Source organism: Carcharodon carcharias, chromosome 14, assembly GCF_017639515.1.
Source record: "Carcharodon carcharias isolate sCarCar2 chromosome 14, sCarCar2.pri, whole genome shotgun sequence".
NCBI classification, from domain to species: domain Eukaryota; kingdom Metazoa; phylum Chordata; class Chondrichthyes; order Lamniformes; family Lamnidae; genus Carcharodon; species Carcharodon carcharias.
Window position 1 is genome coordinate 118,265,591 of NC_054480.1, and position 72,089 is coordinate 118,337,679.

The 72,089-nt window shown below is 43.5% G+C and overlaps 1 protein-coding gene across 1 annotated transcript; it reads left to right on the forward strand.

The window, feature by feature from the left end:
- The first annotated feature begins 3,791 nt into the window (after window positions 1–3,791).
- ndufa11 (NADH:ubiquinone oxidoreductase subunit A11) lies at window positions 3,792–24,489 on the forward strand. The gene is made up of 4 exons (XM_041205030.1): window positions 3,792–3,938; window positions 12,344–12,436; window positions 16,188–16,310; window positions 24,309–24,489. The coding sequence occupies exons 1-4, from the start codon at window positions 3,860–3,862 to the stop codon at window positions 24,419–24,421; spliced, it is 408 nt and encodes a 135-aa protein (XP_041060964.1). The 5' UTR covers window positions 3,792–3,859; the 3' UTR covers window positions 24,422–24,489.
- The last annotated feature ends 47,600 nt before the right edge of the window (window positions 24,490–72,089 follow it).

The window sequence follows — 72,089 nt, forward strand, 5'->3', positions numbered from 1 at the left end:
GGTTACAGATGCTCTGTTCAGACAGGCATTGACTTTCATCCACTACCATTGGGACCAGGCAAGTCAGACACAGTGAGCCAGAGGCTTTGCAGCCATTGCTGGCTTCCCCCGTGTCCAGGGTACAATAGACTGCACAAATGTGGCCATCAAGGTGCCAGCAGGTGAGCCCAGTGCCTTCGTCAACAGGGAGGGCTTCCACTCCATGAACGTGCAGATAGTGTGTGATCACAGGTTGCAGATTCTACAAGTCTGTTCAAGGTACCCAGGCAGCTCCCATGATGCCTACATCCTCAGACACTCCCAGGTGCTGGGTCTTTTCAGTGCTCCAGCCCAGCTGGATGGATGGCTGCTGAGTGCCAAGGGCTATCCCCTCAGAAGGTGGCTCATGATGCCTCTCCGCCATCCAAGAACAAAAGCGGAGCAGCGGTATAATAGGAGTCACGCCTCCACAAGGGCTGTGGTGGAGAGAACTATCTGTCTTCTCAAGATGTGCTGGACCGCTTAGGGGTCGCACTCCAGTACCCCCCAGATCGTGTGTCGGTAATAGTGGTTGCATGCTGCACTCTCCATGATCTTGCGCTGGAAAGGGGGGACGCAATGGACGATGAAGACGTAGATGCAGTGGCTGTGGCTACACACGATGAGTCCAGCAGTGAGTCCGAGGATAAGCTAACACAGGGAAATGCTGAGGGGATAGACGCTGACCCAGGCATACTCCAGGGAAACAGGGACACCCGGGAGGCTTTAATCCAATGAATCTTCAGCCAACACACCACATATGGACATCCAGGACAAGCTTGGGCTGCAGGCTCCATACTCAATACCTGAGTGCAAAATCTGCCAGGTTAGGAACAGTAACTAAGGGCCTTGTTAATAAAGCTGAATGTCCCACAAAGCACTCATTACATTTCTCGAAATCATACACATGGTCACATGTCTGAATTTAATAACACAGGCAAAGAAACTTAAGCAAAAATAAAATGATAAGGGTGTTCCAATTCAAAGCAAACCATAAAGACCTCATCTCGGGCCAACACAAAAGCACCAGTGATAAACCTGTGGTGTGCCTAAGGTGCCTTATGTTTACATTACCAGGTCCACACTGGCATCTCCCCAGTCATCGCAGCCTCACCGGATGCAACGGTCACTGGCAGAGTGGTGGAGGAGCTGCCGCCCTCATCTGGAGTGCCCTGAGAGGTGCCCATAGAGATGACAGGCAGCTGCTGCACTGATGTGAGCTCACTTCGGACCTCCATACCCCCGTGGATGGATAGGCACTGAGCTGAGAAAGTTGATGCCCAGACCATCTACCACACTGGCAATGAAAAACTGAGGTCAATGCCGACGTTAGAACTTGCTGGTCAGACCCTTGATGGGTCTCCTGGAGGAGCCTCTCCATGACAGTTGCCACTCTCTCCATGGAGGATGCATGGCGCTCGGACATGTGGCTGATTTCTTCGCCGATCGTCCGCGTAGACTCCTCCACACAAAGACCAAGCCAAGCATAGCCTCATGTATCTCCTCCAGGTGCTCCCGCACACCCAGACGCATTTCCTGCCCCTGCTGCGTCGTGGACGACTCCAGAGGCCCATCATCAGGCACTGACTGAGCATGTGCCTGGTCCTCTGCAGTCCTCCGACTGCTGGCACCATGGGCACTGTCTGTCTACTAGCTCCTCCAGCGACTGTGAAGTGCCCTCCGCGGTGCCCCGGGACACTAGCCGATGTTCTAATTCCCACCAAGGTGCTAGTATCTGTGCTGGTGCCCGCCTGGCAGAGATGATGTGACGCTCGTGAGACCTCAGGCCCTCAGGTGTGAGGGGGGGCCTGTGCTGCTCCTCCTCCCGGCCCTGCTCCGCTGATGCTGAAAGGAAGAACAAGGACATTGGATCAGTTAACGTGGAGACAATGACAAAGTACATCCCTGTCCTCTGGATCCTTCCATAAGCAATGGTCAAGCCATGTTGCAAAATTAAATCACTTAACATTCAGCACTGCTATTGCTGTTAGAAGAACAATGGTGACCTCACTGCTGGGCATAAATACCTGGCTGTGGCACCCTAGCCTCACCGACACTCATGGACCTAGGCGCATGGCACCTCTCCAAATCCAGGGCTTCCTGCTCAAACCAGCTGAGAATGGCTAACTGCGCCTGGCCACTGCCAGTCCTCACATGCTCTGCTGTGTTATGAGCATTCTTGTCTTGAAAATGAGAGAAGAGCATTGATTTGTGCAAATTGTACATGGCACGGCCTACCTCCAACCAGATTGGGACATGTCAGGGCTTCAGTGCCTCCTCACCCCACTGCTGTTCCCCACCACCCCCAACTTGGTCACGTGCTGCCTACATCACATTAGGCACCACAAGGTATATCCTTCCATAGCAAGGAGGCGCAAGACGTGGAGTGCAGAGGGCAGCAGATGGTTCATTGCCACACCACCTTGAAGCTCCCCTCCCAAAATGTCATCACTCTGACTCAGACATTCCTGCAGTTCCAGCACTGCACCCTAGGTGCAGCTCCTCCAAGTTGCCCCCAAACCAATCATGTGGGACTCAGTGTAACACATGCTGCGGGCGCTGAACCCATCTCTTCATCACCCTCTCAGGCTGACCTCAGCATGGGCAATATCTTCTGGCCCAACCAGCAAAGGACACATGCCGTTAATGATTCAATGCAATCACTACACTCAGGCTTGTGTGGGGGTGTGCAGCAGGTTGGGGGGGCGCAGGGGGGGAAGCCAACCTGCTGGGTTAAGTGACCAATGCCAACATTGTCCTCACCCTTCCCGAGTGCAACAAGTCATTGACGCACTTGCGGCCCTGGATCCAGGTGCGCCGCATCACTACGTGGGAGGTCGCCACCTCCTCCCAGGCACGTTTCATAAGGTAGGGGGCCTCCTCCTGTCCTGGGGAAGTAGCACCTCTCACCGTGCTGCCACCTCCTCGAGGAGGGCAGCAAGGCAGTCATCGGAAAAACGAGGGCCATACAGCCCCCCGCCCTACCCTCTGGCTTGGCTTGCCCCAAATGGCCTACCCTCCGGACTGGCCTACCCTCCGGACTTACGTCACCTCCATTGCCCCTCTGCAGAGCCCTTCGCCCAGCCATTGTGAGCAGCCTTTCCAAGGCTGCAAGGCCTTCCTTTATACAGGCCGCCGGGTTGCCATTGGACCTGGTGGGCTGAGCGCACCTGCCCACTTCCATTATGCATGAGAGTCGTGAAGTATGCTGGATGGGCCTTAATTGGCCCGCCTGCATAAAATAGTGGTGCGGACCTGATCACTGTCCACGCCCGCTCTGCCCCACCACCAGCCAGACAATTCAACCCCATCTCTCTCTTTGGTCACAGTCTGAGACTGAACTACAGTGTGTGTAACCTTGCTATCTCATTTAACCCTATCCAAGACTACCTATTACCGCCTCCCTAACATCGCCTGCCTCAGTCCATCTGCTGCTGAAAGCCTAGCCGATGCATTTGTTGCTTTCAGGTTTGGCTATTCCAATGCTCTTCTAGCCAGGCTCTCAGTTTTCACCCACACTAAACTTCAACTCATCCAGAAACTCTGCCACCACAATTTTAACTCACATCCAGTCCAGCTCACTCATCACCCCAACATGGCTTCTTAGCTGGCAATGGTCTGTGAGTGGCCGAGAACACACACACATATCATGCAGCGGTGGGAGTTTGAACATCTACATCTTGCACTCCATGGCTCTTCCCATTGAAACTTAGGCTCTGACTGAGGAGCGCTTCATTGCGCATGGGCGCTGCTGGTCGCCCAGCTGGTCACGTGGGCACCGCTGTCATCTCGCGGTATTTGGCCGGTGTCCCGGGTGAGCCTGTCCTTGAGCCGCTCGGCGATGGGTTACTGGGATTCGGCAGATGGCGAGGAATGTTTCAGCAAAACCTGGGAGACTACTCGGGCCGGGGCTGGCCTCGGTGAGTGTTAGGCCCGGGCCAGGGATAACGGGAGGGCAAAGGATAGTTACCGAGCTAGGGGGAGGGTAACTCAACCTCACCTTTATATTTAATTGACCAAAGAGCCGGGGGCGGGGGCGGGGGGGGGGGGGGTGGTGGATGAGAAATCATTTCACGCTGGATTGCTTTGCTTGAAGAAATGCTGGAAACAGATTCAATGGTAATTTTCAAAGTGGAATTGGATAAATGCAGGGCCAGGCAGAGAAATCATGGGCCCTTGCTTCTCCTGTTTCTGGGCCCCTTCTCCCCTCCCCGCCCTTTAACCCTCCCCACATTGTGCATGATAATTTTCCCCTTTCAACTCATCAAACGATCACAGTTATAATCTCCATTGTTGGCATTTGCTTACAAATATCGTCTGATATATATGCAGATAAAAGCAAAAAACTGCGGGTGCTGGAAATCCAAAACAAAAATAAAAACACCTGGAAAAACACAGCAGGTCTGGCAGCATCTGCGGAGAGGAACGCAGTTAACATCTGTAAGATTCTTCATCAGAACTAAGTAAAAATAGAAAAGAGGTGAAATATAAGCTGGTTTAAGGGGGGGGGGGTGGGACTGGTAGAGCTGGATAGAGGGCTAGTGATCGGTGGAGATAGACAGAAGAACAAAGGGGTGTTGAAGGTGGTGATATTATCTAAGGAATGTAATAATAGGTGACATTAAGGGTAGAAAGCAGGACGAGCAAGGTACAAATAGCCCTAGTGGGGGTGGGAGGGATCGAAATAGGCTAAAAGGATAAAACAATGGATGGAAATACATTTAAAAATAATGGAAATAAGTGGGAAAACAATCTATATAAATTATTGGAAAAAAGGGGGATCGGAAAGGGGGTGGAGAGAGTTCATGATCTAAAATTGTTGAACTCGATATTCAGTCTGGAAGGCTGTAAAGTGCCTAATCAGAAGATGAGGTGCTGTTCCTGCAGTTTGCATTGAGCTTCACTGGAACAATGCAGCAGGCCGAGGACGGACATGTGGGCATGAGAGCAGGGTGGAGTGCTGAAATGGCAAGCGACAGGGAGGTCTGGGTCATGCTTGCGGACAGACTGAAGGTGTTCCGCAAAGCGGTCACCCTGTCTGGTTTGGTCTCTCCAATGTAGAGGAAACTGCATTGGGAGCAGCGAATGCAGTTGACTAAATTGAGGGAAGTGCAAGTGAAATGCTGCTTCACTTGAAAGGGCCTTTGGACGGTGAGGAGAGGGGAAGTAAAGGGGCAGGTGTTGCACCTTCTGCGGTTGCATGGGAAGGTGCCGTGGGAGGGGTTTGAGGTGTAGGGGGTGATGGAGGAGTGGACCAGGGTGTCCCGGAGGGAACGATCCCTGTGGACTGCTGCCGGAGAGGGGGGCTGGTGAAGGGAAGATGTGTTTGGTGGTGGCATCATGCTGGAGTTGGCGGAAATGGCGGAGTATGATCCCTTGAATCTGGAGGCTGAAGGGGTGATAAGTGAGGACAAGGGGGACCCTATTATGGTTCTGGGAGGGAGAGGAAGGTGTGAGGGTGGATGTGCGAGAGGTGGGCCCGACACGGTTGAGGGCCCTTTCAATGACCGTGGGTGGAAAACCTCGGTTAAGGAAGAAGGAAGACGTGTCAGAGGAACGGTTTTTGAAAGTGGCATCTTTAGAACAGGAGACGGAGGTGAAAGAATTGAGAGAATGGGGTGGAGTCCTTACAGGAAGCGGGGTGTGAGGAGCTGTCGTTGAGGTAGCTGTGGGAGTTGGTAGGCTTGTAATGAATATTGGTGGACAGTCTATCAGCAGAAATTGAAACAGAGAGGTCAAGGAAGGGAAGGAAAGTGTCAAAGATGGACCATGTGAAAATGATGGAGGGATGGAAATCGAAAGCAAAATTTATATAATTTTTCCAGGTCCCGACAAGAGCATGAAGCAGTACCGAAGCAATTATCGATGTACCGGAGAAAGAGTTGTGTGAGGGGCTGGTGTAGACTGGAACAAGGAATGTTCCACATACCCCATAAAGAGACAGGCATAACTGGGGTCCATGCGGGTACCCATAGCCACACCTTTTATTTGGAGGAAGTGAGAGGAGTTTAAAGAGAAATTGTTTAGTGAAAGAACAAGTTCAGCCAGACGGAGGAGAGTAATGGTGGATGGAGATTGTTTGGGCCTCTGTTCGAGGGAGAAGCGGAGAGCCCTCAGACCATCCTGGTGGGGGATGGAGGTGTAGAGGGATTGGATGTCCATGGTGAAGAGGAAGCGGTTGGGGCCAGGGAACTGGAAATTGTTAATATGATGTCAGGTGTCAGAGGAATCACGGATGTAGGTGGAAAAGGACTGGACAATGGGAGAGAGAATGGAGTCAAGATAGCTAGAAATGAGTTCCGTGGGGCAGGAACCGGCTGACACAATCGATCTGCCGGGACAGTCCTGTTTGTGGATTTTGGGTAGGAGGTAGAAGCGGGCCGTCCGAGGTTGGGAGACTGAGGTTGGAAGCTCAGGTGTGGAAGGAAGATCTCCAGAGGAGATGAGGTCAGTAACAGTCCTGGGAACAATGATATATATGTAGCATGGGTCATTAATATTGAGAGTAGCAAAGATATAATGCAGTGTTAGTTTGTGTACATCCTATAGGTGATCCCAATGTGACAATTAAACAAACCACAAAGTACACATTTTAGTTTAACAGCATCATGCAATATTGTTAATGTAACAGGAAAATGTCCCATTAGTTATTTATAACACTGCAGATGATAACACTGATTTTGGTGACTGCCTCATTGACATGCTCTATACATTGCAATATATGTATATGGTGATAGCAAATTCAAATTTTGGGGGAAAAGCTTCAATACTTGCAAACCAGATTGCAAGATAACCTTTCAGGTTTTGTTTTCTATGTTTTGACCACCTGTCCTGTATAGAAAAGGAAGACAGTTTCCATGCTCCAGCTCACACTGTTTCATTGTTGGAGAGTTGTAGAAGGGAAAGAGGAAGAGAGTTGTGGGGGATGGATTTGTGGCTAGAGGAGGAGAGGGGACGGTTCCATTCATGTGCTGCTGCCTAAACGCTCTCCTTTGTCCCTGGAGACTGTCACAGCTACTCACTCACCTTGCTCAGGATATCTCCGTATCGCTAGAAGTGAAGTTCCCAATTCCCTGGGAGTGGTGAGTGCTGCAGATGTGGACAACAGCCGGGTCAACCCTGGCATGAGGCTGAGTGACTGCTTCTCTGGTCTTGCTCCACCCTTGTTACCAGCGGAGACTCCCTGCTGTTCTTTCATTTTCTGATTCTTCTCTTTGGCCTCCCAGAGATGTTGTCACAAATCGTTAAGTGCAGTTGAAAGACTCCTGCAGTGTGGCCTTAACCTTTTGCTGTTGAAAACCCTGATGATTTGTAATAGGTATACAAACAATTATGCCAACAGAAACGCTGTTCTGCGAATCTCCCCAGTGCTGGTCCCTGAAGAATATTCAAAAGTTCAAAAACCCAATTACTTATCTGATTCCCTTGAAACTATAAACAGACTAGTTTTGATTCCATCACTGGCCCTCTATCCAGCTCTACTTGTCCCACTCCCCTCAACCAGCTTATATTTCACCACATTTCTATATTTCCTTAGTTCTGATGAAGAGTCATATGGACTCGAAATGTTAACTGTATTCCTCTCTGCAGATGCTGTCAGAGCTGCTGAGTTTTTCCAGCTATTTTTGTTTTAGTTTCGATTCCAGTTGTTTTAACCACCCCCTGCCCCCAAAGGATACCTGCAAAAATGAAAGCCCAGGAGATCATTGCTGCTCTGTGTCTCATCCCTGCGTGTATTTTCATATTAACTTTCATCCATCTCTAGCACAATGTTGCTAATGGAGATTATGGATGACGGAGGCTTTATTTCCTACCCTTCCTCTCATGCTCTCGCTCTCTCCACACCAACCCCCCTCTCCATTGGCTTCACCATCTCTAAAAGTACGCTTCCTTTTCTGATCAGCCTTTTTTTCCCATGTGTTGAGTGCATAAATCCTGAAGTAATTGGGTTTAAAATAAAATCTATATTCACTGAAGGTTATTAGAAGAATTTTGGAGACCAATGCACAAGAGGGAGAAGCAGGATTTGTTTTTGAAGGAGCAGCTCTGCCTTTCCCACACCTGCTGTTGCTCCAATCACTGCTCCACTGTCAGTTCAACCTTTGGGCAGCTTTGTGATTGACCGGTTTAAAAAATATCGGAATCACGAAGCTGCCCAGATGTTGGAAGCAGCAGCGCAACAACTCAGTGAAACTGACCTGAAAGACCGGCTTTTGAAAAAAATAGCAACTGTCAGATTTACAGTTCTGATTTTTTTTTTAAAGCTAGTTTGTCAGACCTGAAGCTCTCACTGCTCAGTTTCCATTTACAAGAACTCCATTTAGGACGTCAAGCCTGGACTCCTCTAACCTCTGGTCCTGGTGTTTTATACCAGATGCACCTCACTCCTGGGTCCTGGATAAATACATAAGGGGTAAAGCATTGCAGGGCTAAGTGGGGGAGGGGGGTGGGATCAGATTGGATAGTTTTTTCAAAGCAAAAACAAAAACAGAATTACCTGGAAAAACTCAGCAGGTCTGGCAGCATCGGTGGAGAAGAAAAGAGTTGACGTTTCGAGTTTTTTCAAAGACCTGGCAGACACAATGGCTGAATTTTTTCTTTCATGGGATTTGGGTGTCACTGGCAAGGTCAGCATTTATTAGCCACCCTTAATTGCCCTTGTTCTATGAGCTTTCTAGGCCATTTCAGAGGACAGTTAAGAGTCAACCGCATTGATGTGGGTCTGGAATTGCATGTAGGTCAGACCGGGCAAGGATGGTAGATTTCTTTATCTAATGGACATTAGTGAACCAGATAGGTTTTTACAACAATCAGCAGTAGTTGTCGCCATTACTGAGACTGATTTTATAATTCCAGATTTATTAATTGAATTTAAATTCCACTGATTGTGTGCTGTCAGATTGCTTGTCCATTACCAGTCTAGGATGAATCAATGTTTACTCCAGTTAAACATTGTGAAGCCAACATCCTTCAGCTCCCATCACGTAGCCTGTATCCTTGCCATTGATTTGTCACACCCAGGTGCAACTATTTCTGTACTTTCCTGGCCATTTGCTAGACCCAATAAACTTTCACTCATTTGCCTGTATCTAATCCCACCCCAGCACCCAGTGGTGAAATGTTTTCACTCTGGGGGTCTTGAGTCTTTGGAACACTCTTCTTGAAAAGGAGGTGGAAGCAGAGTCTTTGAATATTTTTTTAGGGCAGAGATGGATAGATTCTTGGTAAGCAAGGGGGTAATAGGTTATCCCGGGTAGGTGGGATGCAGATTTCAGGTTACTATAAGATCAGCCATGATCTTATTAAATGGCGGAGCAGAGTCGAGGGCCTTCTGCTCCTTGTTTGTTTGCAACACCTGTGCATTTGCTGACCTACATTTCCTCCAGGTCCTCAATATCTCAAAGTTAAAATTCTCATGTTTCACTCCTTTCATGGCCTTGCCTCTCATTATCCACCCTTTCTCTATTATTTTGCCTGAGACCCCCAGTACATTCACCCCTTGCAAGCTTAAAACTATATTGGGATCCTGGGAAGCATGCATACATGATGAATAGAATGTGTATCAATTAGATAGTTTGCAGCCTAAAGATAATGGGTGGATTGATCAACTGAACCATGAAATGGTAGGGTACCAGTAAAGGCAAGTCTTAATCATAAAATCATAAGAAATAGGGGTCAGGAGTAGGTCATTCAGACCCTTGAGCCTGCTCTACCATTCAGTAAGATCAAAGCTGACCTGATTGTGGCCTTAACTCCACTTTTGTGCCACCTGCCCATAACTCTCGACTCCTTTGTAGATCAAAAAGCTGCCTAACTCCTCCTTGAATGTATTCAATGACCCACCCTCCACTTCTCCCTGGGGAAGAGAATTCCAAAGATTAATGACTTTCTTCAGAAGAAATTCCTCTTCATCTCTGTTCTAATGAGAGACTCCGTATTTTTAAACTGTGCCCCCTAGTTCTAGATTCCCCTACGAGAGGAAGCATCTCAGCATCTACAATCTTATATGTTTCAATAAGATCATCTTTCCATTCTTCTAAGCTCTAATGAGTATAAGGCCTAACCTGCTGAACCTTTTCTCTTCAGAAAATTCTTTCGGTCCCAGGAATCAGCTTAATGAACATTCTTTGAACTGCTAATACAAGTATATCCCTCCTTAACTAAGAAGACCAAACTTTACACAGCACTCTAGGTGTGATCTCTCAAACTCCCTGTACAGTTCCAACAAGACTTGCCTGCTTTTATACCCCACTCCCCTTGTAATAAAGACCAACATTCCATTTGCCTTCCAAAATTGCTCACTGTACCTGCATGCTGACTTTTTGTGATTCATGTACAAGGACACCCAGATCCCTCTGTGCTGCAGCATTCTGCAGTGTCTCCTCTCACCATTTAAATAATCTGATTTTCTATTCATCCCATCAAAGTGGACAACTTTGTGTTTTCCCACATTATACTCATCTGCTAAACTTTTACCCACTCACTTAACTGACCTTTATCCCTTTGTAGATTCTTTGTGTCCTCCTCACAACTTGTTTTCCTACCGATCTTTGTATTGTCAGCAAATTTGGCTGCAATACACCTAGTCCCTTCATCCAAATTGTTAATATAGATCATAAATATTGCTGAAAAAAGAGATTGGCAAGTGGTGTTGCCAAGCAAGTGCTTGGCAGTTAACTTTCAGAAACCATCAGTGGTGCATTCTCCAAGGCAATGTTGCTTACCAACCAATCAGCACTCTCTTCACATACAGTATAAATTGTTGTTTTTAGCCTTATATTTGTATTCTTGCAAGTGTCCTGATAAGTGCAAGGTGAAAAACTTAGACATGTCTCCTTTTATTTCAGCAATACTCAAGTTCTGTACTACCAAATGACTAGATCATAAATAGTTGAGGCCCCAGCCCTGATCCCTCTGGCACTCCTTTTAGTTACAGTTTGCCAGCCTGAAAATGACATATTTATCCTGGCTCTGTTTTTGGTTAGTTAGCCAATCTTTATCTCTGCTAATTTCCATGAGCTCTTATCTTGTGCAGTAACCTTTTATGTGGCACCTATTGAAAGCCTTTTGGAAATCCAAATACACTACATCTATGGTTCCCCTTTATCCACCCTGCTTGTAACATCCTCAACGAACTCACAAAACCATGTTGGCTCTGCCTGATTTGTATTATGATTTTCTAAATGTTTTGCCGCTACTTTCTTAGTATTGATTCTAGCATTTCCCAATGACAGTTGGGCTAATTTGCCTGTAGTCTCCTTCCATTTTTGGTTTTCCAATTTGCAGATCAGAATCTAGTGAATTTTGGAAGATTGTAAACAATGCATCCACTATCTCTGCAGCCACTTCTTTTAAGACTCTTAAGGTGCAGGCCATCAGCTCTAGGGGACTTGTTCAGCTTTTTGTCCCATTAGTTTTCCTAGTACTTAGCGATAGTGATTGTTTTAAGTTCCTCCCTCCATCTTGCTGCGATTTTCTACTATTCTTTGGGATGTTTTTGGTGTCTTCTATTATGAAGACAGATACAAAATATTTGTTCAAAGACCCTGCCATTTCCTTGTTTCCCTTTATTAATTCCCCAGTCTCCTCCTCTCAGGGACAAATACTTAGTTTAATCTTTTCCTTTTTATATACTTTTAGAAGCCTTTATTGTCTTTTTTTATTTCTTGCTAGTTTTTCTGTCTCTTTATAGTCATCCTTTGCTGGTTCTGAAGTTTTCCACATCTTTTGGCCTACTTCTAATCTTTGCAGCATTGTAAGCCTTTTTCTTTTGAAGGCATCCTTAACTTCCTTAGTTATCCTTCTCATAGACTCTTTCGTTCTCAATGGAATATATTTTTGAGAGTTACGAAATATCCTCTTAAATGTCTGCCACTGCTTCTTTACCATCTTACCTTTTAACCCATTTTTCCATTCTACTTTAGCCATCTCTGTCTTCTTACCCTTGTAATTGCCTATATATATGTTTAACACTGCAATCTTGCACGTGATCAAGAACCCTGTGTGTGTTGATTAGATGGAATGCACCCTGTAGTTTTTTTTCCAGTTAGATTAACCACTTAGCCATATGATTTATTGCATCTGAAGGGGAGGTAAAACTTAATATCCAAAACCTGATGATTGTGGGTAACATTGGGAAATTTTGTGGTCCATGCAGTCAGGGATGCCAGTTTAATCTGTTTCTATTATCTGAAAGCTGTTCAAAGGGCTACAGTAACTAACTTCCTGTGGTGGTGAAACTTGTGTAGTAATAGGACAATCATTCTCTACAGAATGTCAGACCTTGTTGTGATTATTATCTTATTTTTGTAACTTCTCTTTATAGGCCTCGTTGGCTCAGCCTATCATATTGTTGCATTGCCGCCTACAAATGCTGTTGAAGCATTGCAGAGAGCAACCAATGGCACCTTAACTATGGGTAAGGACATATTTGTTTATGGTACAGCCCAGTCCAATATTATTTGCGAAGAAGTTTGCTTCACTCATTATCATTCTCAGGAGCTTTCATTATTTTACTTGTGTACTGTGTGTACTCTGGACGCTTGTGACCTTGGGGAATGTAGCTTTATTGGGCTGCATGCATCCTTAGGAGGCACTGCCTCTCTCTGGGGTGCTTGAATGCCAAGGCCATCATGGTCTGCCGTGGAGCAGTATGATATCACAACAAAAGAGAAGTTAAACACAGTTTACCTCGAATATAAAAGTAGCAGTGAAGCTAAAGATAAACAGTTAAGTATTAAGAAAGAGAAATGGGAGCATTATATTGAGTGCACTTCTTGAACATGGATGTGGCATATAAATCAGGACTCCTGATCACTTCAATAGTTTTGCTGACTTCTCTTGTGCCAACAGTGTTGCTGACATGTGATCAACATAATTGCAGCTTTAGGCAGTGAGGCAGCAGGAGAACTGCTGGTAACTGTTAAAACAGATGTCAGGAGCCTTGCATCAGCAATGATATTATGGGAACAAAGTAGATAATGGCAACAGACTTGAAGGAGTTGAGGAAAGTTTCTTTTTCACTGGCCCTTGGAATACGGGGGTAGGTCACAAACTCGTTTATTGCTCATCCCCAATTGCCATCTTTTTGAGCCACTGCAGTCCATGTGGTGTTGGTATAGGGAGGGAGTTCCAGGTTTTTGACCTAACAGTGTAAGAATGATGATAAAGCTCCAAGTTAGGATAGTGGGTGACTTGAAGGGAAACAGCAGGCTGGTGGGATTCCCATGCACCTGTCCCCGTTGTCCTTCTGGATGGTAGAAGTTATGGATTTGGAATATGCTGTTGAAGAAGGCTTGATGAGTTGCTGCACTGCATCTTGTAGATAGTGGCAGCAGCATGTACTATGTCGGTGGTGGAGGGAATGAACGTTTAAGGTAGTGCATAGGGCGCCAGTCAAGTGTGTTGCTTTATCTTCGCTTCTTGAATTGTTAGAGCTGCACTTTCCAGACAACTGGAGAGCATTCTATCACATTCTTGACTTGTGCCTTATAGATGGTGGACAGGCTTTGGAGGAAGTTAGGAGGTGAGTTACTCACTGAAGAGTTACTGGCCTCCAACCTGCTTTTGTAGCCACAGAATTTATATGGCTTGTCCATTAAGTTTCTGGACAGTTATCCTCCAGGTGTTGATAGTGAGGAATGTCTAGTGAAGGTGTTAAATTTTCTGTTGTTGGAGATGTTCATTGCCGAGCACTCATGTTGTGAATTTATTTATTTATTTGTTCAAGAGATGTGGGTGTTGCTGGCTCTGGCCATCACTTATTCACCATTCCTAATTACCCTTGAGAAGGTGGTGGTGAACTGCTAAAGTCTCTGTGGCATAGATACACTCACAGTGCTGTTAGAAAGGGAGTTCCAGGAATTTGACCCAGTGACAGTGAAGGAACTTGCCACTTATCAGTCCAAGCCTGAATATTGTCCAGGTCTTGTTGCCTGCTGACATGGACTATTTCAGTTTCTGAAGAGTTGTGAATGGTACTGACACTGCAATTATCAGCAAACATCCCCACTTCTGATGTTATGTTGGAGGGAAGGTCATTGATGAAGCGGTTCTGCTGCAGTGAGACCGGTGGTTGATGCCAATACTGTGGAATGAAGAGATAAAGTAGTATAATTAAGTGTTGGAACAGAAGGAGATTGAGGAGAAGATGGTTAGCTTAATGGCAGAAATATGTGCTGAGGTCCAAGGAGGAAATGGAGAGACAAGATGCATTTAAGCTCTGAATCATTACCGCAGGTCAGAGGGTGGACTTCATTAAGTGTATCAATTATTAAATAATATAGATATATTATGTAGATCTAGATTATTCAAGTCTACCAAGAATGCAAGATTAAAGGACGTAGCTAGAATTTTAAAAAATTCTTTCACAGGATATGGGCGTCGCTGGCTAGGCCAACATTTATTGCCCATCCCTAATTCCCCTCAAGAAGGTGGTGGTGAGCCCGTGTCTTGACCCACTGCAGTCCATGTGATGTAGGTACACCCACATGGCTTTTAGGAAGGGAGTTCCAGGATTTTGACTTAGCGAAAGTGAAGGAACAGCGGTATAGTTCCAAGTCAGGAAGGTGTGTGACTTAGAGGGGAACTTGCAGGTAGTGGTGTTCTGATGTTCTGCCACCCTTGTCCTTCTTGGTGGTAAAGGTTGTTGGTTTGGAAGATGCTGTCGAAGAAGCCTAGGTGAGTTGCTGCAGTGCATCTTGTAGATGGCACACTGTGCGTCAGTGGTGGAAGGAGTGAATGTTTATGGATGAGATGCCAATCAAGCGGACTGTTTTCTCGTGAATGGTGTCAAGCTTCTTGAGCTCCATTCATCCAGGCCAAGTGGCGAGTATTCCATCACAATCCTGAACTGTGCCTTGTGGATGATGGACTGGTTTTGGGGAGTCAGGAGGTGAGCCACTTGCCACAGAATGCCCAGCCTCTGACCTGCTTTTGTAGCTACAGCATTTATACAACTGGTCTAGTTCGGTTTCTGGTCAATTGTAGCCCCCCAGGATGTTGCTGGGGGGAATTAAGCAATGGCAATGGCATTGTATGTCAAGGGGAAATGGCGGGATTCTCTCTTGTTGGAGATAGTCATTGCCTGGCATTGTGTGGTGCAAATGTAGCTTGCAACTTATCAGCCCAAGCCTGAATGTTGTCCAAGTCTTGCTGCATTTGAACATGGACTGCTTCAGTATCTGAGGAGCCATGAATGGTGCTGAGCATTGTGCTGTCATCAGTGAACATCCCCACTTCTGACCTTATATTGGAGGGAAGGTCATCGATGAAGTAGCTGAAGATGGTTGGTCCTAGGACACTACTCTGAGGAAGTCCTACAGAGAGACCCTGCAACTGAGATGACTGATCTCCAACAACCGCAACCATCTTCCTTTGTGCTAGGTATGACTGCAACCAGTGGAGAGCTTTCCCCTGATTCCCACTGACTCCAGTTTTGCTTGATGTCATACTCGGTCAAATGCTGCCTTGATGTCAAGGGCAGTCACTGTCACCTCACCTCTGGAGTTCAGCTCTTTTATCCATATTTAGGCCAAAACTGCAATTAGGTCAGGGCCTGAGTGAGCAGCTTATTTCTGAGTAAGTTCTGCTTGAAAGCACTGTTGACAGTTCCTTCCATGACTTTGCTGTTGACGATTCCTTTCATTGCTTTGCTGTTAAGTGTAAATTAAAGTTAGAACAATTAGCATTAAACTTTTAAAGCCTGATGAATATTCTTATTGGTTTGCTAAGCAAAGTAATAAAGACAAAAAAATTTGGATCATTTAAAATACTCGAGGATGCCATGATGGGAAGAAAGACTTTTGTTGCAAGAGATGAAATTTTTCTATGTTGCATAAGAACATAAAATCCAGAAAGAGAAAAGACATTTCAGATGATCAAGCCTACTTTATCCAGAGTATGATGATAACGGAATATTGTCTTACACTGCCTGTGGATCTACAACTTGAAGGGATGCTAATTTCTTTTGCTGACTTCCTCATAAATCTTATTGTGTTATATCTTCAATCTTTCTTCACAGTAGATTGTAATCTGGCTAATTTTTACCGGTGCCATTTGATCAAAAGCCTAGTGTAATTAGCAATTACCTCATGCTTTTTTTCTTGTTTATTTTGAGGGTTTTATGTTGAGAAATGTAACAAGATCATGTCTGTTTGCTTGCCTTTTAGCTGCTCTTGGTGCAATTTTTGGAGTGACCACTTGCCTAACTGCGCAAATCCGAGAAACAGAAAATGATCCATTGAATTATTTCATTGGAGGTTGTGCTTCAGGAATTTTTCTTGGAGTGAGAGGTGAGTGCTTGTCACAGCTGTCAGATAGTGTTAGACTTTTTCTGGAAATTTCTGATAAGGTTCTGAAAAGTGATACAGTCAAAAGATAATATTTCTCTTTAAAGATTTTAAACATTGCTAAAAAACTCATTCGCGTTAACTTCTATATTTCTGTGGCGTTTTTTTGTGGGCAGAAGGTGATAAAGGGAAAGAGCGCACAAACATAAGAGTGCACCAGCAAATAAGGCTAGAGTATGGAAAAATGGTGAAAAAACAAAATTAAAAGCTCTTTACAAATGCTGCATGCATTCAGATAACAAGATCGATAGCACAAATGGAAATAAATGAGCATGATATGATAGCCATTACAGAGACATGGCTGTAAAGTGACTACAGTTGGGACCTGAATATTCAAGGGTATTTGGCATTTTGGAAGGACAGTAAGAAAGGATAAGGAGGTGGGCTGCCTCTGTTAATAAAGGATGGGATCAGTACAGCAGTGAGAACTGCATCATTGAAAATATCCAAGGCTGAGTTAGAAAGATTTTTGATGTACAGAGGAGTCGAGGGTTTTGGGGGACAGGCAGGAAAGTGGAGATAAGGCCAGAATTGGATCAATCATGATCTTACTGAATGGTGGGGCAGGCTTGAGGAGCTGAGTGGCCTACTCCTATTCTGATGATCTTATGATAATTATGTTTCTCTGGTTAAAGGACATTGAGCTTACTTTCCAGTTTTGTCACCTAGTTGCCACTTCAGCACTCCAAGCTCTGCATTAAGTTAGGCAGATGGAAGGTGTTTCAGTGGAAGTACATTGTAGTGGAACAAATCATAATTCAGTTAGATTTAGCATGGTTAAGGAAAAAGACAGAGAGACCAGGGCCAGGATTTTCCAGCTGGTCGGCAAGCGGGGGCAGTTGTGGAGCCGCCCACGATTGGCTCCGTGCTGCAATTTCATGTGGGCAGGCCAATTAAGGCCCGCCCTGCGTGGATCACAAGTGGTAGTACTGAGCACTACCTGTGTTGGCGGGGGGAGGAGGGAGAGTCTGGTCCTGCCCCTTTCGTGCATGCGCGCGAAAGAGTGCTTCTATCTCCCTGAGTCACGGAGCTGCCTTAGGGAGATCGGAGTGCTTTTTAAAACAATAGATAAGGACATTTAATGAAACGTCCCCTCATGTGGCTGTGTCACTTGAGATGGGACATGTTTTTATTTTCAAAATAAAGTTTTTATTTCATCAGTATAAGCTTTAGGAAACCTCATCTCGCTTGTGGATGAGGTTTCCTAAAAGACATAAAGGCTGCTTGGCCTTTTCGCTTGCCTGCCATCCGCAAGGTTGGATGGGCAGTGTAAAATTCAACTTAATTACCTCATTAATGGCCTTAATAGGCTTTTCAATTATCGGTGGGCATACAGCTGACTCCCCTGCGCCCGCCGAACGAAGAGTCGCGTGAGTTTGTGGTGACGTCGGAACACACGCCCGCGTCATCACCCATCATTTTACGTTCCAGCGTGTCGGCTGCGTGCCCGCACGCCAAATGTAAAATTCTGCCCCAGGAGTAAAATTTCTTAATTGGGGAAAGGCCAAGCTGAGGCGTGATTTAGGAAAAGTAAATTGGAAACAGCTAGTTGGAGGTAAATCTCAGTCTGAGCATTGGGAGACATTCAAGGATGAGATACTGAAGGTTCAGAATAAATATGTTTCCACAGATTGAAAGGGTGAGACTCTGAAATCTAGACCCATCTGAATGTCAAAGAGCAGAGTAGGTTAAGACAAAAATGGAAGGTTATATTGCAAAAAGCCTGGCAGTGTGGAGTAAATGCAGGGGTGAAATTAGAAAGGAAATTAGGAAAGCAGAGAGGGCATGAAAAAATATTGACAAGTAAAATCAGAGGAAACCCAAAGATGTTGTATAAAAACATAAAGTGCAAGAGGTTAACTAAGGAAAGAGGGCCTATTAGAGATCCAAAAGGTAACCTGTGCACGGATGCAGATGATGTGACCTGGTTCTTAATGAATTCTTTGTATCTTGTGTTCACTAAAGACATAGACATCGTAGTTAAGGATGAGGAGTGTGAAATATTGGATGGGATAAGCATGGCGAGAGCAGAAATATTAAGGGGTCTAGTGTCTTTGAAAGTTGATAAATCACCAGGTCCAGGTGAAATGTAACCCATGCTATTAAGAAAAGCAGGGGAGGAAATAGCAGAAGCCACAGACCATCATTTTCCAATTCTCTCTGGCTTCCGGCATGGTTCCCAACCATGTGCCAACACTGCACCATTATTTAAAAATGGATAGACCAAATAGCTACAGGCCAATCAGGCTGATCTCAACGATAGACAAATTATTGGAAAAAATTCTGAGGGGCCATATAAATCATCAGTTGCATTAAAACATGCTGACTCTGCCTAATCATATTGTGATTTTTCAATAGTTTGTTACTATGTCCTTAATACGAGATTTTAATGTTTTTCCTACTACTGATTGCTGATTGCCCTACAATTTCCTGTTTCTGTCTCCCCCTGCCCCCTTCCCTTTTTTTTGAGTGGCTGGATTATATTTGCTATCTTGCACTCCAATGAGATATCCAGAATTACACAGGATTCTAGAAAGATCGAAACCAATGCACCCATTACCTCTGCAGCTACTTCTTTTAAAATCCTAGGGTGTAGGCCATCAGATCTAGGAGCTTTTCATCTCAATTTATTCAGTACTTCTCTTTACTAATTAATTACTTTGAGTTTTTGAACTCTCATTAGACTCTTTGATTCTCCCCTATTTTCAGTGTCTACTAATGTAAAGACAGACGCAAAATATTGTTTCAACATTGCTACCATTTCTTTCTTTCCCCATTATAATTTCTCTCATTTTTGCCTCTAAGGCACCACATTTGCTATCACTATCCTCTTCCTTTTTACATACTTGTAAAAACTCTTACAAATCTGTTTTTATAATTCTTGCTAGCTTACTCAATCCTATTTTCTCCCTCTTTATCAATTTCTTCGTCATTCTTTGCTGACATATAAAACATTCCCAATCCTTAAAGTCAGTGCTCACTTTGCCAAGATTGTAAGCTGCTTCTCTTAATCTAGTACTATCCTTAAATTCTCTATTTAGCAATGCTTGTAATACTTTTTGTGAGAATTTACCCTAGGGGAAAGTACATTTGTTGGGAAATATGAATTCTTTCTTTAAATGTTTATCATTGTTTATCTATTGTCATATCTTTTTAATCCAATTTCCCAATCGACTCAGACAAGCATCCACCTCCCCCCATAAATCCATAGTTGGCTTTGTTTAAATTTAAGATCCTAGGTTTGGTCTTAAGGACAAGTATTATTGTCAGGGGACTATCTTACCTAGTGAGGAGTGGATAGATTACCATTTCTTTGGCTTACCTTTTAAACAATACTAGAAACATCTTCATGGATCTAGATCTTGAATTAGACCAGTAAAGTGTTTGTGTCACTACTCCAAACAAAGAAATAGCAGCCAGCACATTCCTTGCTTTGTACTTGGGTCTTGCTAGTACCTCAACTGATCGCAGTAGATCTCGGAAAGTTGTTTACAGCAGCTTGGTGTGACTGGTGTGATGACTGTGCAAAAGGTGTGCGTGAGTGGTTCAATTTAGAAATAACCAGCAGGTGGTCTCAGCAAGTTTTTGGGATTGACAGAGAAGGTTTCCTACTCTCTCTAATTCTGCAGTTATGGCACTTGTAGATTGCTTGGACTCCTTTGACAGAACAACAGTTGATTTCTTAATACCTTCTTCTTTGTCCTCCTTGGCCAAGAACCCTCTTGGGTTTCTCAGAGTTCTTCCTAGGTTTCTGCACATAAAGGCTGTTTGAGAATAGCCATTTTATGCAGTTCCTAAACTTAATGGCTACTGTGTTAATTTCAATGAAAGATTTTTCCACCAGACAAAGAAGTTAATTATGTTGCGGTTCTGTGAAGTCCCTTCCTGTCTCCTGTTCCCTCAGAAGGTTTTTTTAGAATTCAATGGACATCCCTGGAGGGGTCTTTGCATTTTTAATAACTCTTTGTAGAGAGATGAATCTGACCAGGTTTGAATGAATGCCAGAAGGTGCCAAGTTGTCTGTCCATATTTCTGTTTTGAAAAAGACTTTTAAACTCAATGTAAAGATTTGAAAACAGAAATGTACCTTTAAAACAGTTGTTCTTAATTCTATTAAATTCCATTACAGAGTTTGAAGACAAATTATTAACCTAGTTAGGATATTGGCTGAGTGGAAGGAGGCAGAGTAGAGACAACGGCTCAATGAAATAAATGGCCTAATCGTGTTCTTATGTTGGCAAAGGATTCTGGCCTCCATTTGTAACTCCACTAGCAAGTGCCCAATTTCAGTTTGAGGCAAGTGTCTTAGAAACTGGTCATTTAAAACCCAGATTCATGATAATAAGTATGATATTGTGTAAAGGAATGGCAAAAAATTGGCAATGCCGCTTATCGTGTAAGTTGTCACCCCCTAATGGTAGTTTGCCTGTGAATATCGGGAGATTAGAGTCAGAGAAATGAACAGACTGGTAAGCAAGTGGCTTATGTGAGTTATTGAGGAGGTCTTTAACTTTTCTCAGTCTGAGGTAGAGGAAGGATATCTAATTGTTTTCTCTGTATAACGGGCAAATTTCTTTGCCAATCTTTTGGAACGCTACAAAGAGCTACAAATCTGGAGCTTGGGTATTTTTGCATTTCATCCTCCCAAAGAAGATAATTTATTAGTGAATTTGGCTAGCAAGTGGGATAGATTGAGATGAGCATGAAGCTCTGTCAGGAAGCATTTACGGATAACATTATTCAGCCTAACAAACTATCAATATAATCTGCATCTGTATTCTAGTTCATAGTCAATGAAAATGATGAACAACAGTAGTTCCAATGCAGAGCCTAATGGAGTCTCAATCCAATCCATTTCCATTAGCAACACTTTACATAGTTTTAATCAGTTATTGACCCAGTGTAGTAGCTCCTATAATCCAATGAAATCTACTGTTTCTTTTATCAATTAGCTGTCTGATGGTGCTTAATCATAGACCTTTTGAGAATCAAGGTCATTATATAAATTAAATTTCTTCATTCAACATTCTCGTCACTTCTTTAAATAATTCAATGTGAACTTGCATTCTGGTTCATTAATTTGTCGAACCATGTTGGGAATTTCTAATAGTGACTAAATGCTCTGTGATTATACATCACATCTGTTGCTTTCCAACAGCTTTCATGCCACTGAAGTCAAGCTGGTACACCTATAATTTATAGCATCCGTCCATGGATATCGATGAGATGTTGAATATTGGTCAGCTCCATTCATTTAAATGCACTAATATTATCCAAAAACCATCCAAAGGGTAGCTTGTGATGAGACAATTTTAGACCCACACCTATTCTGTTGTACTGAGACAGTGGTATCTCCTCAGCAATGAAAGCCATTGTAAGGTCTTTGGTCATATTTTTATCTTTGTCCCAATATACCACTCACTTGACTTTTAATTGCAATGGACTAATTTTCTGCCTGACTTCCCCACTTGGATCTTTTTATTTTTCCACATCTTTTCAGTATTGTCAATGTTGCATTAAAAAATTCTGAAAAATTTTAAATCAAAGAAGCAATGGTCTGCAATGAGATCGTTGAAGCCAAAAAACCTTTTCTGCCTCTTCAGTAATTGGCATAGATTTTTCTGTTTGAATTCAACTAATTCTTAAGTGTACATGTGCCAGTGTGTATAAGCCTGTATGGCAGTTACTCAGATTTCACTTGGTCTAAATATATGATAGAATTAAACAATATTACTGTTGGGTATTGAATGATCTCTATATAAAGTCAATAGGATCGATCACCAGAGTTCTGTTTGAATTGTGGCCCCCTGTTCGATTTTGGTAAGCAGACCTCCTGTCAAACTGACTAATCCCGAAAAGGACATTAGCTGAATTATTAGAATGATTGGGGATGTGGTGGGCTGTTTGACAAATTTGAGGTCATTCAGGATGGATACTGGCCTCAGAATTTTACCTTTTTAATTTTGTGCCTATTTTGAGGTTCTTGAATTGTATCATGTACAGTAGCCAGCAGTGGAACAAACTTTCTAGTAATAATCAGAAAGAGTGGTGAACAAATGTGTATTCCAGGGGCTCCCTGTAGTGACAAATGTGGAATTGGGAAATTTCCAATTGTGGCAATCCTCAGGTTTATTTAAAAAGAAGTATGAGTTTGAAGAGTATCTGAATTAACAGTTTATCCCAACGTCTTTTCTTCCAGTTGGATTTGAGAGCCATTTCTCTTGAGTTAAACTGGAGGGCTCACAATTGAAGGGCATTGATTAATGTTCAGTGGCTGACTGGTTGTTGACTGCTGTTCTTAATGTTGTCCACTAGATAGCACCAGATAGATGGTTTTGTGAACACTTATTTCTCATGATTTGTGATTTAACCAGTAACATTTGAAACTCTGCATGCTGATTTCTATGTCCCAGCTTGCTTTTGAAAAGCTTCCAGTATGCTTTAGTGTAATGGTATCTCATAGTATGAGCTCTGAGCATTTGTGATGTGGATACTACAAGATATACAAAAACAGAAATACCTGGAAAAACTAAGCAGGTCTAGCAGCATCGGCGGCGAAGAACAAAGTTGACGTTTCGAGTCCTCAGACCCTTCAACAGAACTAAGTAAAATAGGAGAGGGGTGAAATATAAGCTGGTTTTAGGTGGGGGGAGAGAAGTGGGGAGGGGGGGGTTGGTTGTAGGGACAAGCAAGCAGTGATAGGAGCAGATAATCAAAAGATGTCACAGACATAAGAACAAAGAGGTGTTGAAGGTGGTGATATTATCTAAAAGAATGTGCTAATTAAGAATGGATGGCAGACACGCAAGGTACAGATAGCTCTAGTGGGGGTGGGGTGACATAAGACTAAAAGGGCATAAAAGGTATATATTTAAAAATATTGGAAATAGGTGGGAAAAGAAAAATCTATATAAATTAATGGAAAAGACAAAAGGGAGGGGGAAGAAACAGAAAGGGGGTGGGGATGGAGGAGGGAGTTCAAGACCTAAAGTTGTTGAACTCAATATTCAGTCTGGAAGGCTGTAAAGTGCCTAGTCAGAAGATGAGGTGCTATTCCTCCAGTTTGCATTTGCATTGCCGACTAGGCACTTTACAACCTTCCGGACTGAATATTGAGTTCAACAACTTTAGATCTTGAACTCCCTCCTCCATCCCCACCCCTTTTCTGTTTCTTCCCCCTCTCTTTTGTTTTTTTCCAATAATTTATATAGATTTTTCTTTTCCCACCTATTTCCATTATTTTTAAATATAAACCTTTTATGCCCTTTTAGTCTTATGTCACCCCACCCCCACTAGAGCTATCTGTACCTTGCCTGTTCTGCCAGCCATTCTTAATTAGCACATTCTTTTAGATAATATCACCACCTTCAACACCTCTTTGTTCTTTTGTCTGTGACATCTTTTGATTATCTGCTCCTATTACTGCTTGCTTGTCCCTACAACCACCCCCCCACCTCTCCTCTCCCCCCCCCCCACCTTAAACCACCTTATATTTCACCCCTCTCCTATTTTTACTTAGTACTATTGAAGGGTCATGAGGACTCGAAACATCAACTTTGTTCTTCTCCGCCGATTGCTGCCAGACCTGCTGAGTTTTTCCAGGTATTTCTGTTTTTGTTTTGGATTTCCAGCATCCGCAGTTTTTTGTTTTTATCTCAAGGTTTCACGTATGTTGCTCTCTGTATTGTGTGTCCAGTTAATGCTTTTGAGTATGTGGTGATCTCTACTGAGTAGGTTCTGAATATTTCATGCTCTGCATTGGTGTACTATTTGTTTCAATAATGCAAGAAAGGACTTAACAATTTTAAAATCAGAAAAATGCTGACAATTCAGATCTGGCAGCATTTGTGTAGATAGAAATAGAGTTAATGTTTCAGGTTGATTACCTTTCATCAGAACTGTAATAATTTTAACACTAGAATGCCTTATCTCTTTCCACAGCTCACAGCTACATGACTGGTACTTCAGCCTGCCTTGGCCTTGGCGTAATTGCAGCTCTCACGAAGATGGGCAAGATGGAAGGTTGGCGCTTAGCAGGACCTCCCAAACTTTGAAAACAGCTCAAGCAGCACCAACTATTGTAATATACTGTATCCAGTCCAATAAAACAAATATAATTCTGCTTCACAGTGTCACTTCAAAACATAATGGTAAACTTTAGTCAAGTACATATGTGTTGGGTTTTGAAACAAGTTGTTAAATGAATGAAAGTAGCTTTAATATTTCAATTTTCAGTCTCTTTGATTTTTCTTTCCAGGACGTCTTTTGAAATGTGGGCTGATTGTGTTTTGTTTTCTCTCCTCCTTAAAATGTAGACTTATTGATAGAACATTTTTCCAGCCCCTCAGTGTCTCCGCCAAGTTGCCCTTCTTCCCTATTCAAACATTGATATTAAGGTGAGGCCTGTTTACACCTGGACTTATCTAACTAGAGCTTATGTCCATTTTTCCCCTTCCTCACTTGCCTAGGACCCTTGAGGCCAGTTGTACTGACCCACCTACAGTGGTGGTGTGGGAAGAGAGCCCTGCAGTTTTATATTGGGAAATGTGATTTTTCAAGGTCTTTGTTTCATTGCCCATTGCATTCGACATTAGTGTGATGACTCGTTAGTGCAATCTATTGCTGCTGGCTTAGCACTATTAACTAAACCCCCTCTTGGCAGTAGCCGGGCTGGGGAGTATCCTGGATTGTGACATTTTTCTATGTTTAAGGTGGTATATAAATGCAAGTTGTGGGAACTTATTTCAGCAGGCAAACAGGCAGAATATAATTACTGACCAGTTTTAAATGTTGCTGTTTGGTTAAGGAGACTGGAGACTTTTATTATATTTTTATTTTGATGCAGCTTAGAAATTGTTTCCTCATTTTGAAGGTATTCTTTCAGCTGTAAAATTTACATCTAACAAACACTTGTTTAGGACATAACCCAATGATCACTGTCAATTGCTATATTTCATTTTATATACATAGCACCTATCAGTTTAAATTTAAATCCATATAATAAAATAGTAGCTTGTTCTGACTGTCAACATCCACATAAAGTAATGAAGGTTGTTCTAGGTTGAAGGAGAATATAAAAATTTGGATCATTCACTGGGCCTTCCAGCTTCCTTATCAGGTATTTGCCAGAGAATTGCCAAATTATGTCCACTGTTGATGGAGTACTGTGCATTTTCAACACCAAAAAGAAAGCTCATACTTGAAGGAAATTTATCTGTCTGTATAATTCACTAATAATTGGACAATATTCATGACCATCTGTATTGGATTTTTTTCATGCTCCTAACCAAGAACGTATTGGGCAGCAATGTTTAAAAGGAAATTGAATCAGTCAGACTACACCAATTAATCTCCACTGGAAGTCAGTGAAGATTTTACTTTATAATTATCCAAAATGTGAACTTTCCTATCACTGCAGGATATATGGACAGGTGTCCTCATGATTCCAAATGAGTATGACTAGGTTCCAGCTGTGACGTTGTAATAGTAGTGTTTGGATATGATGGACTCTGACACAACTGTTGAGAACTCCTAGCAGCTGTCAATCATGATGAGGTGCCAGTGCCTGCAGCCTATATTGCTTGGTTGGAGGTTGGATCTCTCCAAATTTAGGCTGCAAATATCCATGGGGGTTGCTCCAGTGTGCTCCCTGCTGTAACTGTGGCTGTGTTGGAGTAGCTGGGACCTGGACACATTGGCTCCGGAATGTGGATGGCCTTGTTTGGGGCACAGCCTCAGCCTGACTGCTGAATAAGGGTTCCCTATGTTGAGAGTTTCCATGGCCCAGGCCTTCAAAGGGATCAGGTGTATAGTTGGTAGAGTTCCAGGCATACCTACCTAGTATGGCTAAAAGCAGCAGTCATTGGTCAACAAACAAGCAAGGGCATCGAGGCCTGGCCTAGAACATGCCTACCTCTAAAGATGGCTGCAGGGGGTTATTAATGGTGTATTTTGCCATCCTCTGTAGATTCTTTTGATCAAGAAGTTTGGTGAAATCATAGTGAGACTTGGATGGAAGCAGGTAATTTGGCTGAAGTGGGGAACTGGAAGAGAAACAGTATCAAGTATTATTGTAGTGATACATGGGACTTGGTAGATCTATCCTGCAGAAGCTGTGCCATTATTCAAGAGTTCCACTCTACAGCCAGGATTTCAGGAGTATATACAGGTGAAAAGGCTACTCAGAAATATAGAATAGGTGCTCTGATACAAGTGTGCAGGTTTACCCAAATTAATCCACATGGAGCTAGGGACTGCTACACTTAAATAACAGTTTGCAGCCAAAAGGCACCGTGGTTCTGCTTTCTGACCGTATCGATCTAGTTTAATATGAACTGAATTGACTGGATACATTTTGAAACAAAGTATGGGGTGCTGTGTTACTGGAGATGGTTGGCAACCATGTAAATCTTTGCTCCTGAAGGTAAGAGGTGTTTAAGGTGATAGGTAGGCCTTTGCTCCTATGTGCTTGGATGGCTGGGGGTGGGGACGGGGGTGAGATAGTCTTAATAGGAATCTAGATAGTAAATATTTAAGAAATAAATATGCTGAGTTTTGGCTAGAGGCCTGGATAGTGGTCTAGAGAGACTTCTATCACTTATTTTTGCTACCCTAGGATTTGGGTGTGATGCCATTGAAATCAGTTAATTTACCTCCAAGCAGGGACCAAACCTGGCATGTTCTTTGTTTATGTAGTTCAGCCTTAGCCACATGAGGCATTTATCTTTTGAATCATTGTGAGATGTCTCTCTCTTTCCATTTGATCCTGGAATTTTGTCAGTTGGAATCCTGACGGTAGGGGCCAGTTTTGCAACAAGTAAGCAAGCTTACAAAGCTCAGCCCTGCTGAATGTTGTTAGTAAGTATTTTTTTAACCCCCTAGGCCTGTTACAAGCCTCCTCCGTCCTCTGCAAACAATTAGGAGTGATGTCTGTGGCACATGTGTGGAATCCCATTGTTTGTTTTTCCTAAGACCATGCTAATTTACTGCCATGATCTGCTCACGTGAAATCAAGAGGTGAAAAACCACCATTCCATGCACTCATTAATAACAGCTGTGTGGCTAACAGTAGCACTGCTGACTAAAGAATTTTCTGTAATGGTTTATCTATAATAGCTGCTCAAGCACAGAAAGCACTAATTGTTCCTCAGCTAGTCCCTTCCTTAACTCAGTTATATCTGATCTATTGCTCTGACTTAATGTGATTTTTTTTGTGATCGTCCAGGTAAAGTAGGTCAGTGCTGCTGCATGAGTAATGTTCTCTACTCTTGTCACTTACTAGCAAAAGGATGCAACCCCAATAACAATGTGCATTTATAATGTAAAACACCCTAAGATATTTCTCTCAACTGGAATATAGATGTTAAGAGTAACAGAAGAATTGGGCGAAGCGACTGAAGGAATGAATGAAAGTATTTGATAATGTGCTACATTAGAGACTTGTTCTGAAAGTTAAGGAATATCTTCTTCAGCATTCCAGATTTGACGGGTTCCGAAATGGATAAGCCCAATGTGTGAGCTGCAGACTTTGGCATATGTGGGGCAGGTGGTGCTTGAAGGGCTGGGTAAATTCACTGGAAGTTTGAGCGCGCTGTCCAATGCCTCGACTTTGATTACACATTCTGATGAAACCTCTTGATGTGTTCGTGCCTTCCTGAATGAGCCTTTACCATTTTGATTGGTCACAAGCCAGGGCCTCCCATGAGTCGGCAGGTATGTTTGACCTCTTCGGGGATGCTTTGAGGGCATCCTTAGTATTTCTCCTACAAATGAGCTCCAAGTAGAGCCGATGCCTCGGGCATCTGGTGTCAGACATTCAAACTTCATGTCCCTCTCAGTGGAGCTGTTTTGAGTGATTAGTGCCTCGATGCTGGGCAAGTCGGCTTGGTAGAGAATGCTGCTGTTGGACCACCCTTTGCCACCAGGTTCAGAGGATCTTGTAAAGACACTACTGGTAACACTTCTCCAGTGGTTTGAGGTACCCGCTGTAGGTCAGCTCAAGTCTTCAAAGCATATAGGAGTGTGAGGTTACTACTGCCTGGTAAACCATGACATTCGTCTTGGCTTTGAGGTCCTGGTCCTCAAAATGTTTTTCCCCAATGGCTCGAAGGCTAAGCTGGCACATTGGAGGTGATCTATGTCTGCCTTCATCAAGAAGGGGGTAGCTGGTTAGTTTTCTAGTGTCATGAAAGTACAGTAATTCTCATTATTGTGATTTATTGTAAAAGTAGGTTAATAGTGGATAGTTTGTGTGTATGTGGGATTTAATTGGATTGTAGACAGCTGGTCTGGAGTTTTTGACCCATCAAAAGAAGCTAGGTTTGAAATGCTAAATACATAAAAAAAAATGGGAGAAGTCTTGGTGAGGAGAATTTGCATTTTTAGATAAATCAGGGCAGTTTGAATTTCAGAGATGGTAGGATATTTACGCCTAGCCAGAGAAGCTATGCCAAACAGTGTGCCTATTTTTACCAAAGGTTACTGACAGCATTAGCACCATGGAAAGATTTGAGAGAGGTAAAGTTCTAAAGACACATGGGAACAATGGAATTTACATTAAAAGGGGGAAACATGTATAAAGGAGAATGAGGCTATGTGCTAGGGAAGGCATTGTAAGATCTAACAGCAGTGTAAGAAGCCTCCAGTACTCGTGCTGACTACAGAAACCGAAGCTGGGAAAAGCCACTGAATTCCACTGTCCAGGGTATTGTGTTGCTTGGACATGTTTAAAATCTTTTATTTTACTGTTGCCTTACGGGGGTGTAACTGGAAGCCAGATTAATTACGGGTTTAGGAGTTATAGCAGCAATCTGTATATCTATGTATGTGCTTAAGATATTTTCTTTTGTTAATAAATGTTTAATTTAGTTTTTAAAAAAAACCTCAAGTCTTGGTGGGCTTAATACTCATGAATTCACGGCATGCATCTCGAAATAAATACAAATTGCAAAACTGTTGTGGTAGCGTGATCAGGTTTCCCTTGTGGATTTGATCCACTTGACATACATCATCTGCTGCATCATAACATCTGGGTGCAAAAGCAAAATACTGCAAATGCTGGAAACCTGAAATGAAAACAAATGCTGGAAATACTTAGCAGGCCAGGCAACATCTGTGGAGAGAAATAGAGTTAATATTTCAGGTCAATGACCTTTTATCAGAAGGAAGATAGTTATTTAAGAGTTTTTAAAGCCAGTGGAAAGATAGGAAGAACAAAGTTGGGAGGTGGGGTAAGAATGGGAAGAGTAAAAGAGAAGGTCTATAATAAGGTGCAGGGCAGGAGAGATTAATTTATAAAATATTTAATGATGCAAAATTCAAAGAGATTGTTAACGGATATAGTGAAAAGACAAGATTCTGTCTCGAGGCTATATAGCAGGCCATCTGAATGCAACATGAAGAGATAAGGGAAGTTATATGAATGACTTGAATGTAGCAAAAGAGGAACATATTGTATTTTAGTTTTGCTGATGATAGTAAGAAAAAAAGGCAAGGCAAACCTGAGGACAAATATAGATGATTTCAGGAGTGCCCAAATAGGTTAGTAATGTGTGCAGGTAGGTGGTGGATACTGTTTAGTGAAAAGACTGAAGTAGTACATTTTAGGAAGAACAACATTGGAAGGGAGTAGTCCCTGCACAATTAGATTCTTAAGAGTAGAAAAACAAAGTTGTAGGAATGCAGGTGCATGTATTTTTAAAGGTGGGGGGTGAAGGTAGATAAGATTATTTTTGAAAAAGATATGAGGTTCTACGTTCATAATTTGGGCTGTTGAATATAAAAGCAAAAAAATGTATTAGCACATGACTAGTTATGCCACAGAATATTAATAAGTAATTCTGGACACCCAAGTACAGAGAGGATATCAAGCCCATGGTGCAAAAATTCACTAGAATGATACCAGGAATGAAATGTTATAATTACTAAAGAAAGATTGACAAATTTGCTCTTGTTTCAGAGGAGTGGAATAAGTAAAGGGAGGGGATTCAAAGTTATGAGATTCTGGAAGAAACCAAACAGGAAAAGATTGTTTCTATTGTTTGGTGAATCAGTAGCAATTTCAACCAAATGTAGGTTTTAGAGAAGCTTTTGAAGATAGAGATTGAGGTAGAAACATAGAGATTAGGGAGATTGACAGATTTTGAAACAAAGATGGGCTAAAATATTTCTTAAATATAAGTGGAAACTGTATGCTCTCAGTAATGTGTGGCACACTGGCTCTGCAGCTATCTCATCTACCTTTATAATGACTGTCAAAAGATCTTTCATATCCTTAAGACATCCCAAAGTATTTCACAGTTAGTAAATTACTTTTCTTCTAATATAGATAAGCACAACAGTCAATCTGTACTCGGGGAGGTCCCACAGACAGTAATGATATAAATGTGTTTTGATGCTGTTGGCTGAGGGATAAAGGTTTGTCAGGGTAACTTTCCTGTCCTCCTTATAGTGTCATGGAATCTTAAGTCCAACTGAGGGATGGGTAGTTAACGTCTCGTACAAATCATGGCATCTTGAATAATTAATGTTTTATTGCATAGTATTTACAACAGAAACATGCTCTTTGGACCAACAAGTCCATGATGGTGTAAATGCTCCAAACGAGTCTCCTCCCATCCTTCATTTAACCCGATCAACAAAATACTTTCATCTTTTCCCCCTTGTGTGTTTCCCTTAAAAGAATTTATATTAAATTCAATCAACTATTCATTGTGGTAATCAGATCAGCATTCTAACCATTCTTTGGGTAAAGAAGTTTCTCCTGCACCTTATATTAGTTCTGGCCTCCCCTGCAAGTGGAAACGTCTTCTCTGTGCGCATAACCATCAAACCCTTTCGTAATCTTAATGGCATCTATTAGGTCACCCCTCAATCTTCTCTTTTCTAGAGCAAAGATCCCCAGCCTGTTCATTCTTTCCTGGTAAGTGTAATTTTAAAGTTGTGGTATAATTCTAGTAAATTTTTTGGACCACCTTCAGACAGCGTCTGTTCTTTTTATAATATGGAGACCAGAACTGTTCACGGTACTCCGAGTGTGGTCTAACTGAGGTTCTTTACAAATATAACATAACTTCTGAGTTTTCAATTTTATCATTTGAGAAATGAACTCAGTGCTTTGCTTTTTAAATGATTTTATCACAATACATCACTATTTTTGGCAATATTTGTATCTGTACTTCCTAGATGTCTCTGCTCTTTCCTAAACTTCCATTTAGAGGTTTATTTTCCAGGGAATATGTGGCCTCCCGATTCCTCCCACCAAACTGTACTGCTTCAAACCTATCTCTACTGAAAATAATGGCAAATGATGTCAGTAGCACTGTACTGCATTTAATTGTCATCCTAGATTACATGCTCATAGTCTCTTGATTGAACCTGCAACCTCTTTACTCAGAGGTGAAAGCACTACCACTGACCTACAGCTTACCCCTCCCTCATTCATGTGATATGCCATTAATTCTGGTAATGCAGCTGACAGTGATGTTTCTCACAGCCTAGAATACTGCCATGAATCTTCAACGCCCTATACGGTACTGAAATGAGATGTCCTCTTCTATCTGGGACTGTGCAAATGGTCAGACCCACAAAGGCTGCACTTGTTGCAGCATGCAGAATCATAGAATGATGCAACATACAGAAAAAGCCCATTTAGCCCACTGCACCTGTATTAAATTTAAAACTGAACGATAGTTTAAGTTACTCTTCTAACTTGCACAGAGATGAATCAATGTGATGGAGCTGGCATTTTTCACATCTTGCACTCAGTTTGAAACAACTGACCAAAGTACATAGAAAATTTTGTAGTTGTTTACAGTGTTAGAAGGTAGTACTTGCAAGTGTAGCATTTTGTATGTGGACCATATTAAACAGTAAGTTATGTAGAACCCCAGTGTGAAAAACAGCTCCAGTTAAGCAAAACAATTAGATTACAGCAGTGGGGGATCAAACTACCATCAAGTAATAATGCAGAAAAGCGACCATCTGAGGAAGTTGAAAACAAACAATTGAACCTGTCGGAGGGCTAATGTACAAAAGTCATGCAGAATTATACTGCTTCCCAATGTGCCCTGCAGCCATCAGTAGCTTTGAGAATAATTGTCTAACTTCCAGGAGAATAAGATCAAATATGGGCCAGCTTGGAGTCTCCCTACACTAAGCTCCCTGCTACCAGGCCCCTGGTCATGTGACTAGCTGAAATCCACCTCAGTGAGAACCGATTGCATACGATGGAGAACTGTATGTAATTCATTATTGAAATTACAGCTTGTCCTCTGGGGTCTGGAGTATTTGGTTTGAATTAAACATATATCATTGTACAGCTGAGATGAGAGCTTAGGTCAGGGTGTACAGTTACATTTTGGCAGATGCACTCGCTGTTAAGTGTTTTAGAGGTGCACAGCCTTGTGTGTGTATAGATATGTGTACATATAATATAAAAACTTTCTGGCATACATGAACAAAACAACACTGCACTCAGAAGTGTTTCAGAACTACATCTTCAACAACCCTTTTGCTCCTCAGTGGCTCAGGCTTCATAAAGTAAACAATGTGGGAGTGAATGGAAACTTCAAATATTCCTCTCAGAATTTAACAGGCCATCTTTGAAATCTATGGGCGCGGTTGTATTTATCCTCTGGTGGCTAAGGGCCTCAGCATCACAGAATTGTTAGTGTAAAAGCAGGTCATTCGGCCCATTGTCAGTGCTGGCTTTCCAAAGGATCAATTCACCCAGTGCCACACCCCTGCCTTCTACCCATAGCCCTGCACATTCAGATATTAATCCAAATTCTTCTTGAATGCCTCGATTCGACCTCACTTCACCACACTCTCTGGCAGTGCATTCCAGATCCTAACTACTTGCTGCATGAAAAAGTTTTTCCTCATGTTGCCATTGCTTCTTTTCCCAATTACCTTAAACATGTGCCTTCTGCGCTTGATAAAAGCAAAATACTGCAGATGCTGAAGATCTAGAACAAAAACAAAAATACCTGGAAAAACTCAGCAAGTCTGACAGACCTGCTGAGTTTTTCCAGGTATTTTTGTTTTTTTTTCCCTCTGTTCTTGATCCTTTCACCAATGGGAACAGTTTCTCTCGATCTACTCTGTCCAGGCCTCTCATGATTTTGAGTACCCCTTTCAAATCTCCTCTCAGCCTTCTCCAAGGAAAGCAGTCCCAACTTCTTCAATCTCTCTATGTAACTGAAGTTCCTCATTCCTGGAACCATTCTTATGAATCTTTTCCGCACTCTATGTAATGTCTTCACATCCTTCCTAAAATGTGGTGCCTAGAACTGGACCAGTGTTCTAAACAAGCTTAATGTATACTCTTTGCTTTAATTGTATTCTATATCCCTATTACTAAAGCCTAGGATACTGTATACTTTATTAAACTGTCCTGCCACCTTCAATGACTTGTGCACATGTATACCCAGGTCCCTCTGCTCCTGCATCTCTTTGAGAATTTTGTACTCTTTGTATTGCCTCTTTGTATTCTTCCTACCAAAATGAATCACTTCACACTTCTCTGCATTAAATTTCTTCCGCCACTTGTCCGCCCATTCTACCAACCTGTCTATGTCCTTTTGAAATTCTTCACTATCTTCCTCACAGTTCACAATTAAGTTTTGTATCATCCACAAATTTTGAAATTCTGCTCTGTACACCAAGATCTAGGTCATTAACATATACCAGGAAGAACAGGGGTCGCATCTGTTATTTCTATCAAATATTCTAATTATAAAATTCAGCATTTTGGAAACAAGACACATCTGAAGAAAACCAGTTATAAGTGGAAATATAATGGGAGGGATGCAACATTCCTCACTTGAAAAGTGTCATATTGTGGTTTGATTAGGAGTTGAGGCACTCTGAACTCTAATATCAGATTGTGAGGTCTGAGATTGATGCTCAGAGCTTGTGGGACTCTGAATAGCAGCTGTAATGTTAAACTGGAAAGCACAACTGCAATTCCCTGGGATTGCTGCTTCTCAGTCATTTGTGGATTTGCAGAGAACAGGTCATTTACGAGAGGTAACATCTGACTACATTTCTTTTTTGCTTCCAAGTTCATGTCAGATGCTGTAATTAAGAATGGCGAATTGCTTGAATGAACCTATGTAAACATTCTGACATTGTTTGTATGTTAGGTTCCCTTTGCCACCCAGATTTGTGTGACTCCTTGTATCCTGTTGTCAGTCATTGATTTTATTATGCTCTTGCACTCTGATAGCTGTCTATTCCAGTGTGATCTTTTGTTGATCCTTTTAATGCCACTCACACTCTGGCCCTATTTTGTTTCTGTTCCCACAATTTCTTTAAATGTCATTATATTATTTTGGATTTTTTTCTGGTTTGCTCTCTTTGGTTTAAATATCCTATTTGGCTCAGGTTTCTTTTCTCATTCCTCTATTTCTAAACTTTATTCCTGTAAGTGCTCAGTTGCTTGCTCGACTACTGTCTCCATGTGTTGCAATGCATTATACAATGGAGTCCGAGGAAGCCACAGACTGAGTGCCTGCTCTCAGCCACAGAGCCAGGCATTTCCCCTTGGCTAAGTGGATCAGACCTGGGTTTTTCACAGTGGCTGGTTACTCAGTAGCATTGGCAGAATTCTGAAAGTTTGTCCAACAAATGTTAGAGGGCATGGTGTGAGGCACAGGACAAGTCAAAAAAGACAGAGAAAAGAGCAAACTGGGAAACAGAAGCCTGTCAAAAAACAACTTGCATTTACATAGCACCTTTCACAACTTCAGGACCAAAGCACTTTGCAGCCAAAGGAGTATTTTTTGAGTGTAATCTCTGTCGTAATGTAAGCAATGCAGTAGCCAATTTGCGTGTAACAATCTCCACAAACAACCATGAAGTATTGACTAGATAATGTTTTTTGTGTTGTCGATGAAAGGTACCCAAGGCTCATTCCCCTATTTTCTTGGAAATAGTGCCGTGGGATCTTTTACATCCACCCGAAAGGGCAGAAGGGTTGTCAGTTTAGCATCTCATCCGAAAGACAGCACCTTCAGGCTGCGCAGCACACCTTCAGCATTGCACTGAAGTGTCAGCCTGGATTTTTGTGCTCAAGCCGTGGGATGGGACTCAAATCCTTAACCTTCTACTTCAGAGGCAAAAAAGTCCTACCAACTGAACCACAGGTGATGTGTCACCTCAATAACTTAAGCTTATTTGCTGATCTTTCAGAACTAAGTATTTTGGGAATTCTGTTTTCAAACTGGTGAATGTCTTTGTAACAAGCCTTGGGTTTATCTTACATATTTCAGGTGCAAAGGTGTTGGTCATTCCTGTAATTAATCCGAATGTCTTATGTTCTCATGCTGCCCAATATCTAACTTATTGGATATCGCAATCCAGCTCAATAATAAGACCCCTGTGATCCAAACTGGACATTCATTCATGCCCTCATGTGAGCTTCTTCAATCTTCAACTCAAAACGTTTTATTGAGATGCCGGATACAAATTGTATTTTAGACCGTGAATGAACACACACATACACGCTCATGAACTAACTTCAGCATACAGTTCCACTTTGCACTTCCAAAATGAGAAAAAAAAGGCTCTGTGCCCTTTTCTTTTCCTGGGCTGATTTGCTAGTTTTTGGGATCACTTTTATTTCTCAGAAATTTTTTAATGGCAAAAAACTGACGTCCTCCACCTTAGTTTCCAGACCCAGACTGTCATTTGAAGTTGGCCAAATATCACCTTTCCGCTTTCTCTGTTCCTTGCATTCACAGGAAGTGTAGGGCTGGTACAGGACCCTTTTCCCTTCGGGATTCATGTGTCACCTCTTGAGCAAAATTAGCTACCTCCATTCCCAGGAGTATATTCCCTGTAGACATTGCATGTTGAACCCCTACAAATAGAATCTTTCCCAGCCTGGTCAGATGTTATCTCAGGCCATCTGAGGGCAATAACATATTATTTAATGCCTCCCCATCCCCACTGTTGTGGAAATATTGCAATGCCTGTCTCATTAACACTGAAAAGCTCCCCTCACTGCAGCTTGTGCCTTTTTATTCCTGTGCAAATTCAATTTGTTGATCTCTCCAAAATTTAACCTGTGGAAAAAAAAATCAAAAATTCTGAAATGTGAGTTCTCTGTATTTGCCCAATAACTTGTCACATCAATAACTTCTTCCATTTCTGCATGCAAAAGTAAAACACTGCAAATGCTGGAGATCAGAAATAAAAACAGCAAGTGCTGGAAATGCCCAGCAGCTCAGACAGCATCTATAGAGAGAGTAAATATTTCCACCTGATGACCTGATGATCTAGATGCAGGTGTTGGGGGGCATGACCTGCAAATTAACGCATGATACAAAGATGTGTGGGACTTGCTAGACGATGCTCAATTGCTTCAGGTAGATCTTAATGTTTGGGGAGATTGGACTCATGACTGGCAAATTATGTTTAATTTGGCAGCGCAGTGTTATGCATATGGGCAGGGTAAATAATTCACATTCATGAACCTTTCAGGAGAAAGCATTAAAAAAGGGTGAGGGAGAGGGACATGGGTGTTCTAGAGCATAGATTTCTGAAGGTGCATGAGCAATATCATGAAGTGATTAATAGTTAGGCAAATAAAGTGTTGGGGTGCATTCATGGGACAGTTGCTTATAAGACGAGGCATACAATTTTGCCTCGCAGAAGGTGCAACACCTGCCACTTTACTTCCCCTCTTCTCACCGTCCAAGGGCCCAAACACTCCTTTCAAGTGAAGCAGCATTTCACTTGCACTTCACTCAATTTAGTCTACTGCATTCGCTGCTCCCAATGCGGTTTCCTCTACATTGGAGAGACCAAACGCAGACTGGGTGACCGCTTTGCGGAACACCTTCGATCTGTCCGCAAGCATGACCCAGACCTTCTTGTCGCTTGCCATTTCAACACTTCACCCTGCTCTCATGCTCACATGTCCGTTCTTGGCCTGCTGCATTGTTCCAATGAAGCTCAATGCAAACTGGAGGAACAGCACCTCATCTTCCGACCAGGCACATTACAGTCTTCCAGTCTGAATATTGAGTTCAATAATTTTAGAACATGAACTCTCTCCTCCATCCCCATCCCCTTTCCGATCCCCCTTTTCCCCAATAATTTATATAGATTTTTCTTTTCCCACCTATTTCATTTTTTAAAAATGTATTTCCATCCATTGTTTTATCTCTACCTTTTAGTCTATTTCGATCCCTTCACCCCACCCCACCCCCACTAGGGCTATCTGTACCTTGCTCATCCTGCTTTCTACCCTTAATGTCACCTATTAGCATATTCCTTAGATAACATCACCACCTTCAACACCTCTTTGTCCTTTTGTCTATGACATCTTTTGGCTATCTCCACCTATCACTGGCCCTCTATCCAGTTCTACTTGTCCCAGCACCTCCCCCCCCCCAAACCAGCTTACATTTCACCCCTCTTCTATTTTTCCTTAGTTCTGTTGAAGAGTCATACCGACTTGAAACATTAACTGTGTTCCTCTCCGTAGATGCTGTCAGACCTGCTGAGGTTTGCCAGGTATTTTTATTTTTACTTTTGTTTTGGATTTCCAGTATCCGCAGGTTTTTGCTTTTAGCATACTATTTTGTCCTTGTACAAAACGTTGGTCAGACCTCACTTTGAATACTATGCCCACTTATAGTCTCCTCACATGGTGGGTGATATTAAGGCTTTGGAAAGGGGCAGTGGATGTCCACTAGACTAATTCCCAGTATAAAGCATCTTAGTTATCAAGATAGAGTTGGCACTCTACAGAGAAGTGGAAATTAGGGGTGATCTGACTGAGATTTATATGATGATGAAGGAAATAGATTGTGTTCCACTTGATAGTTTGACAATTAACTAAGTTAGTAGGACCGTGGGTCAGAATTTTAAATTGTGTAAGGCCAGATCTAGGAGGTGTCCTTTTCCCAGAGAAAAGTGGACCTTTGGAACAGGTTGGTGTCTTGTACCGCGGACACGTATTTGCTGAATTCCTTCAGGCAAGAGCTGGACCTGATTCTGGCTGAGACAGACATTATCTCTTACAGAAGGCAGGTGTTTCAGGGACTGCGAGGGCAGAATGACCTCCTGGGTTGGTTTCAGTCACATAAGGTTGTAAAGATATTTCCCAGACTGTTTTCCCACCAGATGGGCCTGTGCTTTTAATCTGTTTTCTTGCCTCTCCCAAGAAATCACAGTGTTTTAGCTGGCATGGAGGGTGTATATATTATCCATCACTAATCTTGAAATTCCAGTGTACCTCTTTAACTTATCTCATAAACAAGCTGGTTATATAAAAGCAAAATACTGCGGATGCTGTAAATCAAACAAAAACAGAAACAGAAAATGTTGGAAAAATTCAGCAGGTCTGACAGCATCTGTGGAGAGAAAGACAGAGTTAACATTTTCAGTCTGTTTGACCCTTCTTCAGAGCTAAAGAGAAGTAAAAATGTGATGACATTTCCAGCATTTTCTGTTTCTGTTTTTGTTTCTGGTTATATAAAATTTCAGTGCAGTGGTGACTTTAACCTCAATATGTTTTCCCTGAGCTGAATGTTACCTGTGGGCCATGGCCCAGTATATGACACAATTTGGGGACTTCATCCAAGGTGAGATGTGAGGCCGGCCTCCAATAATCTACCCTTCATAAACTTGAGGCCATCCAAAACTCTGCTGCCCATGTCCTTAAGTCCATTCACCCATCACCCCTATGCTCACTGGCCTTCAGTGGCTCCCAATTAAGCAAAACTGAAAATTTAATATTCTCATCCTTGTTATTGTCATGCTCCAGTACAACATGAACTTTCAGACAATACTTTTACCATTTTGGACACAGTCTATTAAAATCACGTGACATTTGACATTTTGGGCCCCAGAATGCTCTGAGTCTCAAACAAATACCTAATTAGGTATGGACATTCACAGCCAGCCAGGAGATTAACACGTCTTTTTGTTTGTGGATGGACCACCAACAACAGAGCTATAGCATTCCAGCCAACTCATCTTTCTGTTTCATTGTGGACAAAAGAAACATTGCAATTCAATGTTTGTTAAATGAATGTGCAAGGGATTCCATTGCCCCTCCATTGTATTATGATGGCTTTTCATTCTAACCAGACAGGAAGAATTTCAAAGTGTTACATGACGACATAGGTGTGTAATCAACACCCCAACTTGCTTTGGACAAAGGATTTTTGAAAGCATAAATGATATGATGAGCACAACCATGTTTTCTGTCTGCTTTTGAAGCAACAAAATCAGCTTGCAGTGACAGAGTTCCATTCAAATTCCATCAGACAGCCATCATCAACCACATAGCAAAGATAATAAATAATCAAACATTGAAAGTGGGAGGACTCTCTCTAACCTGTTCCAACTTCAAGTTCACCTGAGAACCAACCTCCTAGAAATTCAACTACAAGAAGCCTCACAACTTACTGAGAATCCTCTGCTTACAAGACCTTCACTTCAACTAAAAGCAGCAACTCATCTAAGAAACTGCAGGCTTACCAAGGAGGAGAGACTGAAACAATTATGCTTTGTAAAGTTCTGAAGAAGAGTCATATGGACTTGAAACAACTCTGCCTTTCTCTCCACAGATGCTGTCAGACCTGCCGAGCTTTTCCAGAAATTTTTGTTTATGCTTTGTAATTGTTGTTTTTCTTCATCTGCATCTAACTTTTGTGTGAGTGATTGTGTGGATGAATCGAGTGAGACATTACGTTTTTAAACCTCCAGTATGTGATAATAAATAACCTTTATTTTTAAATTCACAAAAAAAGCTTGCTGCTATAATTATTAACATTGGGACAATCACTCTGAGAATAAAAAAAACTACACACACCTCACATACAAAACACACTGATCACAGACAGTAAGAAAATACATAAGTTCTGTCTGTGACAAATTGGATGCTGCAGCCCAGGATAAAATCAATTGCAAATGAGCCAAATCTGACTTAAAAGGAATTGAAAGTACAATGGAAAATAACATAGCTAAAATTATTGAAACAAGAAACAAAAGAGATTACAGCAGTAAGCTTTGAGAGTACTAACGATAGAAAATAAGATGGCTACTTTCGATGGGAAAACATTTCTGAAAAAGGAGGACTTAACTTGGCAAAAATCAGCTTCCCTAAACATAGAACAGATAAAAGCCATAGCTAAGTGGGTAGAACATAACATATGCACTAAAGCACAGACACCTGAGGTATGAAAAGTGCTGCCTGAGCATCTTGGCCTCACTCCAGTTTTTCTACCTGTTCCAAATCTGAACATAAAACAGGCCAGGTTACTGTAGTCAAAACTCACCTGGAAGAGTGAAGGCTCAAGTTAGAGTTTCAGGCAAGGAAGGAAAAGGAAGAAGAAAAGCCCAGAAGGAAAGGAAAGAGAGAGAAGCCCAGAAGGAAGGGAATTCCAAGGAGGAATATGCTTTCCAGCCTGAAGTTTGAGAGAGTGTTACAAGTGCAAAAAGATCAGGAACTGAGACAGATTGTAGCAGCTAGGGAGAACCTGACTTTACCTAGTGATAAGTTAAATACCGTTAGCCCAGGGACAAATTTTGATTTCCTAAATTATTCCCAACTTATCCCCAAGTTTGAAGAGGAGGATGTGGAAACTTTCTTTACAACCTGTAAGATACTTGCAGCTCAGTTACTGCAGCCCAAAATAAATGTCAATCACCCAGACCCTTTAAAGTATCAATAGTTGAAACTGCAAACACTTGAAACCTCTTTATCTTGTCCCAATAAACATTGCGAAATTATACAAGAGATGAGAGAACCAGAGCTATTAATCAACCAATGTTTTCTCTGGGATTCAGGCATTTGAACAGGGTAATGGATTTCTGGGCTCTCATCCAAGAATACAAAATGAAACTTGGTTGATACATTTGAGCAAAAGTTTACCTTCCTGGCTCTAACTCTTAAAACTCAGTAACTCTTATCTCTCTATGCTATTACTGCCAGTTATAGGTTTCAGCAGCCATTTAGCGGCAAGCAAACATTTAACTGCGGAGGACAAAACGCAATTAGAGCAAAAATTAAGTGGCTGTGAAAGATTGCAGGCTAACAAAAATCTTGCAACAGCCAATAGTTAGTTTGTGATCTTGGCATGGAGCAGTTGCAGGAACTGCTTCCCTCCCTCTGTTTGACAGATGGCAAAGATATTGATGCATGAAGGGTAGGATGTTTACCTGTTTGGTATTGCAGGGCACCCTCCTCACAGGAGATCAGGCAGCCTGCCTGGCAGGGAGTGGCAGCTAGGATCATCAATATCTAAAGTGCCCATTGGACCTGCAAACAGATGCAGGAAAAAATGATACATCTTAAGAAACCTCCCACATTAAGGCCATCCAACAGGACCACATGTCTTGTGGTGTGCACTTAACACAAAAGCCAAGATTTGCTAATAATTGGACAGAAAACCTGCCTTCAGTAACTCACAACTGGGTATAAAGGATCAGCTGAGTCCAGGAAAAGTATTTTGTGTACGACTTACTCAGTCCTCATGAATCATTGCCTCTGATACTATTTGTGCATTATAAGGGGTAATAGTGTATCCTCCAACTGACTGTGAGTAACTGACACAAAATCTGCTAGTTAGGAAGATTTTTTTTTAATCAAAAGTGATAAATGTTTAAAGCGGTAGAGGCAAAATTATTCAGAATGTTGGAAGTAAGGCTATAAAACCCGGAGTAGCTGTGGATTAAGCTCAGTTCTTGATATAGATTTTTTTAAAAAAGCACAGTTGTTAGGGTTTATTTTGTTACTCTAAAGGAGTCCCATGTGAGAGCGTTGTTGGTTGCAGATCAGAGTTGAGAGTGGTGTAACTGTAGCCACCTCCACGTCGACCAAGACCTGATCCAAACAATAATTCTGAAGTACTACACTATTTCCCATTGATCCCCTTCTTAAGACTCCTTGATCCAAGGATAACATTGAAATGCAAAATCCTGACACAAGGAAGAAAAATTCCAAAATGCTTGGGTGTTTGTTACTCTCGGCCCCACTGATCATTCGCCAGCTGTTACCAGCAGAAGCCTATATCAGAAACTCAACCACTTTGTATCAGATCATTGTGTTTGTTCAGTGTTTTGTGTTGTTTTGCTTTTGACTATAAGTCTATGAGCTTTGCTTTTGGGATATCTTTTCTAGGTACTTTGCAGGAATTTTAATCAGAGCAGAACATTTCTTGGCAAAATCATCAGGGATCCAATTGTATTATTGATGGCATTTTGGAATTTAGTTCTGATGGCCACAATTAATCAGGACCATAATAGTTTCTGTTCCTCGGGATGAGATAGTGAGAAAAAATACGAGTAGATGATTGCCACATTCCTGCAGTCCAAAACCATGTGACATGGGACGATTAATGAAGGCTATAGAAAGGATTAATAGAACTCACTGAGAGAAAGTGAATCGCTGAGAAATGGGGACACAGAGAGTGGAGAGGGAATGATGGACAGAGCATCAAGAGAGGAAAATTTACAGAAAGTGTTGAAAAAGGAGGGTCATCTCTGGAGAATATAATAGATTTCGATGATAGCATGGCATTGAGTTTGCTCCTGACTAGTCACAGAGTTACATAATGTAATCTAAAAGGCAAACAATTACAGGGTAGTAACAATAAAGGCAACTATGAAATGACACTCAAAATTGACCATAAATATACTTGCCAACGATCAGGCTGCTGAATTTCACTGTTTTCTGATCATTGGTTAACTATTTCTGTCAGTAATCAGCACCAGTCCCCCTCAATCCTAGTCCAGCACTGCCTGACTCTATTGATTCCATGAACTGGTCAGATCCTTTCCTCCTTCCAGTGTGCTCCCAGCGTAATGATTGCAATTGATCCGTGGTAACTCTTGTGTATTTTCCTACTTGCAGGATACAGAGACAGCTTGTAGCAATGGAAGTATCTGGGGAGAAGGTGTGATCTGTACGCTGTGTTTAGCCATTGGGCTCAGGTAAGAGTGGGTGGGATAGTAGGATGACAATTGAAAATGCAATGAAATGAAGGGAGGAGGTAAGAAAAGGTGGGGAAGTGAAGGGAGGATTTCTCAGTCTTCCCTGGGGAGGGGGCACAGGTAAAAGAAGGAGCTTATATGAAAAATTAGGTGGGCGGGGAACACCAGCATTTTTCACCTCACTTCGCTTCTATAGTACTCCAGGTACTGACTTGGAGCAGCACCCAATTCTGCGCCCAGTCCCACACAGATTGCAGCATCTGATAAGGAGTAAGCAGCAAGAAGGTGGAGCAAGGTTAAAGGTTCACACCTTTTAACTTGCAGGTACCTTAAACCAGCTATTGGGATGGAGGCTTCTGAAACCCTACAGTCAGTAACCATTAGATAGGCCCCTCAGACCTGCAGCAACGCTTGGAACATTCCTTCCTGATGTCAGGTGCATGTCCATACTAAGGAGCAGGCTTATCTGAATGGCCTGCACCCAGAAATAGAGTGGCTTCAGGTTAGGAGGAGACACTTCAGGTGTGTTCTGTTTGACTTGTGCCAAAATGGAAGGAAGGATGAGGAGTGGAAAATTGGCCCTCTGAAATCCTGTATTATTTTAGTTAAGTCAAAATACCCAGTCTGCTGTTGCAGCTCTTAAGAATGAATTGTATTAAAAGCATGTGTGGGTCAACAAAAAGGTCAAAAAAATTATTTTTAGATATTGAGCCAAAGACTGCACATAAAAGCCAATTTTCAGGAACCAGTATGTGTTTTTTTGATCCAGTAAATGATATTCAGTTAAACAGTGCTGGCTGGCATAGGATCAAGCAGCAACACTTGGAAACAAAGGAGGAATGATTCAACTCTTAGGGTCTGATGCTGGTCTTTGTTTTTTAGTGGGGCTCTATGCAAACTAACCTGGCAGAGATTTCCCCTGTGAAACAAGACTGTAATCCCATAAGTTGATAATGGGGGAATTCTGAAGAAACTTCTTTACTCAAAGGACAGAATTTTCCGGTTGGTATGTGGGGGCAGGCCCCCCACGCCAACGCGTAACATAACACATGGTGACGTCGGGCGAGTGTTCCGACGTTACCGGGCGCCATCCCAATATTCCATTGGGCAAACGTGCGATGATCTCCGATGCGGACCTGCCATTAATTAACGGGCCACTTAAGGCTCTTGAGGCACCAATTGATGGCGATTTTTCGGGGCGGTGCAATCTTCAGGTCGTCACACGGGCACAGCGGGCAGGCGGGTAGGATGCATTTGTATAAACTTCATCCACGGGCAGGATAAGGGGGCTCAGTGGGGTCGTGAGTGTGGTCTTTCAAGTATTGATTTTTCAAAGTTACTGACAATTGCCTGTGTGATCTGCAATACTTCAAAATGCGTAGCAGCTGCTTGCACTGGACTCACAACCTTCAGGTCAGCATTCTGCAGTGAAGAATCTTTTTTGGACCTGCAGGTTTCAGGAAGCCTTCCCTTACCCTGGAATGGGAGCTGAACTGTCCACTGGAGGCACCTCCTCTGAGGAGGAAGGGAGGGCTAGAAGGAGGAGGAGGCCAGGAGTGCACATTCAGCCCCCAGGGGAGCCACCTTTGGAAGGACAGACTCAGGCACAAGGGGCACAGGGCCAAGAGGTAGTCCAAGATGGAAGGGGCCGTAGAAGACGCCACTATCCTGCTGCCAGGGTATACAGGCGGTGAAGCAGCTACCTCAATATATCTGAGGTGCAGTGCCAAAGGAGGCTCCATCTCTCAAGGGAGACTGTCAACTATATCTGTCATACGATAGGGCCAGAGATCTCTGCTAAGTGTGTGGGTGGACACCCCATGCCAGTGACCCTGAAGCTCACAGCTGCCCTCAACTTCTATGCCTCTGGCTCCTTCCAGGGCTCAGTGCGTGATCTTTGTGGTGCCTCCCAATCAGCTCCCACACTTCTGGCAAGCAGGTCACAGACACTCTGTTCAGGGATGCATTGACCTTCATCCACTACCGTTGGGACCAGGCAAGCCAGACACAGCAAGCCAGAGGATTCGCAGCCATCGCTGGCTTCCCCCGTGTCCAGGGTACAGTAGACTGCACACACGTGGCCATCAAGGTGCCAGCAGGTGAGCCCGGTGCCTTGGTCAACAGGAAGGGCTTCCACGCCATGAATGTGCAGATTGTGTGTGATCACAGGATGCACATTCTACAAGTCTGTGCAAGGTACCCAGGCAGCTCCCACAACGCCTACATCCTCGGACACTCCCAGGTGCTGGGACTGTTCAGTGCTCCGGCTCGGCTTGATGGATGGCTGCTACGTGACAAGGGCTATCCCTCAGAACGTGGCTTATAACACCTCTCCGCCATCCAAGAACAGAAGCTGAGAGGTAGTATAATAGGAGCCACGGCACCACAAGGGCTGTGGTGGAGAGAGCCATCAGTCTTCTCAAAATGTGCTTCCGATGCTTGGACCATTCAGTGGGTGCACTCCAGAGGCCCCCAGGTCGTGTGTCAGTGATAGTGATTGCATGCTGCACTCTCCACAATCTTGTGCTGGAAAGGGGGGAAGCAGTGGACAAAGAAGATGTAGATGCCGTGGCTGTGGCTACACACGATGAGTCCAGCAGTGAGTCCGAGGATGAGCATGCACAGGGAAATGCTGAGGGGATAGACGCTGACCAGGGCATACTCCAGGGAGACAGGGACACACGGGAGGCTTTAATCCAATGAACCTTCAGCTAGCCCACCACATATGGACCTCCAGGACAAGCCTAGGCTGCAGACTCTATACTCGATACCTGAGTACAAAATCTGCCTGGATAGGAGCATTAAATAAAACTGAATATCCCACATATCACTTATAATATTATTGGTAACCATCCACCTGCAGAAGAAAAGAGGCACCCTCAGCCATGGTGATATGTCTGAATTTAATATTATAACAAAAGGAAGTTAAGAGAACAAAATGACAAAGGTGTTAAAAATCACACCAACTCATAAAGATCTCATTGTGAGCCAACACAAAAGCACTAGTGATAAACCCATGGTGTGACTAAGGTGCCTTATGTTTACGTTTTTGGTTGCTATGTCTTGGCGCTGCCCCCTCGCTGGGAGTGGCATCTGAGACAGCCTGCTGACTCTGCTGCCCTGTTGGCCTCGATGACCTTGGCAGCCGTCCTCTGGCCCATAGATCTTGTGTTGGCCTCGCCTGGGAGGGAGCTGCCAGTTCCACAGCTGGCATCTCCCCAGTTGTCACAACCTCACCGGATGCAACGGTCACTGGCAGAGTGGCGGAGGAGCTGCCACCCTCATCTGGAGCACCCTGAGAGGAGCCCGCAGAGACGACAGGCAGCTGCTGCACCGATGTGAGGTCAGTTCAGAACTCCCTGCTCACCATAGATGGATGGGCACCAAGCTGGGAAACCTGGGGCCCAGACCATCTCCCACACTGGCAATGACCAGCTGAGGTCAATGCTGACGTGAGGGCTTGCTGGTCAGAGCGCATCCCCAGGAAGCCCTGATTGGTCTCCTTGAGGAGCATCTCCACAAGAGTCACCACTCTCTCCATGGAGGATGCATAACGTCAGCCATGAGGCTCATTGCATCGGCGATGGTCCACGTAGACTCCTCCACCACAGACACCAAGCCAAGCATAGACTCATGTATCTCGACCAGATGCTCCCACACGCCCGGCCACATTTCCTGCATTTGCTGTGTCACGGATGACTCCAGAGGCACATCATCAGGCACCGACTAAGCATATGCCTGATCCCCTAAATTCCTCCGACTTCTGGCGCCATGGGCACACTCTGTCTCTGCCAGCTCCCCCAGTGACTGTGAAGTACCCTCACTGCTGTGCCCCGGGACACTAGCCGATGTTCTAATTCCAACTGAGGTGCTAATATCTGCGCTGGTGCCTGCCTGGCAGAGATGGTGTGATGCTGGTGAGTCCAAGACTTCAGGGAACCTCAGGTGTGAGAGGGGGTCTTTGCTGCTCCTCCTCTCGGCCCTGCTCCGCTAATGCTGAAAGGAAGAACAAGGACATTTGATTAGTTAACGTAGAGACAATGTCAATGTGCATCCTTGTCCCACAGATCATTATGTGCTCATCATTCCATAAGCAATGGTCAAGTCATGTTGCAAACTTCGATCACTGAACATTCAGCACTGCCATGGCTGTTGGGAGAAATACATACATCACAAAGGAGGATACAAATAACATACCAGAAATGTTGGGGAACACAGGGTTTAGTGAGAGGGAAGAACTGAAAGAAATCAGTATCAGTAGGGAAATGGTGTTGGGGAAATTGATGGGATTGAAGGCTGGTAAATTCCTGGACCTGATAATCTACATCCCAGAGTACTTAAGGAACTGGCCCCAGAAATAGTGGATGTATTGGTCGTCATCTTCTGAGATTCTATATATTCTGGAACAATTCCTACAGATTGGAGAGTAGCTAATGTAACCCCACTACTTAAAAAGAGAGAAAGAGAGAGAAAACAGGGAATTATAGACCAGTCAGCCTGATGTCACTAGTGGGGAAAATTCTAGAGTCCATTATAAAAGATTTAATAGCTGAGCACTTGGAAAACAGTGGCAGAATTGGACAAAGTAATCATGGATTCATAAAAGGGAAATCATGCTTGACAAATCCACTGGACTTTTTCGAAGATGTAATTAGTAGAGTTCATGAGGGGGAGCCAGTGGATGTGGTTTATTTGGACTTTCAGAAGGCTTTCGACAAAGTCCCACATAAGAGATTAGAGTGTAAAATTAAAGCACATGGGATTGGGGGTAGTGTATTGAGATGGATAGAAAACTGGTTGGCAGACAGGAAACAAAGAGTAGGAATAAACAGGTATTTTTCCGAATGACAGGCAGTGACTTGTGGGGTACCACAGGGATCGGTGCTGGGACCCCAGCTATTCACAATATATATTAACAATTTAGATGAGGGAGTTAAATGTAATATCTCCAATGCAGATGACACAAAGCTGGATGGGAGGGTGAGCTGTGAGGAGGATGCAGAGATGCTTCAGTGTGATTTGGACAAGCTGAGTGAGTGGGCAAATGCATGGCAGATGCAGTATAATGTAGATAAATGTGAGATTATCCGCTTTGGTAGCAATAACAGTAAGGCAGGTTATTATCTGAATGGCTATAAATTGAGAGAGGGGAATGTGCAATCAGACCTGGGTGTCCTTGTACACCAGTCGCTGAAGGTAAGCATGCAGGAGCAGCAGGCAGGAAAGAAGGCAAATGGTATGTTGGCCTTCATAGTGAGAGGATTCGAGTACAGGAGCAGGGATGTCTTGCCGCAATTATACAGGGCCTTGGTGAGACCATACTTGGAATATTTTGTGCAGTTTGGTCCACTTATCTGAGGAAGGATGTTCTTGCTATAGAGGGCGTGCAGTGAAGGATTACCAGACTGATTCCTGGGATGGCAGGACTGACATTTGAGGAGAGTTTGAGTCAGTTAGGATTATATTCGCCGGAGTTCAGAAGAATGAAGGGGGATCTCATGGAAACCTATAAAATTCTAACAGGACTAGACAGGGTGGATGCAGGAAGGATGTTCCTGATGGTGGGGGAGTGCAGAACCAGTCTGAGGATATGGGGTAGACCATTTAGGACTGAGATGAGGAGAAATTTCTTCACCTTAAGAGTGGTGAGCCTATGGAATTCGCTACCACAGAAAGTAGTTGAGGCCAAAACATTGTATGTTTTCAAGAAGGAGTTACATATAGCTCTTGGAGCGAAAAGGACCAAAGGATATGGGGAGAAAGCAGGAGCAGGCTATTGAGTTGGATGATCAGCCATGATCATAATGAATGGCGGAGGAGGCTTGAAGGGCCGAATGGCCTGCTCCTGCTCCCATATTCTATGTCTCTATGAGAACAATGGTGACCTTAATGCTGGGCAAACATACCTGCCCGTGGCACTCCAGCCTCACCACACCGGTGGACCTGGGTGCATGGCGCCACTCCAGATCTATTTCCTCCTGCTCAAACCCGCTAACACCGCCACCTGGGCCGGCCCTCCACCAGTCCTCACCTGCTCGGCAACTTTATGTGCATTCTTCTCCTCAAAAGGAGAGAAGAGCATTGATTAGTTCTACTTGTACCTGGATTCTCTTCGCGGACGGCCCACCCCAACCAGAGTGGGACATTGCAGGACTCCAGTGTCTCCTCACCCCGCTGCTGCCGAACACTCACACAAGATGCTAGGCCTGTTCCCCAACCACCCCCCCCCAACCCCCTTGGCCAAATGCTGCCTACATCACATTTGGCACCACACAGTCTAACCTTCCATAAGAAGGAGTGCAAGCACGTTGAGCACAGAGGGCAGCAGATTGGTCGGTGCCACACCACCTTGAAGCTCTTAATTGACCCGCCCGAGTAAAATGGCGGCATGGACCCACTCCGCCCGCCCGCTAGACAGAAAATTCTGCCCAAAGAGTGGTGAGAATGTTGAACTCGCTACACAGAGAGTGGTTGAAGTGAATAATATAGATGGATTTAAGGGGAAAGCAGACAAGCTTTTGAGGGAGAAGGGAATAGATGATTACACTGGTAGATTTTGATGAGGAAAGATGGGTGGAGGCTTGAGTGGATCATAAAAACTGTCATAGGTGGTTGGACAAAAGGCCTGTATCTGTGCCGTATAACCTATGTAATGTTGAAAGCTAGCGCGGACAAAACCTCCCCGCCAATCCCCCTGTCCCCATTTTCTTTCACTGTGGCTGATGATCTGAGTCGGAGATGGACCAATTATCAACCGACTTCCACCCACTTTCCAAGTGCAAACACAGATGTTGTGAGTCTGATCCAGTTCTGGATCGGGTTTAGTCTGAACACTTATTCAGTTTCTGTGCATTTTGAAAAATACAGGATTTCCTAACTAATATGAGAACCAAGTAATTCAAAAAATTAAAAATATAAGAACTATCAAAATTGTAGAGCCACCTGAAATCAACAATAACTTGAATTTACATATCACCTTTTACTTAGTTAAATATCCTGAGTCCCTTCACTGTACTCAGCCAAAGATTGACACCGAGCCAAGAACTAGGACAGGTAAAAATATTAAAATTTGTAAGAGACAAAGTGGTTGAAATCTCATAATGTGACAATAATGAACAAAGTTCCTCCGTCTGGTATTTTAATGAAAGTTTTATTCTGTTTGAAATAATCTCATACATTGTGATTTCAATCATAAAGAGATATTTTAAACTGAAGTTAGGAATGCCTGTCAATCACTAATTTTATCACTGGGAATATTACTTTGACTATTTATCTATGTGAGAAAACCAGTATTGTTGACGGATTTAAGCTTAAAGGACAGGCAAGCTCCTGCAGTTCATATAAGTTGTTGCACAGCAATTACTGTGGCACTGAGGGTCTAGCAGATAAACAGCTTAAGGTCATGTGACTGTGGGCTGCCTTGATATATTTTGACTGACATGTCACAACATAGCCTGATGTATAATTTCAGAAACAACCCACATGCTGCTTTTTTCCTCTTCCTTAATGTGTCACAGTCTGGATTCAGCGTGTCAGTCTCCCTCTCTCTGTGTTAACAAGTGTTTCTGACTTAGCCTGAAGAGACCCACTGAGCAAAATACACAAAACTGTTTCATTCCAATAATTGCTCTTATCACTGAGATCTAGTTTCAGTTGAAAACATTTTGTCTCTTAGTTCTTTCAGACATTTGAAGAACCAGACCTTGTGCAACAAAAATGAAACTGACAAACGTACTTTTGTCTAGCTTATTGATTGGTCAGATAAATGTCAGCCAATCACAGCCAGGACATTCTTTGGACCGGATAGAAAGCTTGTTTCTAATTGGACATTCATTATTATACAATACTGTTTGGTGAGTGCTCCTTTGTAATTTCCTATTCTGTTCCTCCCAACGATGCAAATATGGCATTCAATATGCCTTCTTCCTGCTTCACTTTGTTGAAATCAATGCTGCTTCTACAGTCTGGTACTTGAACCCATTCTTTAAACCTTCAAAACTGCAGAATTGTTTCTCTCTCTCTCTCTCTCCGTCCTCCTTCAACATATCTTACGCGTTGTCTTTTACTCTTCTCAGCTTCCTGTACTGAGGGCCTTGGCTCTCCTTGGCTTCTCAATACCAAAAAGATGTTTTCGCTTTTTACGAAGATTTCCCTACAGGTTGCTGATACACGTGCAATACGTGTCATATCGAGTGAAAAGCTCTCAGATCACTGCCTCTTATTTGCAGTCAGACCTGTGCCTGACTCAGAAAAAGGAAATGAGACTGTTGAAAGGGTATAGAGGGAACCATTATTAAGCCCAGGTGCTTTATGATTCAATGTTCTGGAAGCACTTATACCAAGCTCACAGAATTCCAGGGATGTTTCAGTACTTGTTTATCTTCCACGGAAAAAGAAATCTCAATTTGCAATAAATTCGGAAGAAGTGTGATTTAGCCTGGTTTGTGTCAAAGTCACTGTTAATTATTTTGCTTCAACACTGAGGACTTCTCAAGCATTATCAAAATAACATGAAAAATTATAGAATAAATCTGCATTCCTCACCACCCCCACTTTCTTCTTTTCTTCCTGTCCTGAAGGCACTAAATCTTGCTAAGTTATGGTTCCACAAGTGCTGACAATGCTCTGAAACCTCACCCAAGTGACTGAACTTCATGTGTGAAATTTGATATTGAGTGTTGGGAGAAAGAAATCACAACTGAGCCCAACTCTACCCTTAACAAGAGGCTCGACATACACAATATCCCATAGGGATCACACCATCAGCAGTACAAACTCAGGTTGATTAATCTCCTGCCTTCTGTCATTGACAGCGAGGCTAATATTATCAGCCCAATGAATTCAAATAACATGGCATAAATGGGGATTAAACCTTGGGTTTTGCTACTTTGTATGGCTCAGGGTCACAACATGCATTTGTTATTGCCGAAGGGAGGAGTGAAGGGTGTTGCGGAGACGCAAATGCATTATGCATTAGCATAAAAGGGCATCTGGCAGGTTGCTGTAATCACACTGATCATCGTTGACTCTGTCCATAGTCTGACTCTCCCTGGCTGTTCCTCCATCTTCTGAGCTATATTCGCTGTATCTTCTGTGCTCTGACTACCTGTGCCATCTGATTTATTCCCTGTTCCATTTCTGCTGTGTTTTTTCTGCCACTGATTATGAAGTGGAGGGAGATGGGGTAATTAAAACTTAGAAGAGTAGAGGTGCAAGCTAGAAGTAGATCTCTTGGATATTGAGGAACCATCAGTTACTGAGGTGGCTGTCTTGGGTGGCTCAATGGTGACTGTAGACCTGGCCAGCTGAGAGGGAATATTCACAGCAGGAGTTGGGCTGGAGGAGCAAGCACACAACTTGAGATAAAATGGGATTCATTTTCTAAAGCCTGAATGATCGCACTAATAAAAAAAATGATAACAAGTAGCCAGCGTTGCTGTTATTCAATATCATTTCCAGAACTGATTGTAGCAATTTGTTTCAGTCAATGGTGCAGTTATATCTGGGCTGTACTTTCATTCTAAATGTTTAGTTCCACGGCTGCCCTGCTGAGTTTCTCTTTACTAGTTGGAGAATAAGCCAAGAACTGGAACATCAGGAAATAGAAACCAAAAATGTAATTCCAACAGCAATGCAACTCATCAGCCCCAGCACATCCTCCTGTGTCCAATACATAAAGTCAAAGCATTCCAAACCGAAGTCTCCAGAGTGATTGGTGTACGGGCCAGTTATAGACAAATGTACAAAACTGACAGGCAGGAAAAGACCAGCTGGATCATCGCGCCTACCTCATACCATGATGGCTGGAGCACCACAACTAAATACTTCTTCCCCCCCATCCCCCACCACCACCTCCTCTCCAACCCCCAGCAGCCATATAACCATGTAACCTCCTGGGGAGGCAAAAAACTCTGGAAAATTCCATAGGCAATCAAAATAAGTCCATGAGATAACATGGGCCAAATGCTATTCATAAAGAGACATGCCTGCTATATGATGTGATCTATGTCCCAGTCAGGAACCACTCTGGCTCCTCATTGAAGGCAAAAGGTTCCCTCTTATGTTTAAGCAATTCATTGAAGTGTGCAATTTATAAAGACTGTTAAACGTGATATTTTCTTTTATTGAATGAAGTGTTAATTATTCCTATTTCACCTGTTAAACTAGACCAAAATTAAAATGATGGGTGAGCATAATTTTTATGGCTTGGATTTGTTTACTACAAATCCATTATAGAAGCAAAAGAGTGTAAGTCAATCAGAAAATAATGATTACAGTGCTGCTCAGGCAGTGTTGAATGCTCGATGCTGTCTGGAAGAGGTGGCATAGCTGACAGCTTTCATGATAAGAGCTTTGGAGGAAAATCTTTGCTACAATCTCACTTGGAATTGGGAGTGATGAGGATTTCTCTCCATCTGCCACATTGGTATCACCGCTGGTCACTTCCTCCCTTCCTGGTCATGTGCAAAGTTTCCTTCTTACTCCCTCCCAGTGGAAGGACAATGCCTTGTAGAGCAACATTCTCTCCTCCCAAGTTACGTCCAGCCCATTTGTCATGTCTGGCAAGAGATTGCAGGTAGGCTCAATGCTACCTATTGTAGTTGAAAGCAAATGGATGAGAAAGTGGCACACATTAAGTAATTTGGCAAGGTAAGACTAATAAACGAGCACCATCTGCCTATTAACATGTTCCAATTTTACTGCTTGCCAAGTTTCCATACAACTACAGAATCACAGAATTGTTATGGTGTAGAAGGAGGCCATTTGGCCCATCGGGTCTGCACCGGCTCTCTGAGCATTTTAATTTAGTGTCAATGTCCTGCATTTTCCCCATAACCCTGCACATTGTTTCTATTTAAATCATCATCCAATGACCTTCTGAATGCCTCAATTGAACCTGCCTCCATCACACTTCCAGGCAGTGCATTCCAAACCCGAACTACTCGCTGTGTGATAAAGTTTTTCTCACCTCTTTCATTGCATTTCATGTGTATCCATAGTTCAATCAAGGTGTAATGTGCAATAGAAACCTTGCCTCGTTCATATGTAAGGGCTTTAGAATGGACAAATGGCAGCCATCAATGACTCCCTACACTTGTGAAATACATCAGCACATTGATATTTGATGGGCATTTCATTGTTTTCAGTGGGAAATTATATAAAAATGCTGGCCATGCTGACTGATGGACAACACAGTATCTGATATTGCAGTACTAGCCAGGAAGTGAGCCACAGAAAAGGAAGGGCTTGTATTTATATAATGCCTGTCCTGGCTTCAGGACACCCTGAGTGCTTTACAGCCAATGAAGACATTTTGAAGTAACCATTGTTGTAATGTAGGGAAATGCAGTAGCCAGTTCACACATCGCAACGTTTCACAAACAGCAATGAAATAAATAAATAGGTGTTGGCTGAGGGATAATTGTTGGCCAGGACACACAGAAAACTGCCCTGCTCTTCAAACAGAGTCATAGGATTTTTAACTTCAACCTGAGCAGGTACACAAAGCCTCAATTTATCATCTAATCTGAAAAATAACATTTCTGCCAAAGCAAAACTCCCTTAGTGCTACACAGAACATCAGTCTATATTTTGTGCTCAAGGCCAGGATTTTCCAGTCGTCGGGTGTGCTCGGCGGGAGCGGGTAAGGGTGGTTGTGGAGACGACTGTAGCCCGCGATCGTCTCCGCATCGCGATTTCACGCAGGTGAGCCAATTTAGGCCCACCCTGCGTGGATCGCAAGTGGTAACACTGTGTGCAGGTGGGGGGAGGATGGAGAGTCAGGTTAGTGCTCTTTCACGCATCCCCACAGAAAGGCACTCCAATTTTCCTGAGGCACGGATCTGCCTCAGGGAGATTGAAGCGCTTTTTAAAAAAATAAATAAGGACATAAAAAACTTAATGAAGCATGTCCCCTATGTCACTGTGTCACATGAGATGGGACATGTTTTTATTTTCAAAATAAAGTTTTTATTTCATCAGTATTAACTTTAGGAAACCTTATCCCACCCGTGGATGTATCTGTATTCTCCACTATTGAAGGAACAACAGATGTGTCTGTACTAGGTTGAGTTCTCTCAACAGGAAATGCTGACCTGTTCACAAACACTGGTGGAATCATTTCTTGGTGCATAGTTTCTCTCTTCCTTCCCACATCTCTCCATATGACTTGGCCTTCCACCTCCATGTAGTAAGATAGAGGTCCAGTCACTTCACTTACTTCACCCGGTAATCACTTTGGTCCTTCTCCGAAGTTCTTCACATATACCGTTTCTCCCACAATAAATTTCTTCTTGTGACTATGCCAGTCATGTATAGTTTTCTGACTTCCCTGCCTCCTTTCCACCTTCCGCCCTAAATTTGACATTATTATGCTCAATCTCGTCCTGAGAAGGCATTTCATCAATAATTCCGTAGGTGTGACACTTGTTGTGTGAGAGGTAGTCATATAATGGAAAAGAAAGCCTGTTAACTTGATTATTAAGAAACCTCCTGTTAATTTCTTCATGCCAGCCTTGACTGTTTGAACTGCCCTTTCGGCCAGTCTATTTGAGGAAGGTTGGTACAGTGAAGTTTCTACATGAGTGATACCAGTAAGGCTGTTAAATTGTTGAAACTCAGCACTCGTAAATGCTATGCCGTTATCAGAAATGACAACTTCTGGTAGTCCGTTAATGGCAAAACTTTGGCGTAACTTTTCAGTTGGAGCAGAAGATGTGGGCAATTTCACCTCATATATGTCCATCCATTTTGAGTGGGCATCAACAATGAGCAGAAACATTGTTCCCATAATAAGTACAACATAGTCATTGTGTAATCGTACCCATGGTCTTCCTGGCCATTCCCAAGGGTGTAATGGATCTGTTGAAGGTAGCTTTTGCAGTTGCTGACAGTGCACACAATTCTTCACCTAACTCTCTATTTCACCATCCATCCCAAGCCACCATAGATTGCATGCTCTGATGTTCATTTGGGATATTCCTGGATGTGCGCTGTGTAGTTCAATTAGCAATGGCTCTCTACCCTTTGGAGAAACTATCACTTGTGCTCTCCACAATAAGATACCATCCTGGCTGGTTATTTCATGCCTTCCGTTAAAGTATGGTTTCATTTCGTCAAATACAGGTTCTTGTGATCAACAATGAAGCACTTGTTCTCGTACTTGTGATAGGACTGGGTCCTTACTTGTCCAGTCTCTGATCTGTCGAGCACATAGTGGTGATGAATCTAAGAAATATAACAACAAAATAAGTTCTTGTGGAACTGGGGCTTCCACATCCTTTTCTTGTAAAGGCAAATGGCTAAGTGAATCTGCCTGTGTATGAAAGTATACATGTATGCTACCAGAATTAAAGCCTTATTTGTGTTTCTGTGTCTTCTTTCTAGGTGCCTTCTTCTTTCTAGCTCTCATTTTAGTCTCAGCCTTGTTTTCGCTTTCAATATTGGCCCGACTAATCTCGTATGTAAGCTTGACTTGAGTGAACTCAGTGGTTGAGTCTCTCAGAATTTCCTCACCTTTCTGCTTCTTAGAAAATTCAGCAACTTTTGCCTTCAAAATCTCTTTGGCTTCACGTAGCTGATTCTTCAGCTCTTCCATATCTTTTTTGTATTTGTTTGCTGCCTCCTGGAAAATAAAGTATTGTTGTGTCTTCTCTGCCAACTCATCCTTCATTTTGTTCAGAAAGGTGCTGAATTCTTTCTGTTTTTCTTCGTACTTTTCCAGAGGTACAAACTTTGACCTGAGGGAGTCTTGCAGTGTGTGAAGGTCTTTCAACGGGTTTTCTTTTTCCTTTCAGAGGTTGCTCACCTTGTCTCAAACTCTGTCCTTAAGCATGGTCTTTTTGAGTTCCCGCTGCTGTTCTTCCATGTTTTGGCGCAAGATAGCCTGCAGTTCTTCAGGTTGTTGAGCCTTTACACACTCCTTTTCCAAAGCAGAAACGCTACCTGCTTCCTTTTGGAATCTTACTGGTCCCTCGAGGTTGATTTCCCTTAGCCAGTTTCACCCTAGGAGGCTTGGTCCTCTGCTTCTCAATATCAACACTGGTAGCTTTACCGATTGGCTCCCATAATGAATAGTTACTTTACTTAAGCCTTTGACTTGGATGTTTTCACCTGTGTATGTTTTTAATTGGGCAGTTGTTTCTTCCAAATTTTATTGATGTTCCCCATTACTCAGATATTTGAAGGTATGTTTCCCAGTTACTATAGTGGAAGCTCCTGTGTCCGCTTCCATTCAAACAGGTCTACCATTCACTTTCACTGTTACATGGATTGGTTCTGTTCTTCCAACCTTCAAGTTATACAACGAATAAATATCTGAAACTGTTGCTTCAGCCTCTTCTACACTGCAGATCTCACTGGTTTTTTCTTTTGTTTAAAAATCTGCTTGACTCTTTCCTTACACTGTCTCAAATTGTGACTGTTTTAATGGCAATAAAAACATTCTATTTTTTTAAGGTGCCAATTGTTAAAAGATCGTTTGTATCCACCTCTATTGATATTACTCCTTCTTTTCACTGCCGAGTCGTTTTTTCTCATTTTCCTGCTACCAAGGGCCGTTTCCCGCCTCTCTGTAGAGTCTTGCATTTTTGCGCCCTTTTTGGCTGGGGCTTCCCACCCAAAGTAGAGGTCAGCGCCATTTTGTGCATAGCTTTCGAAATCTCTAACTGCACTTTCCATTGCCAGTGCAATCTTTAGCACCTTCTTAAAATCCAAACTTGTTTCAGATAACAGTCGTTTCTGAATCATGTCCTCATCCACACGGCCCAGTGAACGATCTCTAAGCATATCATTTAAGGATGTACCAAACTCTCAATGCTCTGTTAATTGCTTCAAGCTTTCCACAGTGGGAAAAGTGGTAGATGGCCCCTCCGCTTGGAGCTCAATTCAGCCATTTACACTGAGGGCCAACTGAGGGCCTCTTCCCTGCTCTTCTGGCAGCTTCTTATCTCCCTTGAACTGAATGGCTTGCTAGGCCACTTCTGAAGGCAGTTAAGAGTCAACTACTTTGCTGTGTAGGCCAGTCAGGATAAGGATGGCAGATTTCCTCCCCCAGAGGACATTAGTGAACCAGATGGGTTTTACAACAATCAGTAATAGTTGTCTTGGTCTCCATTATTTAGACTAACTTTATATTCCAGATTTTATTAATTGAATTCACATTCCACCAGCTGCCATGGTGGGTTTTGAATCTGTGCTCCCAGGATATTAGCTTGGGCCTCTGGATTACAAGTCCATTACCACTATGCCACTGTCTCCCCTGCAAGGGTACCCGCCATCATGTTGGGTGACTGACAGGTACACCCTGGCGGTCTGCCAGTGGGTTCCAGGGGTAGGTTCCCTCCTATTTGGGCACTCTTTGGAGCATAAAGGGGTCTCCTGGCAGCAATAGCCATCCCCATGACATCAATGCCACCTGCCCTTGGTTACCTACCCACCTCCTCATCGATGCCTGCTGACTGGCCTCAGCGCCCCCAGACCCCACTTATTTGGTTGTGAGGTCACATATCCATTGCTGTGTCCTCTTCCTCCAGGTGGACCCCTAGCAGTAGCCACTTGTCTCTGAGGAGCAGTTGAGGCTATTGACCTGCTGCTCTCTAATTGGACCACCAGCTTTTGGGGCTGGGCTGTTATCCTTAATAGGGCAGCAGGCCTAGCAGCAGCCATTTAATTTGCTGCTGCCTATAAGATGCAGCCCCAAGTTGCACTGCCTGCCGAAGAGTGGTTGCTCTCCCACCTACCACCACTTCCGCTTTCGGATCCTGCTGCCTCCGAGTAATCCCGGCCCAAGTCTGGATGTGACAAATGATAGGAATCAGGAATTGGACTGAGTTAGGAACAAGACAGTTCGTAGTACGATGGTAGATGTAGGCACTCTCTGCTATGCTGAGAATATGGAGACAGAAACTCAGCTCAGGATCGAGAGCAATACAAAATGGTTCAGGCTGAGACAGGGGCAAGGAGAGGAATGTATTCAGGCAGAACTGTATGGAAATCTGGCAAAGGCTGAAGAAAATGCAGAGTCAGTGGCGAGATGGAACTGGGCACATCAGTGTACTGGCCCCAAACTTGCAGATGTCGTCATGAATGTTAAGCATGTAGTTGGTGAAGAGGGGATGTGATGGATGGGTCCTCAGTGAACTCCTAATACGACAGGAATGTCGTGGGAAGGGAGGCCATTGACTGAGATGCTCTGGATATGATCCAAAAAGAAAGTGTGGAACCAAACATCAGACTGGACAATAGATGAGAGTTGTTGGAGAATGGCATAGTCAACCTTGTCCAAGGCTGCAGATAGGTTGAGGAAGATGAGAAAGTTTCCATGTCCACAGTAACATAGAATGTGTTTCATGACTTTAGGTTAGGGTCATGAATAAAATTTTCCACAGATGGAAAATAAGAGAACGGAGGGTGTGCAGGAAAACTCATTGATTCCCCCAGTCAGTCTGCAACATTTAAGCTTAAAATATGGCAAAAACATTTAACATAATTAGTATTTAAAGAGATCTTTAAAAGGGTTACATAAACATAACATAAACTTAAAATAATTAAAAGCACCTTTGAATAAAACCGATGAGAATTTACCAACCTGTTCCCTACAGCTTCATGTTTGGAGCGAGGCTGGCTAGCAACAGCAAGGCCCAATGCTTGCCCCTGCCTGAGACACTTACTATGCCAGTGGCAATGGATGGTAGCTGATGGAAATGTGACCCTGCAGCAAATCCCATCCAGCTGCTGTCACTTACATGTGGTGGGACACTGATACAGTGATCCAAGATGCCCAAATTCAGCTGGCTGGAAGAAAATGATTCTGAAGATTTTTGTGGTGAAACTGAAACTGGATCCTTCACCAGATTTTCCTCTGTTGGCAGTACTAGATTTGCCTACAACAGATGGAAGGAAATACATAGAAATTATAACATGGAATTAAATATGACCATTCCATGTTGGTGTTTACCCACATTGCGAGCAAATAGTTTTAACCACAGTTACACACTCTGTTCCCATACGCCTATATCTCCTTTACTTTCACTCACTCATCCAATCTAAGCTTGAATGCTGGCATCTTTTCTGCCTCAACATTAACCTGGAAGTGAATTTCACAGCCTCATGACTTCTCCTGGTCTCTTTTCTAAATCTCATACTCTTAATCCTGTTCTTGACCCTTCAACTACAGGAAACAATCTATTACCATCTTTCATAACTTTAAACACTTCAATCATATTATTCTAAAGTATGCATTGTTCTAATGAAAAATGGTCCAATTTTTCAAGTCTTGTATTAATATAAGATGACAGGCACAGATATTAATAAGATATAAAAAATGTACAAGATATTAAAAGTAAGAGAAGGATACACTGTATGTTAAAACAAAGTGAAGCATATATCAGATAGTAAAAGAACCTGAGTGAAATATTAATAGAAAATTAAGTAGATACCAGATATTAATATAAACCTAAGTATAAAAGAGATATTAGTACAAAGTCAAGATTACACCAGTGAATACAAAGTACTGCACTTCAGTTAATATAAGATAAAGCATAAGAAAGAAAGTTTAAAATGAATATAAAGTATAATGTTGAATATTAATGTTACATATAACATACACCAGATATTAACAGAAAGTGGAATTTTATATATTTTTTATTTTTATATATTTTATATATTTTTTGACCAAATATTAATGCAAGAATTGCTCCTTCAAATGCAGAGCTCATAAAATCTAGATCTACAGCCTATTCAACTGAGCTCTAATACCTGCTGACCTCTTTATAACAACGTCTTCCTCTTCATGTGTCACTAGCAGCTGATGCTGTTCACTTGTGTTGTGTGTGTCACCCAGTTTACTCGTTACCTCCCCTGGAAGGGTAATAAGGTGCCTTCCCTTGATCACATGATGGCTGGGTTAACATTTCTGAGACCTACCCAGTCTAGTTTGGATAGGAGGGGCCATTGTGATACAATGGGAAGTTGATGGTGGCCATTAAGTTTTGATTGTCCCTTTTGTTCAGTATGAAACATGGAGTTAGGCAGTCTGGAAACTCCATAGTCTTTAGGTGTTGGCCCATCCTTAAACAATGAGATGTGCGAATTCCACAAAAGGCTTTGAGCTACCCTCACCTATGTCCATATTTATTTAGGTATTTGCCTGAGTCTTGACACGGGCCAGAATTTTATGCTCTCGGAGCGGGCGTGTGGCAGACCTGAACACATGTGAAATCGCATAAGAAGCCACGAGGTGGACATCTGACATCATCACGCCATCGTGTGATATTACAGTCGGCAGGTGTGTGGGGAAGCATGCCAACCTACAATTAAAGAGGCAATTAAGCTCATTAAAAAGGCAATTGTTGGCAATTTTACATGGCTCGTGTGATGTAGCGGTCAGCATATGGACCACTGGGCCAGGCAGCCATCCAGGTTTTCATTGAAACTTGATCTAGGGCAGGATACAGATCGACCATAGCCATGGCAATTTCAGTAGGTAGGAATTTAGGTGCGAATTGGTTGGAGGTATCATTTTCAGACAGTTCATTGCATTTTCTGCATTTTCTGGAGGACTTTTTGGCTTACAAGCTTTCTTAGAGGCTTTCTGCCAAGTGGTCCCTTCAGTGCACTATCCTGTGCCATCTATATTTCAGCAAATGGGGACTGGAGGTACCTTTGCCTCTGAGGAGAAGAGGGCCAGGAGGGTGAGGAGGCCACCTGTCCGCAGGCAGCATCCCAGAGAGTGACTTGTAAGAAAGGAGGTGCAGCCAGAGGGGTGCAGGGTCAGCAGGAAGTGCAAGGTGAAAGGGTTCGTAGAAGACACCTTTATCCTGTAGCCAGAACCTACAGGCAGTGCTCTAGCTACCTGGACATGTCTGAGGTCCAGTGCCAAAGGAGGCTCCGCCTCACTAGGGACCCAGTGACCTCCATTTGCCAGATTATTAGCCCTGAGATTGCCTAGGTGGCCACCCCATGTCAGTGGCTCTTAAGGCTTCAGTGGCCCTGATCTTTTTCACCTCCAGTTCTCTCCAGGGCTCAGTGAGAGATCTATGTGACGTTTCCCAATCTGCCACCCACAGCTGTGTCATGCTGGTCACTGACGCTCTGTTCAGACAGCTCATGAACTTCATTCATTACCGGACTGATGGAGTCAGCCAGGCTGAGGGACCCAGCGGCTTCGCTGCCATTGCTGGGTCCCCCTGCATTCAGGGTGCCATAGATTGCACTCATGTAGTCATAAAGTCACCAGCGGGTTAGTCGGGTACCTTCGTCAACAGAAAGGGCTTCCACTCCCTGAACATCCAGACATTTTGCGACTTCAAAACTCAGATTTTGCAGGTCTGTGCCAGGTACCCTGGCAGCTGCCATGATGCATACATCCTGCAACACTCCCAGGTGCCAAGGCTCTTTGTTGTTCCAGCTCGATCGATGGTTGGCTCCTGGGTGACCAAGGTTATTCCCTGAAAAGGTGACTCATGATGCCACTCAGACACCCAAGGACAGAAATGGAGGAGAGGTGCAATAGAAGTCATGGCTACAAGTGGGGTAATTGAGAGGACCATTGGGCTGCTCAAGATGAGGTTGTGCTGCCTGGAACGTTTAGGGAGAGCTCTGCATTTTCCTCCAGAGCGCATCTTACTTATTGTGGTTGTGCGCTGCGCACTGCACAATCTCGCTCTGTCAAGAGGGCGACCTGTTGGAGGATGAAGTCAGCAAGGCAGCTCCACAGACCGCAGAGGATGACTCTAGTGTTGGGTCTGAGAAGGAGCTGAAGGAGGTCCAGGATGAGGATGTGGATGCAGAAGTGAGGAACCTTATGGGAGGCAGGGACACCAGGGAGGCCTTGACTCTCCATCCTTTCAGTTAGGTACCCAAGGCATGGCTTGAAACTGGGGGCAAGGGTGACGCCACTTTACTGAATGTTGCTGTTGCGGCCACCCTGTGACCCTTATGGCAAGTAATGACCTCTGTACCAAAATTTGCAGCCCTTCCTGTCTGTCACAAACAACTCCCATGCCCAGCACCTATGAAGTACAGGAAGCACATTCAGGTCATGATACATCATGAAATATTTATATCGTGGTCCCGGTAACACAATTTGTACATAGAACACATATCAACTGAAGTTATATCACCCGTGACAACCCCTCTTGTATTTACAGTGCCTAAAACTTCTGCTTGCAAGTGTTGCTTCTTGGTGCCCCTTCATCCCTCGCTGGCAGCGGCACTGGAGGCAGCCTGCTGACTGTGATGTCCTGTTGGCCTTGATGACCTTGGTGGATGTTCTCTGGCTGGTCGAGCCAGTGCAGCCACTGTCTGGCAGGGAGCGCCCAGTGCCATGTCTGGGCACTCCTCAGTCGTTGCAGCCTCTTCAAATGCGATGGGCACTTGGCAGAGGTGCGCAGGAGCTGCTTGCCTTCGCCTGGAATGCCCTGAGAAGAGCCCTCAGCTGCGACATGCAGCTTGTTCACCAGCATGAGGTTAGTTTGAACCTCCCTGCTCACCATTAATGGACGGGCACCTAGCACGCTGACTAGATGCCTCATCCATCTCTCACATTGGCAGTTACCTGCTGAGGTCACTGTGTGGGCTTGCAAATATGAGTGCAGCCCCAGAATCCCCTGACTTTGTTCCTGGAGCTGCCTCTCCATGAGAGTCACCAGTCTCTCTATGGAGGAGGTTGTGCGCTTGGAGTTCTGGGTCAATGCAGTGCTCATGTTCCGCATGAACTCCTACAAGACAAGGACCTTGGCATGTAGACTCTCAGGAATCTCTGCCAGATCTTCAAAGGCATCCCATTGGATATCCAGCATCTGCTACCTGATGGTTGACTCCAGAGGCTCATTATCTGCCTCTGACTCAGCATGGTCCTGGTCTCCAGCCGTCCTCCGACTGCTGGCACATTGGGCATTCTCTCCTTCTGTTTGCTCCTAATGTGAGTATGATGTGCCCTCACCACCATGCACTACCATCTGAACTGATGCCCACTGAGGCGCTTGTGTCTGCACTGGTGCTTGGTTCAGAGGATGTGACGCGGATGCATCTGTCCGTGGCTCCTCTTCGGGTGTCAAGGAAGGGTCCTCGGGGTGTCTCAGGCATTGTGAGGGTAGCGCATCTGAGGGAAGAAAAGAATATGTCAGTTGATAACATCATAACAAAGTGACTGCATGCATGATGATTGTTTATCACAATGGACAACTGCCTCACTGGGGCATTGTGAGCGGACAAGTAATGGGGACTCTTGAATTAAATTTTCATTAGAGGTGCAAAGCCTACATCTCTTATACAATCACCCAGTCTCTCACCTGTCCACTGTACTCTTACCTTCCTCTGAGACCCCTGCTTCTCTGCAACCTGTGGACCTTGCTCACGCTTGTATTCCATGTTGAGGGCATCAGTCTCAAACTTGGAAAAGACCAGGAGGTTGGCCACACCACCACCCATTCATGCATTCTCCAGCGCGTTATGGCTTCTCTTCTCCTGTACGGACAGAGGTGCATTCATTAGTCCACCCCCTATCTGCCACACCATACCAGCCTCGCACCCCCCCCCACTCTCCTTCACCCCAAGGAGACCCATCATGTTGGCTAGTGGGAACATTTCTCAGCCTTGGCTGGCACAGGGATATGTGCCATTTGGCACTCTGGATCTCAGTAACCTGAGCGCCACTAAGAACAGCCACCCTCCAAGCCATCGAGACAGAGTTCCATGCCAAGTTGGTACATTGTGAAGCGCAGAAGATCATTGAACTTTTTTCCAGCACGGGATCCATTAAATATCCTCACTTATTTCCACTTCCATAACATTGTCCGATTCTACCCCTGCCTCATCTGTTGCTGAAGCCTTCATTTATTCCTTCACAACCTCTAGACTTGACTATTCCAACACACGCCTAGCTGACTTCCCATCTTCTAACCTCTGGGCTGAATTTTCCCCCTGTCGGGGGGAGTTGTGCAGAGGCGGGTGGGGGCGAGCACGAACCCAATCGACGGCCCCGATCGGGTGCGCGCTACCATTTTACATGGATGGACCAATTAAGGTCTGCCCAGCGTGATGCTCGCCCGGGGGCGATTCTCTGAGTTGGGGCCTACGCTCTTTCACGCATGCGCACAAAAGAGCGCAGAAATCTCCCTGAGGCACAGAGGTGCCTCAGGGAGATTTGTTTAAGTTTTAAGTGTCAAAATAAAGAAATTAAAAACTTTTAAAACATGTCCCCTTCACATAAACACTTCATGAAACTTCATCTCGCCCATGGATGAGGTTTCATGAAAAATGTGAAGGCCGCCTGGTCTCTTCGCCTGTCCCCCAACCTTAATTAAATGAGCTGCCTGTCCAACTTTGAGTTAATTACATTTTAAATGGCTGTAATAGGCCTTTGACAGTTTGGCGGGCATGTTGCCAAGTCAGTTGCACGCCCACCGAACTGAAAATCTAAATGACGTACATTGACATCGAGACACCTGACCGACATCACCTCGCGTCATTTTATGCATCGGCGAGCGGGCCCTGCCCCCGCTCACTGGCCGGAGAATTGAGCCCTCTGTAAACTGGAGGCCATCCAAAACTCTGCTGCCTGTGTCCTAACTCACACCAAATCCCCTTCGTCCATCACCACTGTGTTTGCTGCCCTACACTGGCTTGCCATCCAACAACACCTCCATTATAAAATTCTCATCCTTGTTTTCAAATTGCTCCATGGCCTCGCAGCTCTGTCATCTCTTCCAACCCAGGAAGCGATATCAGTACTCCTCTAATTCTGGCCTCTTGAGCTATAATGATTTTAAGTGCTCCGCCAATGGTGGTCTCGCCTTCAGCTGCCAAAGCCCTAAATTCTGGAATTCCCTCCCTAAACCTTTCCGCGTCTCCACCTCTCTTTCCTCCTTTAAGACAATCTTTAAACCCTACCTTTTTGACCAACCTTTTGGCTATCAGCCCTAATATTTCTATATATGGGTCGCTGTCAAATATTGTTTTGTAATACTGTAGTGAATGCTTTGGGATATTTTGTTACATTAAAGGTGCTATGTGAATACACAATGTTTTTGATGTTATTGTGGTGGTGCAGATCACAAGAATGGAATGTTGGGCAGTAACGTAGCAGCTCAAAAATGTAGTTTCAATCTTATTGAGGTTTGAGCTCCTGCTTTGACTTTAATAAACATCAGCTGGGCCTCCAAAACAGCTTGTTACAATGAAAAGTTAACAGATTATTATAACATGTTTCTTCTGTAAGAAAGCACAGAGCAATAAAGGAACTTGACTGTGTCTATTACAAGACACTTTGTCATTCATATCCCCTGGGCAGTATTTTATCAGTGTGTAATCAAAATAATTAAGCTCAGAATCACAAAACAAATATTTGTAATTTGAGATTGAAGTAAGATCCACGTTATAAAGTGAATGTTTACTTCGGGCTTGAATCAAACACATGTGTGCATCAACATTGCTGGCAGTTCACACTCTGGACTTCATGTTGTGCAGACCCAGGTACAGAGCAGGATATCAGGGACTTCAACTTCTTCTAAAGAAAACCTAGTACAAGTGTGTAAAATTATGAACATTCAGTCAATACCCTTAAAAATTGGACACAAACAAGCTGCTGTAAATCATGTGACTTTTGGCATTTGGACTGAATGGCGGCCTGAATTTTGCGTACGTTGTGTGCGCATGACCGGTGGGCCTGGAAACGTTTGCGATATCCCCTCCCGCCCGCGATCGCAGCCAGAATATAATTTTATGCTGGCTGGCCAATTAAGGGCCAACCAGTGTGAAACAAGCGCTGACAGTGGCTCAATGCTGCCACCAGGGGTGGGAGTGTGGTGGGCACTGAATCCAGTGGGAACCTGGAGGGGGGTTTAAAAGCATCACAGGCAACTCTCTGATGCCTGCCAAGAGTTGGCGAGGAGCCTCAAGCAGCTGTCCACGAGGGACTTGAAGCATTTTTAGTTGGCAGGAGTTATGGCCTCAGCAGCCGCTGGGCATACAAGTGGAAAGGAAATAGCAGTGAGCGCTCTGCTGCCTAATTCTTTGACAATTGCCTGCATGCTCTCATGGACGCAGTGAGTGCCCAGCATGAGATCCTCATGCCACAGAATGGCAAGGGGTCACCCCACCAGACGAAGAAATCCTGTACAGAGGTGTCTGCCCAGGTGAGCGGGCATGATGTTTAGCACAGAGGTGCCTCAGGGAGGTTTCTGCGCTCTTTTGTGCGCTTGCATGAAAGGGCGCAGGCCCCAACTCAGGGGATCGTCCCCCTGCCCACACAGGGAGCGCTCAGCGCTCAGTAAAATGGTGGCACGCACCCGATCGGGGCCGTCAATCGGGTTCGTGCTCGTCCCCACCCACCTCTGCACAACTCCCCCCAACAGGGGGAAAATTCAGCCCAGAGGGTAGAACATGGGAAGTCAGCTAGGCGTGTGTTGGAATAGTCAAGTCTAGAGGTTGTGAAGGAATAGATGAGGGCTTCAGCAACAGATAAGGCAGGGGTGGAATCAGACAATGTTATGGAAGTGGAAATAGGTGAGGATATTTAATCGGAAGCTCTGGTCAGAGTCAGATATGACACCAAGGCTGCAAACAGTTGGTTCGGCCTCAGAAAGTTGACAGGGAGAGGGATGGAGTTGGCAGCTAGGGAATGGAGTTTGTGGTAGAGATAAAAGACAAAGGCTATTGTCTTCCCAACATTTAGTTGGAGGAAATTTCTGCTCAACCACAAAGCAATCCAACAAGTTAGATAATTGCAGATAAGAGTTTAAAGTCATTTTTACACCTCTGGCATCAAGGCACTCAGCCACCATACCAATTTATTACAAACTGGGGCCTTAATTGGGTAGCTTCATGATGATATCAAATCAATTTTTCACAAGTGGCAAAGATATAAACAGAATATCAGGATTCATTATGGTTATATACAACATCCTGTTGCTTTAGTGCTTACAGTACAATAGTGATGGAAACATTAATGTGCATATTGGCACAAAACCAATTGGGAATCTCACACACCTATTGACTTCATCCCTTGGGCGTTTGGCATTTTTATTTTATTCATTTACTGGATGTGGACATTACTGATAAGGCCAACATTTATTGTACCTCCCTATTTACCCTTGAGAAGATGGTGGTGGACCATCTTCTCAACTACAACTGAGTGGTTATGCCATTTCAGAGAGAAATTAAATCTGGAGTTACATATAGGCCAGACCAGGTAAGGATGGCAGATTTCCTTTCTCAAAAGGATATTTGTGAACCAAACGGGTTTTTACAACAATCCAGTAGTCGAATGATCACCATTACCTATAATAGCTTTTCATTCCAGGCTTAGTTAATTAATTGAATTTAAATTCTCCAGCTGCCAAGGTGGAATTTGAATTTATACTTCTGGAGTATTAATCCAGGCCTCTGGGTACTAAGTCAATAGCATAACCATTTTGCTTTTGTACACCTTAAGATCTTTATTCTACACAGGACACCATGAGTGGATGGTTCTGCTGCATGCTGCACATCAGAAATCTTGAAGCAGCGGGAAACATTTCAGATCCTCAGTTCTGGCACCACTTTACTGTAGAGTCTCTCACTAGATCTGGATGTTATCCATCAGAGCATTATCCTTCCAAAAGAGACAACAATCATCTCTATGTATGTTATGGCAGTACAACAGTTTTATAGATGGAGTGGTGAGGTGCAAAGCATCCCATCCAGATCATTGTGGCAAATTTGCTTTCCTGAGGCAAGCTTCCCTGTGGAAAGCACAATTAAAACTTGACTGTGATAATGATCAGCTCTCTTCTCTCTTAGGCGTTACCTTGGGATTGAGGAAGACTTGCTTCCACTCTGGTTTGATGGATTCTGAGATGGCTGATAAGCCCAATGCATGATCTGTAGACTCTGCCAGTTTTTAAAATTTATCCTTTCAAGGGTTGTGGACATTGCGGGCTAGGCCAGCAGTTGTTGCCCACCCCTAATTGCCCTAGAGGAGGTGGTGGTGAGCCATCTTCTTGAATTGAAGATGGTTGGGCCTAGGAAACTATGCTGAGGAACTCCTGCAGTGATGTCCTGGGACTGAGATGATTGACCTCCAACAACGACAACCATCTTCCTTTGTGCTGGGTATGTCTCCAACCAGTGGAAAGTTTTCCCTCTGATTCCCATTGACTCCAGTTTTTGCTGGGGCTCCTTGATGCCACACTCGGTCAAATGCTGCCTTGATGTCAAGGGCAGTCACTCTCACCTCACCTCGGGAGTTCAGCTCCTTTGTCCATGTTTTGACCAAGTCTGTAATGAGGTCAGGAGCCAAATGGAAACCACACTGTGTGTCATTGAACATTTTATTGCCTTGTAACTGCCACTTGATAGCACTGTCGACGACACCTTCCATCACTTTGCTGATGATTGATATGGACCTTTGGGCCAATAGTGGCTGGGTTGGATTCATCCTGCTTTTTGTGGACAGGACATACCTGGGTAGATGCCAGTGTTGTCGCTGGCAGGGCATATATAGGGCAGAAGGTGCTTGAATAATTGCGCGAGATGAGGTGTTGGAATTTTGTGTGCTCTCTCCAACATCTTCACTTTGCCTCTGCATGCTCCCAGTGAAATCTCTTGATGTGTTTGGTGCCTTCTCAAATAAACCTTCTCTGTTTTTGGTTGGTCACAAGCCAGGGTCTGCCATGAGTCGGTGAGGATATTTGATCTCTTCAGACATGCTTTGCGGACATCATTAAAACATTTCTGCTGTCCTTCTGGGAGTCTGCTGCTGTGATCGAGTTCTGTAGAACAGTTGGATCAGCTCTCCAGCACATTCATTATTATCATCATTATCGCCTTATAGCTGTTGTACAGTATTTAGTATTTTGAACCAATTTTATTCCTTGTCATAAGCAAATTTCCCTTCTATTTGAACCTCTTCTCAGGAGACTGAACTGAGCTGCTGGTTGTCAACAATAAAAGAACAGTGCAGCCTTAAGAGACCACGTCCCAACTGGGGAGAACCTGTTATCCTTTAACACTTATTTTAAATAAGCATCTGCATGTACATGGTACAAGAATTCAGAAAAATCACTGACCGCCCCCATTAACACTTGCTTTTCATGGTGGGGGCAATAATTGCAATCATTGGCACCTATAGCCTTGCTGTGCAGCTGATGCCTGCTCCTCACGATATGGGGTGCCGAAACATATGGCCTGCTAAGTGCCCCATATGTGTACATTCCTGATACTCTCAGGGCACACAGAACTCTGCTGTACTGTAAGGGGTGCTGAATCTATTTCCCCTCCACTTCATTTATAGAACAGCTTTAAGAGAGAGCAGGGGCCCTTTAAGAGTTGCTGCTCCTAGCCTCCAGCTCGTGCATACTCCCGGCACTTGCAGGCACAATGCATTAGGAGCGGGGGGGGGGCTAACAGTTAAATAAGCTGACATCATCATTGTACCAAGGCAGCATTTTTTGTCTTGGGATTTAAATATTTAATGAATCTCTCCCAGGGTAGAATTCTGAGGGCACAGCTGGCAGGCAATCAGATTATGGGGAATTGCCATGAAGCAAAGGGTGAGAGGAAAGGGAGCAAGTTCACAAACTCACGATTTTTTGGCATATGTTCGCACAATTCGCATCAATGTAAGCACTTCAATCAGCAAGAATTTCCAGACTAGTATAAAATAATTAGTATGAGAGCAAGGAACCAAAAGGAAAGAGGTATAAGTTAAAAGCAGTAGAGGTCCAGAGTGCCAACAAGGAATTTTTGGCATAAATCTAGGAACTCTCAGCATCTGGTTACTGTAAAAAAAAAGGGAATAGTAGCCAAGCTGTAAATGGAGAGCTGGTGATATGCTCAGTTTGGGTCTGGTGTTAGAATAGGTCTCATCAAAGCATCTTTTTGCGGGTATTTGTGGGATTGCACGGGTGTCAGCAGCTCCAGTGGTTGGACTGGTCTCCAGAAGCTGTCTTTCCAAGGTTGACTAGTCCATAAACAAACATGCTACTGTTGACTGCCACAGAATAAAAGAGACATTCTGCTTTCTAGATATTTGGCAGCAACCTACCTGTCATCCCTAAAGACAAGACATTTGTTGAGTGGGTCCCTTTTTTGGTGATGTATCCGATTGGATTAATGGAAGGAGTCCAAATAATCACAAGTGGCAGTGATTGGGTCTTGAACCTCATGGATCCCAGCTATCCTGTGGAAGCACTGGGCGCTCTCCTGTGGCTTATAACCTTCCTTATAAAAGGCATTCCTCCTCCTCCTCCTCCTCCTCCTCCTCCTCCTTCAGGTACCATACCTCAAGACAGTATGGGCGACTATGGGCTTTCATTCGATTGGTCCATGATTACGCTTTGCAAAGTACAGCAGTGGTTTGCCATATCCTTCTGCAGTATGGCTGATCAGGAAACTCTTCCACTCTCATCTCCTCCCATCAGGCATATTGGAAGGATTTGCAAGTTAATAATCAACCTGCTTGGTCACGTTACGAATGCACATTCTATGGCCATCAGGCCTTGAAGTGGGACTTTGTAGTAATTGTATAGCCTTTCCTCCTGCTTATCAGGGCTCACGTGATTGTTCTTGGAGACTCTGACCAATGAGCCCTAAGTGTGGGTAATCTGGGGGCGTGGCTTTTCTAGTCGAGGACCTGGTTCAAGCACATAGTTTTTGAAAAGCTGTCTGTAATAAAGTTATCTGTTTCAAATAGAAACCTGTCCGGTACGTTTGGCGATGAGGGTTAAATAGCTCCGAAGCTGCACCTCGCCTTGTGATTGTGAGTACATCAGATCTTAAGAAAAA

Excerpts from the sequence above, each read along its gene's own strand:
- ndufa11 (XM_041205030.1), top strand. The coding sequence starts at position 3,860 with ATGGGTTACTGGGATTCGGCAGATGGCGAGGAATGTTTCAGCAAAACC. Across the intron at positions 3,939-12,343 it reads TCGGGCCGGGGCTGGCCTCG|GCCTCGTTGGCTCAGCCTAT; the intron begins GTGAGTGTTAGG and ends TTCTCTTTATAG. Across the intron at positions 16,311-24,308 it reads AATTTTTCTTGGAGTGAGAG|CTCACAGCTACATGACTGGT; the intron begins GTGAGTGCTTGT and ends CTCTTTCCACAG.